We start from the raw sequence: 72,089 nt of genomic DNA on the forward strand, positions 1-72,089 counted from the left end.
GAAGAGCCCCTGATCTCGTTGCATGCCATTGCCGGGATCCGCACGGCGGACACGATGGACGTGCGTGTTTCGGTGGGCAACTACATGATGACGGCGCTCCTGGACTCAGGTTCGACACACAACTTCATCAGCCCCGCAACGGCCGCGTGGGCGGGTCTTCACTTTGGCGACAGTGCTGGCATGAACGTGATCGTGGCCAATGGCAACCGGGTCCCGTGCGCTGGCCTAGCTCGCGACATTGACATCCGGATTGTCGACGAGCACTTCTCCATCGACTGCTACACCATTCTGTTGGACTGCTACGACATGGTCCTTGGCGTTCGCTGGCTGCGTACCCTGGGACCCATTCTATGGGACTTTGACGACCTGTGCTTGGCGTTCTGGCGCCGTAGCCGTCGCATCGTCTGGCACGGCCCAGACTCTTCCTAGTCGCCCACAGCTACCGCTAGCCATCTCCATGGCGTCCGCGCTACCGAGCCGGATCTCTTGGCTCTGGTACTCGACGACTACAACGACCTCTTCGCCGAGCAGACTGGCCTGCCGCCGCCGTGACACTGTGACCACCGGATACATCTCGTTCCTGGTACTCCTCCGGTGTCTGTTCGGCCATACCGCTACCCTCAGCTCTAGAAGGATGAATTGGAGAAGCAATGTGCCGCCATGCTGGCTCAAGGTATCATCAGGCCGAGCTCGTCCCCGTTCTCGGCTCTTGTTCTCCTAGTCAAGAAGCAGGATGGCTCTTGGTGCTTCTGCGTCGATTATCGCGCTCTCAACAACTGGACAGTCAAGGACAAATTCCCCATTCCTGTCATGGAAGAGCTCATTGATGAACTTCGTGGCGCTCACTTCTTCACGAAGCTGGATCTGCGCGCTGGCTACCATCAAGTGCGTGTGCACCCGGCCGACAACGAGAAGATGGCCTTCAGAACACACCAAGGACATTTTGGGTTTTTGATCATGCCGTTAGGCTTGTCCAATGCCCCGGCGATGTTCCAGCGCCTCATGAACACCGTGCTGCATCCTTTCCTCAGGAGGTGCGTTCTAGTCTTTTTCGACGACATTCTAATCTATAGCCGTTCCTGGAGTGAACATCTGCAGCACCTGCGCGCGGTCTTCGACACACTGCGGGCGCACCAACTCAAAGTGAAGAGTTCCAAATGTGCCTTTGTGACTTCCTCAGTGGCCTATCTCGGCCACGTGATCTCAGCTGACGGTGTTTCCATGGATGGCGACAAGGTGGCCGCGGTGACCGCCTGGCTGCAGCCGCGTTCCGTGCGCTCCCTGCACGGCTTCCTTGGCTTGGCCGGCTACTACCGGCACTTCATCAAGGACTTCGGCAACCTGGCGGCTCCACTGACGCAGCTCCTCAAGAAAGAAGCCTTCCTGTGGACCGAAGCCGCCGCGACCGCGTTCGACGCCCTCAAGCGCGCTCTGTCCACGGCGCCTGTTCTGCACATGCCGGATTTCGCCCAGCTGTTCATGGTCGACTGCGATGTTTCAGGGACGGGGTTTGGTGCAGTACTCCATCAAGGCGCGGGACCTCTGGCATTCTACAGCAAGCCGTTCGTGCCTCGTCACCTCAAGATCGTGGCCTACGAGCGTGAACTTATCGGCCCGGTCCAAGCCGTCCGCCATTGGAGGCCCTACTTGTGGGGCAGGCCGTTCGTCGTCCGCACTAATCACTACACCCTCAAGTTCATGCTCAATCAGTGCTTGTCTACGGTTCCGCAATACCAGTGGATCAGCAAGCTTTTTGGTTTCGACTTCTCCATCGAGTACCGGCCGGGGCGCTTGAACACAGTCGCCGATGCCCTATCCAGAATGGAGGTCGGCCAGCCCAGGCTTGCGGCGCTCTCGGGTCCGACGTTCAGCTTCTACACCAACCTTCGCACCGAGCTAGAGGACAACACCGACTTGCGCCGCCTCTGCGACACTATCACGGAGACTCGTGGCGCGTCGACGAGGGTCTCATCCTCTGCGGCCGCCGCGTCTTCATCCCAGCGACGTCGACCGCGTTGGCCACCGTGCTCCAGATTGCCCACACCAACGCCCATGAGGGCGTTCAGAAGACGCTGCACCGACTCCGTGCGGATTTCGTCGTCGACGGCAACCACCGGCTGGTTCGTGAGTATGTCCGGGCCTGCGCTATCTGTCAGCGCAACAAGACGGAGTCGTTGCACCCAGCGGGTCTCCTACAATCGCTCGACGTCCCAGCGCAGGTGTGGTCGGACATCTCCATGGACTTCGTGGAAGGCCTCTCCGAGGTACATGGCAAGAGCGTCATCCTCACCGTCGTTGATCGCCTGTCCAAGTATGCCCATTTCATCGCCCTCGGCCACCCATACACGGCTGCTTCAGTGGCACGGGCCTTCTTCTCCAAGGTGGTGCGTCTCCATGGGTTTCCCTCCTCGATCGTCAGTGATCGTGACCCGATGTTCACCGGTCATGTGTGGCGTGATCTGTTCAAGTGCGCCGGCGTCCAGCTGCGGATGAGCACGGCCTTCCATCTGCAAACCGATGGGCAGTCGGAGGCTGTCAACAAGACGATCGCCATGTATCTGCGCTGCATCACCGGCGACCGACCCCGCGCATGGTTCGACTAGCTTCCTTGGGCGGAGTACTGCTACAACACGGCCTACCACTCCGCGCTGCGTACGATTCCGTTCCAGGTCGTCTACGACCGACCTCCCCCGGCGCTCCTTCAGTACACGGAGCACTCGGCGCAGACCTTGATGGTGGACACCCTCCTACAGGACCGCGACGCCTTCATCATCGAGGTCCGGGAACGACTATAGCAGGCACAGGAGTACGCCAAGCGCTACTACGACGCCAACCACTGGGACCTGACTTTCGACGTCGGGGACTGGGTGTGGCTTAGGCTGCTCCATCGGCTGGCTCAGTCTCTGGTTCTGGGGTGCCGTAGCAAGCTTAGCCTGCGCTATGCTGGGCCGTACCAGGTGCTGGAACGTGTGGCCGATGTGGCTTATCGTCTTCTATTGCCGGAGGGAGCGCGCATCCACGACGTGTTCCATGTCGGCGTTCTGAAGCCTTTCCATGGAACCCCGCCTGCATCGACTCCGGCTCTTCCTCCCCTGCAACATGGCCGTCCTCTCCAGGCGCCGGAGAAGGTGCTGCGTTCCCAGCTTCGCCGTGGCGTGTCGTTCATCCTCGTCCAGTGGACAGGCCTTCCTTCGGCTGAAGCTACGTGGGAGCCAGTGGCGGCATTCCGTGAAGCGCATCCTACGTTCCAGCTCGAGGACGAGCTGTTTGTCGACGGAGGGAGAGATGTTATGGTCGGCCAAGTCTACGAACGCAGAAGGCGCAACGCTAGTGGCTAAAGGCAGAACGCAGCGTGCCGCTGCGTTTGTTGCACGTTTCCTAGATTCTAGGAGTTGTTATGCTTCAAGTTTGTTAAGATATTTTGTATAAGAACTATCATCCAAGTAATGGGGAGATCAGCCAAAGATAGAGTTTATCTCTCTCGCTCCCTGGCGTTCCACGCTCGCACACTCTCCTCCCGTCGCGTCGCCGGCCAGCAGGACGGCGTCGCAAGCTCGACCCCGGCGAGAGCCCTCACCGCATCCTCCTACCTCTCATTCATACTTCCTCCGTAGCACACACAACACCATGCTTTCTTGATCTTGGACATGGTTAGTCTCATGATATTTGATGAGTGCCATCATGCAACAGGTAACCACCCTTATACAAGGATAATGAAGGTATTATGGAAAGACCACTTTTTCGTTACACTTACAGTTACGAAACACTTTCTTTTTTTCTTGTCCCTTTTTAATTAATTAGTAATTTCTATCATCTTTGCCTTTTGAACTGGAGTTCTATCACAGATCTGAGCATAAGCCAAACGTGTTTGGTATGACAGCATCACCTGTTATAAGGAAAGGCAAGTATCAATGATAAAAGTATATAATGTTCTTTATATGTTTCAGACATCACGAAATTCCCTGGTTTGTTAACTAACATCTGAAATGGCTGAACTAATGAACTTTGTGTCAGAAATGGAATTTGAGCTGGCAATTACTGAATTGAATCATGCTGTCATGTAATAACATTGTTGAGATTTGAGAAATATGATGATGATGTTGGTGGGGACTTGACCTTACTTGATGAAATATACATTAGCAATTAACCAAAACATCACAAATGATGGCATTTGGGTCACAAAATAAAATCTGAAACGATCAAGTGAAGTAACTAGATATTTATAGAGAAATTCCAAGGATATAATCCTTGAAAGTGCTTCCACCATATACTGTCGATATTCCTGCAATTTTGTCTGTTCCATAGCATGGATTCCATATCTTCCCTTTTGCAAATGTTTGCTGACATTTTGCCATTTTATTTTTTATTTTCTCATTTGTACAGGCGTCTCTTCTGATTTGGACTGCGAAAATCAGCTCTCTGAATTGGAAAATATTCTAGATTCCAAGCCCCCCCCCCCCCCCCCCCCCCGTCTGAGCTTTTCTTTTATTTTTTCCAAGCTAGAAGATGAAAACTGTATAATTGTATGCTACTATTTAGATCTTTTTTAGGTGAGATATATCCAATTTTCCATTGTAATAACATGCTCCTATTTGCAGATACACACTGTGGTGGATAGAGAAGAGATTGAACTTTGCGTTCCTTCGGCAAAAGAAGTGAACAGATACTATGAGCCAAGAACTGTTTCTTTTGAATATTTAAGTGCAGAACTAGAAATTTTGTATATCAAGGTTTGATAATCTTTAATTCCTTAACTCTGTTGTTGAAGTCCTTACCAAAGTTTTTAAGAATAACATCTAAAATCAATCTTTTTATCTGTGCAGTACGATGTGCTGATAGCGGAATTGCATTGTAGACTGACCAACCAATACAAAGATGCTGATCAAATAACAAAGGAATCACGGAGGCGTCTCTCTAATTCTTTAGCAAAGATTTGCTATTGTCTTGAAGATGTCGGTCTTCTTTGTGCGAGTGAGGTATTAATTAGATTGGTTTTGAGATATTAATGTTTGCCCTTGTTTCTTCTTCTTTCGACTGTTATCTTTTTGGGCTTTTCCATTTATGTTTTCATTCATTTATTTGTAGAGCTCCATGGCATTTATTTGGCTTATCTTTCTCGTATAGGCTACTAAAATTTGCATTGAAAGGGGTCACAGAAAGGGTTGGCTGAAGGGAGGCGGTGACGCCACCGATCAGCAAAGTGATGCAAATGGATCAGGCTTGTTTGCAAATTCAATGATTCATATGAAGTTCTTTGAGGAAGTGTTGAGTATAATTGATAAACGCCTCCAACAGCAACAAGGTGCGACTACTTAGATAAAACTAATTCAATGCAGTACTAATTGCTAAGGTGTAGCATTGCAACATCCTATATTGTGTATGATGCATCGACATTGATTCCCTGATATTTCAGGAATTGATGCACTTTTGAACTCAGAGAGTGGATGTGTGGAAGCAACAAAAAGGGGCTATATTTCACCGAAGCTCCATGAGCTCATCCATGTATTTCTCTCTTTCAGGTGAAGTGATATTTTTATTAACTCTACCTGCTCATTTCCAACAATGTGCAGTTACACTGACATGGCATACGTCTGTGTCTAACAGTGACTTTGATAATGTCCGATGCCTTATTTTTGTGGATCAAAAGATTACTGCCAGAGTCATTGAGCGTACTATGAAGAAAATTGCCCCAATCGCATATTTCAGAATCTCTTTTCTAACTGGTGGGAGTTCTTCTGTGGATGCACTGACCCCTAAAGAGCAAAAAGACACACTCGATTTGTTCCGCTCTGGAAAGGTATTTAATATCTGGTCGAGTGTCAACATTTGAGTAAACTGAAACATTGTTCTCATGATCTGACATTGTTTATTCTTCCCCTCCTGAAATAAAATGTAGGTCAACTTACTATTTACTACAGATGTTGCAGAAGAGGGTATCCATGTCCCAGACTGCTCGTGTGTAATACGATTTGATTTACCAAAGACTACCCGCAGCTATGTGCAGTCACGAGGACGAGCCCGACAGAAGGACTCTCAGTACATACTAATGATTGAACAGTAAACCCTAATCTATATAATTGTCTGGACTACTTATACTTGTGGTGGTACAATGATTGCCATGACAATGAAATGATTACAAGAAGCCATAATGTCATTATTCTGTGCAGGGGAAATGTGAAACAAAATGACTTAATATCTGCCCTTATGAAAAGTAAGACATCGATGGCCGAGATTGCTTCAAACCGAGAGCCTGAGGATTCACACCCCAGTTTCTTTCCCACAGAAGAAATAAATGAATACCATATAAGCACAACAGGAGACAAAATAACTACTGATTCCAGCATCAGTGTTCTCTACCAGTACTGTGACAAACTTCCAAAAGACAAGTATGGTGACTACGTTTCAATTTTATTGTTTTACATGGCTATACATTCAAAAAAAATCTGCCATACAAAGTTTCTGTTTGGTGTTTTTTCTTTTCCTGTGTAAGATTCTAACCCAATTTTCTGACTTTCTTGCTCATGTTGAAGGTACTACACCCCAAGACCCACGTTTCAGTTCACCCATTATGGTGATGGTTATGTGTGCACAGTAACATTACCATCTAGTGCCATGTTTCAGCTTTTAGTAGGTCCAAAAGCAAGAAGCATGCAGAAAGCAAAGCAGCTTGTTTGCCTTGATGCATGTAAGAGGCTGCATCAGCTGGGAGCACTTGATGACCACCTTTCTCCATTGGCTGAAGAGCCACCATTAGAAAATTTCAGCAAAGCTAGTATCTGCTCATCAGGTTCAGGTTTAGGTAAGTCCTAAAGATATTTCTATCACACACTTGTTTGTAATTGGCGTGCACACTGGAGCTGATTTTATAATGTTTACTTATTTACTGAAAGAAACAATCATTATCGCTAACAACAGGCATTCTCAAAGGTACAACCAAACAGAAAGAGCTGCATGGTACTGTTAGAATTGATCTCCATCAGTTGGCCCAACGTCCAACTAATCCCTTGACCTCGCGTCCTGATTGGGGGCCCAGCCCAAGACGAGGCTGGTGGGCCCCCGTCGCACAACCCTATAAAGAGGAGGTGGGGACTGGCAGCTCAAGATATGAGGTTCATCGCCGCCACTGTTCCCCACCTCAAACCCTAATCCGATCAGAGAGGGAGGACTGCAGTGGCGGGAAGCACCACCGGCGCAGCTACTCCACTGCACCGCCACCACCGTGTCTTCACTGCAACGACCGTCGCCGCCCCTGCGCGGATCTTCACCGAGGAACGCGAGATAGTAGGCACTTTGAGCTCCATAGGAGAAGGTCTCACCCCTCTTAGTTTCTGTTATTGTCCTAGATCTAGGACCCCCTTGTACCATGTAAAGAAAAGAGCAATGAAATCCCTCTCGATTTGTGCACTGTGTGATCCTAAAAGTCTAACATTGGTATCAAGAGACTACTCTACCGAGTAGATCGAGTGTTGGAAAGAAGGATTCGTCCTCGAATCGAAAGAATAAGAACAGATCGAAACAATTCGATGCAAATCGAAGACAGAAAGGAAAACCTAACCCTACCAAATGAAAAGGGTGGTGGGACTCACCCGCTGTCGCCACCGCCGGCCTTGCTGCGCTTGTTGCTAACCCAAGGCGGCCCACGTACTACCGCCGCCGCGCGGGTTGGACAGGAGCCACCGCGCTCGAAGAACTCTGCCCCGCCATGCGGCTCGAGGCTCAGGGCACCGTCGCCCAGTCTGCTTGACAGCGGCGTGCTCAGCCGAGGGCAAGCACGAGCACCGGCAAGGGGACCGGTGGCGGCGCCATCACCTCCCTCCCTGGTCGCCATGGACGGCCGCCCCTCCGTCTCGGGAGATAGAAAGGGGAAGGAGGGCAAAAGAAAGAAGAAAGGAAGCCCGGCCTTGCGTGCGGCCATGGCAAGGGCCATGGTGTGGCGACCGGCCTGCCGCGGCGTGGCGGCGGCCGCCGGCTAGAACCGGGAGAGAGCTCGGGAGGAGAAAAAGTCGAATGAAATTAGGGTTTCAAGTCGAATGAAACTCACGCGTGGCCGTCCGACGGCCAAGATCGGCCAGCCGCTACTTGGGCTAGATTCAGCCCATGAGGGGGTCACGCGCGGGCCAAATTCTTGGCCCAGGCCCATGTTGCAGCCTGGGCGCGGGGGGAGAGCGCCGCTCGCAAAGAGGGCCTTGGGCCGATTCTCAAGCCAGGCCGAAAGCACAGTGTCAATAGCTTTAAGTTTTTCTTTCCTATTTCAGAAGTATTTTGAATGATATTTTGATAAATATGATTAGAATTTGATCTCCATTCAATTTTTGCACCAACGTGTATATTGTTTAGAGATTGAGAATATACAGTAATGCTTCTGAATATAGAATAGAATTTTACATGTGTTCACTGCAAAGATTTAAAGTTGTTGCTCTTATTTTTAATTCAAACCAATGGGAGAATTATTTTTAAGAGCATGATTAAAGAACTTACTTTGAGTAAGTTTTGTACAGTTTTATCTCTATTCAATTTTGAACCAATGAGATAAACTGTTTAGAGAGAAAATGAGTACGAAGTACTGTTTCTGAAAAGAAAGAAAAAATTTTCACTGGATTAAAGAAAGAAAGTTTTCCACCGCAAAGGAAATGGTTTAATCTTTCAATTAAGTTGGAACCAACGAGAAGATTTAATTGGAAGATTAGTCTTAAAAGTCTTGAATGTGTTTTTCCCTGTGGGTAAAAGATAGAAAAACTTCCACTGTTTAAAGTCAAAGTTGATTTTTGGTATTATTATGCCAATTGAAGTCTTAAAGTTGAGCCTTACTGGAATTGAAAAGATAATTCTCAAATGAGAGAAATTTAAAGTTAATTATTGTATTGTTATTTTCTGACCAATGTTGATGATAACAATATTATAATTTTTTTTCTTGAGTCATAGCTTAAAGTTTAAAGTCTCCGATAAATGTTGTATTGAAATGACCATTTCTCAGAGAATAGATAAAGAACTGCTCTCAAACTAGAGAAATGTATTTTTCCAGTTTGCGCTGCAATAAAGTTGATTATCCTCTAATTAAATTTTAACCAACGGGAGAATTTAATTTTGAGGAGTAAATATATCTTTTTTAAAGTTTATTGAGTTTTTCATACGTTAATTCTGTTTCTACCCAACGGTGATATGGAATTAATGTAAAAGAAATATGTTTTATTCTATTTATGCCCAACGGTGATATAGAATAGAACTTGAAGTTTCAACTATTGTCTTTTTAATTATTGTCTTCTCAGACAAAGTTTTGCATGTAGTCTTTCTTGAAGGGACAAAAGAAAATAACTGTGACTCAGAAAGAAAGAAGACCATCGCATGAGAAAGTGTATTCTATTTAAAGAATGGCTTGAGAAGAAAAATATTTATGGATGTTGATCCAAGAAAAGAAGATACAACAATAAGAGATCGTTTTTGAGAAATGCCTCTTATGTACTATCTATTACGAAGAGTTCATTTCGAGTTCAGTCAAAGTTGTGATAAGTCATACATGTTTAATTTGACCAACGTCGGATTAAGCATGTGTGTCATGGAATATTCAGATTTATTTCTGAATTTGATATGAACCAATCCTGACATTTATGTCTGAAAAAAGCATAAAAATACCCGCATGACGGGGCAAAGTTGGCATAGTGCTAATCCTGCATGGCGGGAGAAAGTTGTGATGACTCATGTGCTAGTTTATCTCACACTGGGAGAAAAGTTTGGAGTAGCTTTGCTATTCTAGAATGGATCAGGCACTTCTATTGTGTCACAGTGATTAAGCACTCAATGATTTTAAGAAGAATGGAAAGTTATATACGAACCTCAAGATAAGAAAGACATGCGAGCGTGACTTGCTAAAGTACTGGTAATAAAAGACTCTGTTGAGTTCGTGAAGTGAAATGAGAAAAAAGTACTGCCATATCGAATAAATGACTCTATTGATTTCTCAAAGTAAAATGAATAAAAGGTACTCCCATACGAAGTAACAAATTACTTGATTCTGCATATCGTAATCATTCGGATGAAGTAAGTAATAAAAATTTCCTCATTCACGAAAGTTGTGAATAGTTTTCGAAATTGTGGCAGAAAAGTTCATGCCACATTTCGAGGGGGAGAAATGTGAGACAGTTAGAAAGATACTCCCCTGTAATATGCATTGAAAACCAAGAGATGATCTATTAAAGAATGAATGTGACCGTCAAGGGGAGTACAAACGGTCATTATACTGATACCCCTATGAAAAGAAATGGCTAAATTCCAGTATTTATGCTGGACGACCCTCAAAGATAGTAAGATGGTGCTTACGGAGCACATATAAAGTTTTTAACAGATGAAACTCAAATAAAGAGATTTACTGATACGCCATATTTACAAAAGGGCAAAATTTGGAGGAGTATGGTATGCAGAAACCTAAGACTTGAAGAGAAGAAGGAATGTGTGTCCACTTCAATGATTCAAGAACAAAAGTTTCTCATGCCTACTGATGTTGTATACAACACAACAAAAGTTTCTCATGCCTATTGATGTTGTATACAACACATGTTGTTAGCTCTTAAAGAAAATAAATAAAGTAAAAAAGAATCTTGTTATGCAGGATCTCATTAGTCCATTGCCTTTTGGCAAAAAGGAGCAAGAATAGCCCTATACAAAGTAAAGAAAATCAAATGGATGTTGATTCCAACCATTTGAAGAAGTCACGAGAATTCCATGGGTTAAGTCCATGGAAAAAGATGTGATTCCTGAAAGAGCCATCACAGTAGGTTATAATGGACCTACAAAATGTCAATGTGACTCCAGAGGGAATGTTGAAGGATATAAAGCAAAATTTGGGACAAAAGTTTTAGTCAAAGAGAAGAAAGAACATATGGAATACCACAATACTAAATTCATTTATGGATTGAAGAAAGCCACGAGACGGTGGTATCTAAAGTTTAAATAAAACAATATGAAATTTTGGGTTTTTCCAAAAGATCGAGGAAAATAGCTTTTAAGGAAAAGTAAAAGAATGGAGAATCTAATTTCCACACCTTAAATGAAGATAACATCCTACTTTCTAGTGGTGGTGGTATTAATATATTGTTATAGATAAAGAATTCTTGTCCTCATGTTTTGATCTCGGTGATGAGTTTTTCATTCTACAATTGAGACTCATCGAGATAAAAGAAAGGGGTATTATGGTTATCATAAAGGCATACTCAGAAATGATTCTAAAGAAATGAAGTATGCAAAGAAGTGAACATGCGCCTGTTCCTATCGTCAAGGGTGATAGTTTTGAGAACCATAGTGTTCCAGGAACCAATGTGAAATGGAAACAGATGCATATGCTTCAGCTGTTGGAAGCTTTATAAGCGCGCAAGTAAAGAACTTACCCTGACATATTTTGTGTCTCCGGGTTATTTTGGCAAAAGTACAATCCAGATATAGATCACTGGAATGAAATTGAGAATGTTGGCCTCATGCTAAGTTGGAAAGATCAAGTACTCTCAAAAGGTTGTGAGTACAAAAGTAGAACTCGTGAAATGTGTAGCGAAATCCACAATTGTCGCTAACTTTCACACTTGGAGGTTTTGTGTGGAAAAACTCCAAAAATAAAGCAATTATGATCATTGTGATGCAAAGATATGGTATAGCATGATACGAGGCTGAGGGACAGGTAAAATGGTTAAGAGAACCTGCACCCGGAGTTAATAATGGTTGACAACAGCGATAACCATTAAAGTAGTTTGCTCCTATGACAACGAGTCAACTGTGGTGCCAGACACATTGACAACAAGTTATACGTTGTAAAGGAGAAAGTCCGGAATCATGATTGAAATGCATTGTGAGTTTAAATGACAGACAAGTGTTCGCGGATCCGCTTATTAAAGGCTTACCGCCCAGTGTGTACAGAGAACACGCAGTCGACATGGGTCTATGGTATAGCCTATACCTTCCGGACAATAAAGGGCCCAAAGTTGAAGGATCTATTTCAGACAGAGACATGTATTGTAGCTGTTGAATCTATCGGCAATTGACCGTGACGATAAAGCTGCTCTATGCATTATCTGTGATGAAATATGAAAAGAAATAAAATGTATAAAGTTAAATGGTATAAGATGAGATGAAGGGGGAGAATGTTAGGTTGATCTCATCCGAGTCTGGCCCAACGGCCCTCTCGGACCCCTTGACTTGCGTCCTGATCGGGGACGCCCAGCCCAACATGGCTGGTGGGCCCCTGTCGTGCAGTGCCGTATAAAAGAGAGGCCGATCAGTAGCTCACGACATGAGGTTCGCCGCCACTCTGTTTCCCCACCGAAAACCCTAGTCGCTACCCGACCTTTGCGAGGCACTGAAGCGATGGGAAGCTCCACCGGCGTCCTCTACTCCAGCACGCTGTCGACCTCGGCATCGACACCGTGACGGTCACTGCACCGCATCCCCACGCTGACACCCCTGCGCACCTCGACGACAATGCGTCATGGATATCACAGAGGCAACGAGAAGGTATTTTTCTCTGTTAAAGGTTTACCCAAATCGATCTACTCTTAGGGATCCAAAAGTGTATCTAACAGGTACAACCAAGGTTCTTTCTATGTCTGGCTCTTGGGCTTCAGATAGAAGTGTTACTAAGCTTCAAGGCTACAAGTTGAATTTTATTTGTGATCAAGTTGGCTAGAAATACTCTGACTTTGTCCTGTTAATTGATGCAAATATAGCAAAAGAAGCAGCCACTTTGGATATTGATCATTATTTGCATGACAAGATGGTAAAGGCTTCGGTTTCTCCATATGGACCTCTTGAATTGGATGCTCAGCAGGTCTGGTCAAGTCCATATATCATTTATTTACCTTGCTTCAGATTAATTTCTTCTTACCTGAAAGATTCCTTTCCCTTTTCTCTTAGATGGAAAAAGCAAAACTATTTCAAGCACTTCTCTTTAATGGTTTGTTTGGAAAACTGTTCACCGGATCAAAAGCATCTAAAACCCCAAGGGAGTTTATTCTCAAGAAAGATGATACATTCCTTTGGGACAATGCAAATATGTATTTGCTTTTACCTGTGGATCCTACTCTGGATTCTCATAAAAGTGTTTGCATTAACTGGAATGTGATTGATGTAGCAGCTACAACTGTTGGACTTATGAGAAGCATTTATTCGGAGGACCAACAGAACCTGATTGATAAGCTTAATCCTGAAATTAATGGTGGAGATCTCATTCATTTGGCCAACAAGTCATGTAAGGTTGATGATCTTAGAAATATGGTAGTCCTAGCAGTTCACACAGGGAAGATGTATACTGCTCTTGATGTAGTTGATTTATGTGCTAATAGCACATTTGATGGTGCTTCTGATAAGAAAGAATCAAAATTTCGGACGTTTACAGAATATTTCCTGAAGAAGTATGCTAAATCTTTTGCATATTAATATACTCATTCTAGTAGACAAAAATTAACCCACTCATAATCCTCACAACCTTCTTTAATCAAAGATCAGATATGAAGGTCCTTATCTCTTACGTGCGGTTGCGCGCAACTCTCCACATGGGGCACGCGAAGATGATCCTGCGGCGTGCACGAACGCGCTTGGTTCTGCGGTGGGGAGTGGAGAACCAGGGCGGCAGAGCACGCAAGGCGAAAATAATGCTGCGGCTTGCAGGAACTGTGCCGGGAGAGGGACTGTCGCGATATCTCATCGTGTATACTTATCTGACTAGAGTACTAGACTTTGTAGCCTTTCGAGAATGTTTGACCACCTTTCCTTTTCGTCTGTTCCTAGCAGCTCGTTTATTTCCGGTCGTTGCTGACATGCTGCATCTATCTTCTGAATTTCGGAGATGGGTGAATTGCCACGAACACTCCAATTCTGTGCTGTTTCTCGACACCATCGACCAATTCCCGTATCCCTACCGGCGATCCACCTATATTGTGTTCTGATGACTTTATCGACGTAAATGACACCGTACATGTGTGTGTGTGGAGGGGGGACCTAATCGTTCGTCATCTCCGCCTTCTTCATCTTGCCTTCCCAGCTTCTGCGCCGCTGGTCTTCCATCTTGGTTGACGGCTGCTGTCACTGCGTTGCCTATCTTCCATCCACTGGGGTCCACCCCCTAGGGCGGCAGTGCTTCCACACAGTTTCGCCTTAGCCACCGGACAAACCGCCTTCACCGCCAGACCACTACTGCCGCCAGCCTCTCCTATGTAGCCCACCTGCTATTGGTTGGCAATCCAAAACCCTAACCCCGCCACCTCGATCATCACCCAATTGGCGGCCGCTCCACCCGTCCCCTCACCTACCTTGGCGACGTGGCGAGCGGCAAGCCTTTGATGGACCTTCTGCGATCTATCAACTTCCACCCGTGCGCATCTAACATTTGCGCATTTGAGGACACCCTCCCTACCGTTGTGTAAGCGGAAGATCGACCATTTTATTTTTGAGAAACCAGGTTTATATTTCATATAAATTTATGATGGCTTACATTCCAGCACTTACAAATATATCCTAAAAAGAAGAAAAAATTACATTCAGATCTTTGTAAGCTTCTCCCGGTCGTGGTTGTGGAAGATCGACCATTTGACCTAAAAAACCGCACAACCCCATATGCCGATATGCATGATGGGCCTCGCCTCGGAACATCTCAAGCACGGGCCTTTGACGATTATTACGGCCCAGGGACTTTTTGATGTGTCGGGATTCCGACGCAGTTCACGCCACCTGGAACCGACCAACTTGTTCGACTCGCCACGCGCCGCCAAGCAGTGGCGGACCCAAAGGGTAGTTCGGGTAGGCCCAGGACTACCCGAAAATTTGGCCCAAAAACTTTTTAATTCTTCAAAATAGTGTCCAAACTTGGCCTAACAAATCCCTCGGCCCAACTGGTCACCTCTCCCTCTCTCCGAGTCTCCCTCAGCTAAAGCCTGAAGGTCCCGTTCGGCCCTTCCCCTACCCCGACCCCGAGGGCGGCCGTCCGCGCGGCCCCATCTGGCGACCTCCCGCCGCCAGCTGCCTGCCGCACTGCGCCCGCGTCCCCTGCGCGGCTGCGTCCTGCTGCTGGGCGCCTGGGTGGGCGCTGCACGCACCGGCAACGGCCGCGGTGAACCCGGCGCGCCGGCGCCTCCCGCCTGGCCGCTTCCAGGCTCCAGCCATCCCGTGCACACGTGCGGCCGCCGTCCGGACCCTCACTGCCACTAGCACTGGTAAGTACTTTCTTTTATAAACTTGAAGCGATTGTCAAACCGGTGATTGTGATTTCATCTCAATCTCACTTAATGGAAATATTTCTCTATTTTTTCACAAACATTGCACTTGAGTCATGAAGAATGGAAGCATTGCCCTTCTTTTTAAGAAACATGAAGCGAAAGCAAAGAAGCAAGATTGCTTCTTCCCCACCAATTTCAGTTTAATGATGACAGTGGTATAGGCTCAAATTAAACTCCATTGTGTGATGGCAGTGGTTCACGTTCAGCTGTAGTTGTGGATGATGCTAGTGGTTTAGATTCAAATCCACTTGTGGATGATGCTAGTGATTCAGATTTAAAGATGATATTTCAATTGAAATTTTTTTGCTAGGACTACCCTAGTTTCAATTCCTGGGTCCGCCACTGCCGCCAAGTGATGCGTCGCTGCTTGCCGCCAGCGAGCACGCTGCGGCGCTGAGGGGAGGTCAGCCGTCGCCGAGAGTCGAAGCCGCCATGAAGCTGGTAAGCATCAAGCTTTCCCTCTCTCTCTCTCTCAGGCCAAATATTCAGACCCTGACCCTAACGCGCGCATCCTCGCAGACCTGCTTGTCGACCAGCGGCGGCGGCGGCGGCGGTAGCTACCACTCGCCGGCGAGCCATCTCCTGGAGATGGAGGGGCTCCGCTTCCTCCTCGACTGCCCCATCGACCTCTCCACCCTTGCGGCCTTCTCCCCAGTACCCCACACCGGTGGTGAGGGGGCCTCATCCGCGCTGTGCCGCACTACTGGTCGGCAGCGGCGGCGGCTGTCGCGAAAACAGGCAGCGTGGACGCCGTACTCGTGTCCTCCGCGACGGGAATGCTCGGACTCCCCTTCCTCACTCGGCTTCCCGGATTCGCGAACACCAAGGTGCATCCCCTGCTGCTGCTGATGCTTACTCTCATTGCGTAGCATACTAGTTTGTTGTTTTGTTTCGGCTGTTGCTCAATTTTTTAGTTAGTCCTTGAATTTTCTGGCTGTTAGTTTAGCCCAGAAGGATACTGTTTGGTACTTAGGATCGGTGCTACAAAAGGATAGCGACGTTGACGAAGATGTTAGGCATAAAATTTCAGCTGGCTGGTTGAAATGGTGTTAAGCTTCTAGCGTCCTTTGTGACAGGAGGGTGCCACAAAAGCTAAAAGGCAAGTTCTATACGACAGCAATTCACCCGGTGATATTATATACGGTGCTGAATGTTGGTCTACAAAAAAGTGACATATCCAGCAACTGAGTGTAGCAGAGATGTGGATGTTGCGGTGGTTTTGCGGGCACATAAGAAGGGATAGATTCCGGAACGAAGCTATTCGGGATAGGGTGGGGTGGCACCAATTGAGAAAAAACTTAACCAACATCGGTTGAGATGGTTTGGACATGTCCAACGGAGGCCTCCTGAGCCGCCGGTGCGTAGTGGAGTTCTAGAGCGGGCCAATAATGTAAAGAAGGGTAGAGGTAGACCTAAATTGACTTGGCATGAGTCAGTCAAGAGAGACAAGGATTGGAATATCTCTAAAGAGATAGCTTTGGATTGGAGTGTTTGGAAACTAGCTATCAATATGCCTGAACTGTGACCTTTGTTTCTTTTGGGTTTCATCTCTAGCCTACCCCAACTTGCTTGGGAAAAAAGGCTATGTTGTTGTTGTTCTTGTTGTATATGAAGTTGTGTTTCAACGATTTTTTTGAACAAGTTATTTCAACGATAATGAAAAATACCTCACTCCTGCAGCAATACAAAGGGCATGCTCATTGGCCTGGCCGTCACTACATTGCAAATTGGTAACCTTCATAGGTAGCACTATGTACTAGGAAGTAAGGCATAAAATGAAATATATTGGTGGGAACATTTGAACTCAGTTTTTTTAATCAATAACAGCGCAACATGTTTCTCCTGTATGATTAAATGTGTGATGCTCAGTGTAAAATATTCTATAAGGTGAGAACTTAATCATCTTGCATTTGTTGATTGTCCTGTATTGCTAGTTTTATGTAACAGAGGTAGCAGCGAGGATTGGAAAGCTAATGATGGGGGAGCTGGTGGAGATGCACCGTGAATTTGTAAGGTACTATGGGCCAGATACGGATGGGTTACCCAAGTGGATGGAAGCAGAGAAACTCAATGAACTACCATCAGTGTTGCAAAAGGCAGTGACTGAAGACAGGGGAAAGGATTTAATTTCGCTGATGCCTCTATACAGGTGCGTTCTAGAGTGCCTTCTAAACTGTGCATATATGGTTTTTCTTCCTGCAGAATAATTTATATGTTAGAAAGCTTGATACAGTGCACTTTTGTCCTCAACCTTTGATATAGGAATATAGCTCTAATGGACTAATTAAAGTTTGTTAGTCCTAGGAGTATAATAGGAGCGAATAACATCCAATCATCAAATCAGCTGAATCTAATAGGACACGAGTTGGTAAGGAATTTTGTCTCTCAAGTAATAATTTTCTCTGCCATATGTGAATCTAAACCCTGATCTGAGTGTAATACCCAATTACCCATATCACAACTTGATTTTAGTGAAATAATACTAGCAAGCAGTGAAATTATATGCAATCCATGATAAACGATCATTCAAAAGTGAACTTTTTCTTGAAATATACATTTGATTCATGGCATGTCCAAACACTCAAATTCACACCAAAATAATAGGAGACACTACTAAATATTAATAGATACCCAAGTTTGATTTGATTTATATGGTAAGTTAGTAACACCTGATTCATTTTTTAATTCTATTGTCACTTGAACTCAATCATTGTGTGAGTCTGATATCACCTTTTTAACTGATTATGTTTACACCCCTAGCCGATCTTAATATTGTCTTTTTTTTGCCACTTAGGTATCTGCATTTTGCTAGTGTCTTTGTTGCAATGTACAAGAATATTCTATTAGATTCACCATGATGATGCCATCACTAGTTGATATCACTGTTTTGTTATCATGGTTTTGGTTGATTTAATTGGATGGCATCTACTTGGCAGTCAGGGAAACATAGAAGAATGCATGCAGACAATACAGCCTGTTAAATACGGGGAGGAAGTTTGCTTCAATGGCATATTTGTGCTGAAAGCCTCTAGTTCAGGCCTGGAACTTGGCAATTCTGTTTGGACAATAAAAGGTCCAAGAGCTAGTATTACCTACTTGCCAAGTGCAGTATTTGTGTCGGCTCATGCATTAGATTTGGATTACAGCTCTCTGAAAGAAAACGATGTTATTTTGTTTTCGGATCTCTCATCCTTGAATGAAATGGATGAGGATACTGAGAAACTCGATGAGCATGCAATGGATGAAACAGACCCTTCGTTACGTCGCCATTCAGTGTTGAGGTATGCTAGTATTTGCACTTCTGTTTTGCCTGAAATACATGTCTAGTTATAACCTTCATGCTTTCTTTGGTTTAAATGTTAAACATAAAATCTTCCAGTGATGATGGTGCTGATGCGGATGAAAAGATCCTATTCCTTTGCAACAGTGATGACATCACGGAGGAGGTTGAAAGAATCAGCTTTATATGCTCATGTATCATCAGTGCAATAAAATCTGGAGGCTCTGTTCTAATACCAATAGGCCGCCTTGGTGTTATTCTTTTACTCCTGGAGCTTATATCGGAAACTCTACATTCTTCCAGCATCAAGGTAATTGTGTCCCATGTAAATCGTATAGTGGATCCATTCTAGAATACTGTAGCATTTAATTAATTCTGCATGAGAATCTCAGCTCCCAAGGTTCGTGTAGCTGGCTAGCATTCACGTCAATACTGCCCTGTATCTCTAGTTCTCTACTTATGATGTGCCATGTTTTTCCTAATGTGGACCATGATGCCAATATGATAATTCTAGTGTTTAGGGATGTTTAACTATGCATATGATTCAAGTATGTTAAGTTCTTCACTGATAAGGAATGACTAATTTAGTATTTGACATAGCACTACGTGTCTACCCTTTATAGAATTCCACACCATGAAATGTGAATATTGTGTCAATGTTCTGCAGTAATGCCCACCTTTTCTTACATTATTCTTTTTCTTGTCCTTTGTCTGATTATTGTTCTTGTCTGAGTCAGGTACCCATATTTATGGTTTCTGAAACAGCAGCAGAAGTAATTGCCTTTACCAATGCCTTGCCTGAATGGCTATGCAAGTCACGCCAAGAGAAGGTTTCACTTTGGACTCTTGAGTCTTGAAACATGAAAGTAAAAAGGTCTCACTTCATTGCTTGGTTATGATGCAGCTATTCTCTGGCGAGGCATTATTTGGCCATGTGGAGATTTTGAAGGAGGGCAAATTATTTCTGTTCCCCCATCTACACTCAAAGGGCCTGCTGTAAGAATTTTATAAATTGTGATTCACAGCTATCACATAAAAGACTTAGGGTTGCATGATTGGAATTCTTTTTTGATCTTTGCTACTTTTCTTATATATGATCACTAAAGGCTTTGATCTTAATTTTATTGAGCATATGAGCTCACTTATGCATCCATATGACAATATGAGCTCACTTATACTTCAGTAACTGTTTTTTACCATATTGTTTGCTCCATTGGTTCTGCTGTGTGACAACACTATAATCATGACAGGGCAGCATGGAAGGAGCCTTGTATTGTGATTTGTCCACACTGGAGCCTTAGGCTTGGCCCGGCTGTACACTTGCTTCGTCGCTGGCATGCAGACAAACGATGCCTTCTTGTTTTGGAGGTAAAGACTGTCAACCATTTTGCTGAACCTAACATGTAGTGTTACTGATTGCTGTTGTTGTGTTGCTAAAGTACATAAATCTTTATTTGCAGCAAGGGAATGATGCTGAGTTGAGTCTTAAACCTTTCATGCCCTTGGCGATTCGAGTCCTTGAGTGTTCTTTCCTTTCCGGAGTAAGGTATGTTGGAACTTAAAAGGTTGTGTTTCTGGTATGTCATGTCCTAGAGTATAAGTTAAGAACTCAACTTTTTATTTACAGGGCAGCAAAAATTGATACATTACTGGAAGTTCTCAAACCGAAGTTCGTAATGGTATGTAGTTCTTGTTTCCTCATAGCAACTAGAGCTACCTTTTCATAAGTTGTCAATCCATTCCTTATGGTCTACTTTATTATGCAGCTTCCTGAAGGTCTTAAGTCACGATATTCAGGAAAGGAGAGGGCATGGTCATCCTTGTATTACTCCATGGACAAAACCATCGAGCTCCCAAATTTTCAGGAAGAATTCGAGGTGCACTTGGCAACTGATGTTGCCTTGGGATTGCAGCCCAGGCAACTAAATGAGACCACTGCAGTGGCGAGATTAAGAACAAAGCTGTTTGCAAGCAGTGGACAGTACCAGCTGGCTGCTGCAGAGAAGCAATCGGATCAATCGAAGTGGCACTTGCTACACCGGGACGCTGTTGATCCAGATCGCTTGTTACCAGCACTACAAGAAAAGGGGATGGTATGTTCGTTTGATGCAGACGATAAGTCTGCAGGTGAACGCTCTGTTCTGATTACGAGTACAGGAGATGCTCTAGTGAAGATAACATCTAATAGGATGGTTATATACTGTGATGATGAGAGAACATCCAAGCATATTTATGATGCACTTAGCAGCATTTGCAATGGGATCTGACTTCATAATTCATGTGTAATTGTTGTTTGTCATGAGATTGAGTATGTGAATTGCCATGAAGTGTCATCTGAAATGTGTCTGAGAAAGGTTCCAATGTAGTGGTGGAGCTAGAACAAAGAATTAGGGGGGGGGGGGGGGCAGCCTTTGATAATTGAGATTCTAAACTAATAAATAGTGTTAAATTTACTATTCATCTAATGAAACTTTTGCATGGCAAGGGGGCCACAGCCCGGAATGGCTATACATCGCCCGCGCGATGTATAGAGAAGCCATCACCTGAAGCTTCTTCCTCATCCCCGGTGGGAGGCGGCGGCGAGCCAGGGAAAGGGGAGGGGTGGTTGGTGTGTGGGGGGGAGGGGGGCAGGGTGGTAGAGAGCGGCGGCGGAACTTTTTTCCCAGATTGCTGGGGCTTCCATGGCTGCCGTCCTTAGAGGAGGGGGTCGGGGGTGGCGGTGGCCTGGCGGTGGTGGCGGAGGGCAAGGTGGCGTGGGAGCGCCACCGGTCGGGCGGGGTAGGACCTCCGGTGGGCGGTGGGTAGCGGCGGGAGTGAAGAGAAGGTAGAGTGGTAGCGGCCGAGCAGCGCGGTGGCGAGAAAAGTTAGGGGTGGAGGCGCCGGCGGCGGCAGCGAGGAGGCGGGGACGAGCTTCGTGGGTCGTGTGGGCCTTCAGGCGATGGATGGGGATTCCATCGTCTTCGGCGATGCCTAGATGCGCTCGCCATAGTCTACTTTTGCCGACACCTAGCTCCGCCAGTGTTCCAGTGATTCAGTCTACATCCATCCAATTTAAGGATTACTCTAGTTGGATCTGATTTCTTGGCCCATGGACTAGTGAAAGCTACTTCCACTGCTGGGCCGGTTAGCCGTAGCCCATCTCGGGCGCCTCACTGAATCCCCTCTTCTTCACCTCAATGGCCGGTCAAGGCTAACCTTTCCCTCTCGGTCCTGGCGATGGCTGCCTCCCGCCGCCTCGCTTGGAAGCTGCCCTCGCTGATTTCCAGGCATCAGTGCCTCATCTTCCCGGAGACCGAAGCACCGGAACTCACTGAACCCTCCACCACCTCCGCACCCATCCCACTCGACCCCTCCCTGCCTATTCTCCCGCTCGCCGTCTCCCACCTTTCGCCGCCGAGCCCGCTCCCGATGCTTCCCTCTTCAAATGCCTCCTCCCCCGCTTCTCTCCTCCGTCTCCTCCGCCGAGCGCGTCACCACCCGCGACTCGCGGAACTCGACCTCCACATCCTCCTGGCCGCCACGGATGCGTCCCCCGCATTCCATCCCGACCACGGCCTGACATCGCTGCTCGCCGTTCGCCTTCGCGCCGCCTACCCTCTCTTCGGCGCCTCCTTGAGCTCGTTCTCGCCCGACGCTGCCCCTACGCCGACGACTCCATCTTCGCATGCCCCGAGCTCCTCCCCACCTTCCGCAAGGCCATCGTCGCCTTCGCTGCCTCCGGCGACATCCCCACCGCTACCGAAGTCCTCGCATCCCTCCGCCGCGCTGCTGACTCCCCACTCCCCGCCGAGTTCTACAATATCGTCCTCCACGCCCGCTCCCGCCTCCGCCGCCACGACGATGCCATCCGCTTCTATGGTGAGATGACCTCCATCTACCGCGTCGCCCCAGATGCCTACACCTTCAATATACTCATCAACAGCTTTTGCCGCGCGGAAGGCGTCAACAGCGCCAAGCGGTGGTTTGGCGAGATGCAGCGCCGGGGCTGCGCACCGACGGGCATTAGTTTCAACACACTCATGTGCGAGTTCATCAGAGAAGGCATGTACAAGGAGGGAATCAAGGTCGCACGCGAGATGCTTGAGCTTGGAGTCGGGCTATCGGTTGTGTCCATGGAGATTTTGATCGGTGGCTTGTGTCATGGTGGAAAGGCGGCTGAGGTGTTTGCTGAGTTTTTGGGGGATGGGGTGGTGCTAGAAGGTTTTGATTGCTTTGAACTTGTTGATGCTCTGTGCCGTGTGGGGAAGATGGACAATGCAGTGGAAGTGGTGGACATGGTATTGGAGAGGAATATGAAATGTTGTCTCAGCGTGCCTGCTGGCGTTACTGTTTTGGAGTGCCTGATGAAGGCTGGGAGGCTGGATAGGTTTACCAGTTGATGCGGATAATGATTGATCAGGGAATTGTTCCAGATACAATTTCTTGTAACTACATCTTTGAGACACTTTGTGAAGCAGGGAGGACAGCTGATGCGAACCAGCTTAGGGTGCTTGCTAAGGAGAAGGGTTTTGAGGCTGATAGTGAAACCTATCGTGTGCTGGTGCAGGGATTTGGAAGACAGGGGAGAAGGAAGGAAGGGGAGGCTGTGTTGGATGAAATGCTTGATTCAGGATTTATACCAACATTGTCTCTTATAATAGGCTTCTTGATGGCTTACGTAAGGAAAGATTTTGAGGATACAAGAGAATTTCTCAGGGGATGTGAAAGCACCAGACTGAAAGTATGTCTCTGGCTGAGAGAGAGATTCAGACTAGGTGGAGATTCCTGATGAGCCAGTGGTGTGCATAACTAGAAGGATACAAAATGGGAACCTTGAAATGAGGTATTGTTCTGAATATGTTCTTCAATTGAAAATAACTCGTTTCATTGCATTGCATGTACAAACTTGTTTTTTTGTTATCTCCATATAAACACCATGTTGTCTATTTTGTCTATGAAAGGACCTTAAGATGTCTAAAGGGGATGAATAGGCAATCTGTAGCTAAAAAACACTTTAAAACTGTCAGTCACAGACTAAACCCGGAAACTCCGGGTTTTGTGTTTGGAGTATCCGGAGCTCTTGCCCAGAGACTCCGGGTGTGAAATTGCGGAATGTAAACAACTAGAATCTGAGTGGGAAAAGTAGATCGAGCAAAGATACAAGTACCAGGGGTTCCTATAGGTGATGATACGCAAGTTGGTTCGCGCTAGAAACTTGTAAATGAGTAGATCGAGCTCAAACCCTAGAAAAGTGTTCTCACAAGCAAATATAAATGAAACCAAGTAAATGATGCAAGAGAGATAGAGATTTGTTTCCCGAAGTTCACACCCAAAGGTGCTACATCTTCGTTGAGGAAGGATTCAAGAGATGGCACTCAACAATCCCTTAACTCCTCTCCCAAGGGCGAGATCACCTCTCAAGCCCAAGGTCACTTACTATGGATTCCTCGGCGAGGAATGAAGCTTACAAACTTCTTGAGTTGCTCACAATCGCAGTTGAGCAATCACAAGCACGCCTAGCCATCTAGGAGCACAAGGCTCCAAGAGTAACAAACTTGAAATCCGCAGGCTTGACCAAAACCAAGTGCTCAAGAGATGGGAATGAAGCTCACTATCACGAATCCTTGCTCTTGCTTGACTCACTCAAATCTCCCTTAGGAATCACTCAAGAATGGAGAAAGGGGAGTGTGAGAGCTTTCTTTTGCTTGGGTGTGAGTTCAGTTTGTAAACTTGGCAAGAGAGATGGCTGAAGGGGTATGGAGGGGTATTTATACCTCTCCACCTGAAAACTAGCCGTTGGGTCAGGGTTACCCGGAGACTCCGAGTATAAGCCCGGAAACTCTTTCTTGAACTGAACAGGACATCCGGAGACTCCGGGCAACAGGGTCTGGAGTATCCGGCCCTATAGCCGGAGTACCCGAGTTTGGCAGAATAAAAACTCAGGTTTTGTTCTTTTGAGTGGTGTCTATGGTTCACATATGTTTTTCTAGGTTCTCTTGAGCACAAGTTCTAGATCAAAATCTTTGAACCAAGTCCCTCTTGATAGTACGGCGTTCCTATACTCAAATTTCAAATATAAAAACTAATTTCTTGAGTATGCTTGAGCACCGCCTTTTCATTCCTTTTTCGAGGGTTCTTGCATCGTCATTTGATTTACCTGTTCAACCTCATCATCTGCACACATGCTTAATTACACCATTAAATGTACATGTGTTTTGTCATTTATCACCAAAACCCACTTAGGGGCCTAGATTACTTTCAATCTCCCCCTTTTTGGTGATTGATGACAACCCACATGTAGCTCATTTGATAATTATTAAGCAGTAAACTTCTAGCATATGAGAGCTCCCCCTTAACGTATGCCATGAACTTGAATTTCAATTTTGACTTAACACGTCAACAATTGGCATATATTTCAAGAGAGCAAGTAACTCTTATATGTTCTACAGTGGGGTGAGCAGGTGAGTGCAAAGATCGAGTGTAATGCATATGAGAGGATATCCACACAGAAGAAAACGTGATTTTGCAGCAGGACCCGGAGACTCCGGCCAGGAGCCCGGAGACTCCGGACCAAGAAGTCCGGAGTATCCGGGCCCCCTGCACAAATCATAGAAAACAGCCATCACCACAAGTCTATTTTAACTCAAACTAGCACAAATTTCCTTAGAGCAGAGTTAAACAAGATAGCTAAGCACAGAGTAGCACTCATTACATAAGTTCTCACACCACATAGTCCTTACAAACGATCATAAGAGTTCGACACGATCACAAGAGTTCGAAACAAAATGAAAACGACCATAAAGTGTGATACATGGATACATGCCCAAATGAGTACATAAATGGCATTTTCACTCCCCCTTTGTCATCAAGTGCCAAAAAGGGAATGAAAAGCAACATAAAGATCTTCTAGTCATCATCATTTTGGGCGGCGTCCTTGGAAGTGTCCTCATCCTCCTCAGAGTCGGCGTGCTCACGGTAGTCGATGGGCTCTTCTTCTTCGGTCTCCTCATCTTCATCAAAGATCTCTTGGCCACTAGGAGGTGCGCGAGAAGAGGAAGTAGCAGCATGGTGACGAGGGGAACGAGCCTGACGACGAGCATGAGGAAGTGGAGCATGAGCAGCAGCAACAGCGGCCGCATCGGCAGTGTCCCACTTAGCAAATGGATCATCAAACTCCGGTAAGTCACGGTGTGCATTCAAAGGAAGTCCGAGATGGCCTCTGATCTCATTGATGGACCAAGTGTTCTCATGAACAACATGTGCAATGTTCCTGCACATCCCAAACAAGCTGCGGAGGGCTCTCTTCACAAAAGAACCATGATGACCATGGTGAGAGGAAGAGGTGACCCTCAAAGAAGACAGTGTGGGATCAAGTCTTGGGTTCCTTGTTGCACCGGCATGAAGTGGAGGAAGTGGAGGTGCATCACCAGAGCGGGCACGAAGATGAAGTGGCTCATGCTCGCAAGTCATCTGAAAAGTGACCTTTGTGACTCTCTCAATCATGTACATAATATATGGTGCAGCAGGGAGAGATTTCTTTGCCTCAATCATGGTCCTTCTTAGCTCATTCCAAATAAAATCCATGATGCAAAAGGGTCTGCCACCAGGCATAGTGCGAGGTAGAAGATTAACTGCATAGTACCTGAGTGCCGCTGGATCTCCATCCTTTGTATCAATGATGGCCCTAAAGAATTGATTCATAGTATAGTAGATTGGCAAAAGAGTGCTTGCATTTCCTTTTTGAGCCCAATAAGGATTGTAGAACAGAGTTGGCAACTGATATGGCTTGAGTTGCTGCTCAACATGAATAGGATCATGCTCCTCGTCCTTTGACCCGAGGCCAAGGATCCTAGAGAAGGTCATGTAGTCCACTCCATACCTCTCTCCCTTAGTGGTCCAGAAGAAAGCCATCTTTCTTTCATCATTGTATAGAGAGGAGTGAAATTGTGCCAAGATTTCCTCATTCCAATTATATCTGAAACCCATGATGTCATACAACCCCATTTCCTTGCACTTTGCAATGGCTTCATTGAAGAAAGGGTCATTCATGTCCTCATAGTATTTCCAATCCACATACTTGCATGGCACAATGGGTGCACTGGACTTTCTCATCACAATAGAGGAATAGAAGTCTGCATGTAGTTTGCACCAAAAACGCCTTTCAAGCCCCTCACATTTCTCATATTTGTATACATCTTCCTCGCGGGCTTCTCTGAGAGCGACATCTTGCTTGTAATAGTTTCTGGCCATTTCAACTGCGAATCCATGTACAAATTGGGGTCTTGCAAGTCTTGGACAGCCTGGATATGATCGCTGCTCAGGTGTGAATTCCACTTGCAGGCGAGGTGGAGTGCAAGGACAGATAGCATGAGTGATTCCTTGCTTTGTTGGATTGGCACGAGATAGAGGAGGAATAGGTCTATCTTGCATGATATAAGGAGCTTGCCTTGGCTCCTTAGCTTGTGAGCTGCTCCCGGCGGGTTCTTTGCCGGGACGACGACGGGGACGTAGTTCCCGTTGAGGTGGATTTGGAGGAGGCACATCATCTTGAGATCTAGGATCATGGCGACGTTTTTGTCTCCTTTGCCCAGCCTCCTCTTCTGTTTCCCCAGCACGCAACCTCACCAAGCCTAAGGATAGGAACATAATCAAGATTAGGATTGGATAGGCTTTGGAATGATAGAGATGTGCCAAGGTGTGTTCAGTCCGGAGACTCTGGGCATAGCCCCGGAGACTCCGGCCTAGAGGGTCTGGAGTATCTGGGCATATATCTGGAGTACCCGGACAAACCTACTCCAAAACCTTAGGTTTCAAAAACAAGGATTTGGCCATGGGATTTGTATGAAATTCGAGATAATAGACCCTACACATGCTAGGAAGAGATGCCCTAAAGATCATTCCTAGAAACCTATGGCATTGAGAGATCGGGCGATTCGAAGTTCAAAGTACCTTTGAGACCGTTGAGAGTGCGGGAACTTCAAATCCGAAGCCACCCCGGAGATTCCGGAGAGGAGAGCAACCTTCCTTCAAGGATTCACGAGCTCTTGACTATGGGAAGGTGCAAATTGCCCCTAGGGCTAGAGTGGAAGAGAGGAGGAAAAGGGGCGGTGCCGGCAGTAGAAAGAGATGGGTAATAGTTCACCCCGACCACCCCGCGGTATATATACATGGTTTTTACAATCCGGAGTATCCGGCCTCTGGGCTAAAGTATCCGGACCGTCCGGAGTATCTGGGCCCTGGGCCGGAGATTCCGGCTCCCCCTGAAGCTGAGCTGATATGTCAAAAAGGAGACTTGATCTTTATGAATTTTGGACTTGATACGATAGATTTTGATGAAAAAATCTAATGGTGTGAGACAAAATTACTTAGCTTGAGACCAGCCGACAAACAAGCAATAGGAATAATGATCTCAAGTAAGTAAAGTGAAAATCCAAACTTTTTGAAATTCTCACTTTCACGATTTATTTTTTAATTGAAATTTCATTTCAAAAGATCCTATATTAGTTTCACACAAGTATGTACAAGAGTTCAGGCTAGGTTACGAGAATCCAAAATATTTAGTTCACTCCTTAAAGCACAAAACCTTTGCTCATCTAGAGATTTAGTAAAGATATCGGCAAGTTGCCCGTCAGTGCTTACATGTCTTAAAGAAATATCTCCCTTAGCCTCAAGATCCCATAAGAAGTGATGTCTTATATCTATGTGCTTTGTTCGGGAGTGTTGCACCGGGTTGTTAGCTAGTTTGATTGCACTCTCGTTGTCACACAAGAGAGGAATCGCACTAAAATGACAACCAAAGTCACTCAAAGTTTGCTTCATCCACAAGAGTTGTGCACAACACGCACCGACGGCGACATATTCAGCCTCCGCCATGGGCAAAGCGACCGAATTTTGCTTCTTAGAGCTCCACGCTACCAAGGATAATCCGAATCGGAATAAACAAGTAGGTCGAAAGATGAGCCTTTGGGATACCACAAGCCAAGGTTAGGAGTGAAAACTAAATATCTCAAAATTCTTTTAACTGCCATCAAATGCTATTCTTTCGGATTAGCTTGAAACCTTGCACACATGCACACACTAAGCATTATATCGAGCCTAGATGCACAAAGGTAAAGAAGAGAACCAATCATGGAGCGATATAATAGTGTTCAACAAGGCGGCAGTCTGCGCCCACCTAGGCACACATAGTCGCTGGGCGGAGGGCTTCCGCCTTGCCTAGGGGGTAGGCGGTACCCTAGGAGGAACCCCCATGTCGACAGCAAAGGGCGGGCGGGCTAGGGCATCGGGCAATGGCGGCGGAGGCTCGCACGTCGGCTACCGTGGCAGCATGGACGTTGGCCCGTGGCAACAGCAAAGGAGGAGGCAGGGATGGCCGTGAGACAGAGGTAGGACGGGTCGCGGCAGAGGAGGAAGAGGAGGCTGGGGCATCGGCCCACGCCGGCGAGAGCAAGAGCGAGGGCGATGGCATGGCGGCAGCGAAGGAGGCGGGGGACGAGCGGGCGGCGGCGGCCTGGGAAGCAGAGGTGGCGTGGCTGGGTTGGCGGGCGGCGGCGATCTGGGCAGAGGAAGTGTCCGATTAGAGGAGGAAGAGGTGGGGAGTCGAATGGATAAGGTGTAGTGAGGTGGGTGGGAGTTAAGACCTGGGCTGGGCTGGTTTGGTGGGCTTTCAATCCAGCTTTAGGCCCACTGGTCTCCAGCTTTTCTTCTTTTTATGATATAATTATGCAACATATGCTACCGCCTAGCAAAATGCCTAGCAACGTCTAGGCTCGCCCAGGCTCGCCTAAGCTCTAGGCGAGGGGTCACCGCCTAGAAACTGCCTAGCACCTTGCCAAACATTGGATATACCTTTTGATCCACAGCCTTTCCATCTTCATTGAGTTCAAGATGTCCTTGTGTAGACATTGGAGTTTTGATGGGCTTGGCACCTTCCATGTTAAACTTCTTTAGCATGTCTTTGATGTACTTTGTTTGACTAATGAAAGTGCCATCCTTGAGTTGCATGATTTGAAATCCAAGAAAGATGGTCAACTCTCCCATCATAGACATCTCAAATCTCTTTGTCATAATCCTACTAAAATCCTTGCACGAAGTTTGATTAGTAGAGCCAAATATAATGTCATCGATATATATTTGGCACACAAAGATATCTTTATCAACTTTGCGAGTGAAAAGAGTAGGATCGACTTTGCCTATCTCAAAGCCTTTCCTTAAGAGAAAGTCCTTAAGGCATTCATACCATGTTCTAGGTGCTTGCTTTAGCCCATAGAGCGCCTTATGGAGCTTGAAGGCGTGGTTTGGAAACTTGGGGTCCTTAAAGCCCGGTGGTTGCTCAACATATACCAATTCGGAGATTGGTCCATTTAGAAACGTGCTTTTCACATCCATTTGATATAGCTTGAAATCATGGTGAGTAGCATAGGCAAGTAAAATACGAATTGACTCAAGTCTAGATACGGGAGTATAAGTCTCACCAAAATCTAAACCTTCGATTTGCGTGAATCCTTGAGCAACCAACCTTGCCTTGTTTCTTATTACCACGCCATTTTCATCTTGTTTGTTTCAAAAGACCCACTTGGTTCCTATGACATTTTGCTTGGGTCTTTCTACTAAGGACCAGACTTCATTTCAAGTGAAGTTGTTCAACTCCTCTTGCATGGCCATCACCCAATCTGGATCATCCAAGGCCTCATCTACCTTTAGTGGCTCCAAGGAAGAAACAAACGAGTAATGTTCACAAAAGGTAGCCAAACGAGAACGAGTGGTTTCCCCTTTCTTTATGCTTCCAAGGATGTTGTCCACCGGATGATCCTTTTGGATACTTTGATGTACTCTTGGGTGTGGAACTTGCATTTGTTGTTGAACTTGTTGAGCCTCTTCTTCAACTTGAGGATGATCTTGATGATAGGATGGTGGTTCTTGATCCATATCCCGGATACTCCGGTCCTCTTTCCGGTTAGACCAAATTTGAGACCCGGAATCTCCAGCTTCATTTCCGAAGTTTCCGGAATGTGTTGCGGAATGTGTTCTTGATGTACTTGGAAACACCATCTGATCCTCATCTTGATCTTCTTGTTCTTGAGGCTTTATCTCTCCAATGGCTAGCTTCTTGATTGCCTTGCTTGATGGTTCCTCCAATCCTACAACATCATCAACTTGCTCTCCTTGAGAGCCACTAGATTCATCAAATGTCACGTCACACGCAATCTCGACGCAACCGGACGTTTTGTTAAAGATGCGATAGCCGTGAGCATTTGAGGCATAACCAAGAAGAAATCCATTATCTAATTTAGGAGCAAACTTAGAAGTTTTGTTTTTCTTATTTAGAATGAAACACTTACTCCCGAAGACCCTAAAGTATGATACATTTGGCTTTTTACCAAGGAGAAGTTCATACGCCGTCTTGTTCAAGATCTTGTGGAGATATAGGCGGTTGATTGCATGACATGCCATATTGATTGCTTCCGCCCAAAATTGATCTGATATCTTGTATTCATCAAGCATTGTTCTTGCGGCTTCTATGAGAGTTTTATTTTTCCTCTCAACAATTCCATTTTGTTGAGGTGTGTATGTGTTATTGCCATAAATTAACAGGTTAATTAATGGGCCACGAGTGAGATTGGGCTTAATGAAGAAATTGAAGGAGGCCTGTGAATCGGCTCCTACGTAAGCATTTGGGCCGTGTGGGCCATGTATCCTTAGATTTAGTTCAGTTTGAGTTAGAGATAGAGTCCGATATGGACATGATAGTTTAGATTGTTTTCCAAGTCTTCGGACTATAAATATGTACCCTATGATATTTGTAAAAGAGGACGTCAACACGTTTCGCAAACAACAACTCTCGGCGCATCGCCAACCCTAATTCTAGGGTTTCATCCAAGTAAGCACCATGCTGCCCTGATCGCTTCTTGCGATCAGGGCAGTATTGTACTTGCCTTTACCTTGGTATTACTCGTATTGAAGCGTTTTTCATGGCGAGTAGTGCTAGTTATCCTGATATTTGTAGCATGGCTTTTAGTAGATCTATCATACTTTGATTGTTTATCATCTACGAATATCACGTTGTTTCTGTGCAGTCATGCTTTAATCTTATCCTAATTCCCGTTGCATAGAATTAGTTGCGCGGAGACAACACCCTGCTTCTTTTCTATCTAGTAGATTTGATCTGTTACGGTTTGTTCTTATATTTAAGAATTGGCATAATATCTGCTAGTTTAGGCCTTGCAAATGGGTTGGATGATCCGGCGACGTATTAGATGTTTTGCCTTAGTCTTAACAGGGAATTGATCCGGGAATCGGCTTTCGCTTATTCTTAGACCTCTATTTTGGTTAAGGTTTGATTATTTATTACGCTCGCTAGGCCTAACTACGTGTAGGATGTTCCGATCTAGCAGTGAAGCTTTTACCATCGTGGATTAGATTAGCTAGATTTAATTGAAGCAGCTTTATAGTTATTTGCTTTATCCATCATCACCTGGATATGCAGATCCAATCTGACACCGGGACTTGATCGGCTCTTTAAAGCCGATGCAAGAGTCGTCCCGGGGAGCCGACCACGGCTCGGACTAATGTTTACATGTGTTTGTGTATGCAGGCAAATCGTTGCAATCACATCCGCACCTTCCTGATCAGGTATAGGTCAGGTGGCACGCCCTGTGTCTTAGAAAGCCGTGGCGTGTGTCAGGATTGCGGGCCGTTGACGAGGGAGCAGTGCCTGCCAGCGTCCCGGTGACCTCCCGGCTCTTCGTGTTGCCTGTCGCTACTCGCCGGTGGGTTTTGACCGACAACATATTCTGGCACGCTCGGTGGGACCCTCATCAGCAACAACGCCCGCCGCAGAGATGACAGGACCTTAGGACCAAGCACCGATTCTGCCGGTCACCAAACCTGTCAAGTGTGAAGAGCTGACTCCAGAACACAAGCAAAAATATGATGAGATCAAAGCTCAGTTCGAAGCCGATCTCATCGGCTCTTTCGAGAGGACCCGCAACCACGGCATTAGGTGGAAGGGGTTCTCACCCGAAGGCTCTCTCGACAACATTGATCTGTCCGTACCATCAGAAGAGCGCACCAGAGCCCTGCGCCAGGAGATGAACTACATGGTGGCTCACATGCTTCATCGGCACTCAGAAAGCCTGGTGAATGAGCTCGAGTGTGTGGCACATCGTGTCGTCCAGGAGGTGATCAAGAACCAGTACTCCCCATCAGGACCAATCCTGGGGAGTCACAGGGGAGAAGCCTTGCTCCACTCTAGGCCACCGGTATCCTACTCGCTCACGGCCCCAGGACCGCAAGGTTCGCCGATCTACGTCGTCTACAAGATCGGCGATGACCCTGGAGAAGGCCAGTTCCTGAGCGAACCTCCTAAGGAGATCCCGCACGGCTACACGTGCGTGTACATATCTGATAACATCAACCCAACGCGCGCGGGACAGCTGGCGAATATGGGAGCTTCAGGGACAGATGCGGAGAAGCAAGCATGGCTAGCGAAGTACGCTACCGGGCTGAGTGCTGAGCCCTCGGCCCCAGGAGTTCTTAGTGTGAATCAGATCAGTGCAATACTAAGGGATCAGTTCGGCATTCTGCCCAAGAGAAAAGCGATCGGCTATTCCAAGCCGTACCCAAGCGAATACGACTTGATCCCGTTACCACCCAAGTATCGGCTCCCGGAGTTCACCAAGTTCAGCGGGTCAGAAGGGGCCAGCTCTATCGAGCATGTGAGCCGATACCTAACGCAGCTCGGGATGATCTCAGTGTCGGATCCTCTAAGGGTCCGTTTCTTCTCCCAGTCTCTCACGGGTTTAGTATTTGGGTGGTATACGTCACTGCCCCCAGATTCGATCCGGACTTGGAGGCAACTGGAAGATCAGTTCCACACCCAGTATCACTCAGAGGCTGCTGAAGCCAGGATTGCCGACCTCGCCCAGATCAAGCAGAATCGAGGGGAAAGTGCGTCAGAGTACGTGCAGCGCTTCAGAGAGGTTAAGAATCGATGCTACTCATCACGCATCATAGAAAAGGAGGCAGTCGTTTTGGCAGTTCTGGGGCTCGCTAATCCGATCAAGGATCTGGCTTTTCAGTTGGAGTTCACCTCTCTGGCGCACATGGTACAGAAGCTCACGACGTTTGAACACTATCACCCTGAGCTGTACCAGGAAAAATTCAAGTGCCATGTGAATATGGCCCAAGCAGATGATTCTGATGATTCTGGCGGGGAACAAGAAGTGGCTGTGGCAGAGTGGACCCGGGGGGCAAACCCCGTCCCGTGCAAGTGGGTCAAACAAAAGGGGCTTGTGAAGGGCTTTGATTTTGATGTGGCCAAGGCAGAGCATATATTCGACTTACTGCTCAAGGAAAAGTAGTTTTAGCTCCCAGAGAATCACAAGCTACCAACGATGCAAGAGCTGCAGGGGAGGCTGTACTGCAAGTGGCACCACTCATTCACCCATGCCACGAATGACTACAAGGAGCTGCGTCAACAAATCCAATCGGGTATCGAGCAAGGCCGATTAATTCTGGCCCAACACATGATGAAGGTGGACAGTCAACCATTCCCACAAGCTAACGTGGTGGAGCTGTCGGATTCTAGACCTGAGGGCCAGAACTTAGCATTCCAGATTAACATGGCGGGACCCATGCACCGCCGTGACGAGCAGAGGAAAGAGGCTGCTTCTGGCAAACGGCCCCAGGATGAAGATGAGCCAGAGCAGCAACATATTACTAAAGAGCAAGTGCATCACATCCGCAATCAACTCCCAGCTTCCAATACAAGTTGCGCCGCCGATATGAATCGGAAGAGGAGGAGTATGAGCACCGTATAGGGAGGACGCTGGGGAGGCGCCAGGCTATACGTGACCACTGGCATTGCCCATTCTTCGGGTACTGTTGGAATTCCAGTATGAGCCGATTGCCTACTATCGATGATTGCTTGGAGTGCTGGCCTCGGGGGCGCCAGCCAGGCGAGACGTCGGTGTTCCAGCACTAGGGGCCCAGAGCACGTCACGACGACCATGTTGAGCGGCCATCCAGGGATGATCTTGAGCTAGAAGGGGGAGATAAGTATCATTGTCCACGGTGGTGTCCTGATGGGCTCAGCCGCTCACTGAAATGAAGAGTGCAGCGCTTATGCAATCTCGAGAAGGCAGAAGTAAGGTACCTCGACGTGCTGAGGAAAGCGCGTCCGGATCTTGCGGAACAAGTCGGGCACCGACGAAGGGTGGAAAGGCGCCCTCCAAGGAGGGAGTGGCGCCCCACGCAGCCAAGAGCCGATGAAAAGACATCGGCTGATGTGAATATGGTGTTCGTGCTCCCGTCGGAGTTTCGGGCGCCCCAACCGGAGGAATTGGCCGTCGCGAGTTGGATCTTGGCCCACAACCGATCATCTTCGAGAAGCCCAAGGAGAAAAGCTACAAGCACCTGAAGGGATTATATCTCAAGGGCCTCATCGACGGCAAGCCCATGAACAGGATGTTGGTCGACACTGGCGCCGCGGTCAATCTGAAGCCGTACTCAGTGGTGCGCCGATTGGGTCGTTCTGCTGCTGATCTTATCAAGACCAACGTGATGCTCAATGATTTCAACGGCCAGCCATCGGAGGCACAGGGCGTCCTCAATGTGGAGTTGATAGTTGGCCGCAAGTCCATCCCAACCTCGTTCTTCATCATCAATAGTAAGAGTACGTACACAGTGCTGCTTAGGAGGGGTTGGATTCACGCCAATTGTTGTGTTCCTTCCACGATGCACCAGTGTTTGGTCCAATGGGATGGCGACGAAGTGGAGGTGGTCCGTGCAGATGACTCCAGTGCGGTTTCGCTCGCAGACATGAATGCCTGGGACACGGAAGGGCAAGAGCCGATCTCAGGGATCGCGCTGGAAGACTGTGATCGGATCGAAGCAACAAAAAACGGATTGAGGCTGGTCTTATCCACTGGCCTCACAGAATAGATACATCCTAGCATGCTACGGAGCCTAGCAGGTCTAGAGAGACCGGTCCCGGTGATCGGTCCCAAAAAATAGACAATTGTTGTTTAGAGTCAAAACTGTTACATTGTGGACAGACTTTAGCCTGTTCTGGCTGTCGGTTAGTTAATCAGCATTCAGTTTTGAGGGGTAATATAGAGACGGCCGGCCCGTGCGTGGCCGAAAATTTTCTTTTGTCATCTCCCCGTGTTTGCTGTCGACGTGGCAGATGATGACGAGTTGCCTGCGTCCACAGTCGATTTTATAGGCAACGGCAAGTTGGGGTACGGGTTTACATCTGCTGACGATTTGGAGGAAGTTGATATCGGTCCCAGGGATAAGCCGCGACCAACATTTATCAGCAAGAAGCTAGACCCGAGCCTGCGTGAGCCGATGATAGCACTGTTGAAGGAATACCGGGATTGTTTCGCGTGGGATTATACTGAAATGCCTGGTCTGGATAGAAGCATCGTCGAACATCGGCTCCCGCTTAAGAAAGGATTTCGGCCATTTCAACAACGAGCAAGGCAGATGAAGGCTGAAGTCCTGGAGGAGGTCAAGAAAGAGGTGCAAAAGATGTTGGACACAGGGTTCATCAGGCCATGCAGGTATGCAGAATGGATCTCCAGTGTGGTCCCTGTACAGAAGAAGGATGGACGATGGAGAGTCTGCGTGGATTTCAGATATCTCAATAGAGCAACGCCAAAGGACGAATATCCGATGCCCGTGGCAGAAACATTGATCAACGCCGCTGCCGGTCACAAAATGCTGAGCTTTATGGATGGTAACGCCGGCTACAACTAGATCTTCATGGCCCTAGAGGATATAAGCAAGACCACGTTCAGAGTACCAGGCGCGGTCGGTTTATTCAAGTACTTGGTTATGACCTTTGGATTGAAAAACTCCAGTGCAATGTATCAACACTCCATGAATTACATTTTTCATGATCTCATCGACAAGCTGGTAGAAATCTACATTGATGATGTCGTGGTCAAGTCCACCTCGGCTGGTGGGCATCTGGAAGATCTGCGTAAGATTTTGGAGCGGACTCGGAAGTTTGGGCTTAAAATGAACCCGAAGAAATGTGCCTTTGGCGTGTCGGCCGGTCAGTTTTTAGGATTTCTGGTGCATGAGCAAGGAATCGAGATCGACTTGAAGAGTCAAGAAGCGGTAAAGACAATGAAGCCGCCTACTACGAAGAAGGAGTTACAGAAGCTCATCGGCAAAATTAACTTTGTCAGACGATTTATCTCCAATCTGTCTGGGCGTATCGAGCCGTTCATGGGCCTGGTGAAGATCAAGTCCGAGGATGAGTTTCACTGGGGGCAGAACAGCAGCAGGCTCTTGATGAAATCAAGGAATATTTGTCAAAGCCTCCAGTATTGGTTCCGCCTCAACAGGACATGCCTTTCTACGTGTACCTTTCCGTGGGTGACACTTCCATCGCCTCGGTTCTTATTCAGAAACATGACGATCAGGAGAGGGTTGTCTTCTACCTCAGCAGGCGCATGTTGGACGCCGAGACCAGGTATCTTGAGATTGAAAAGCTTTGCCTTTGTTTATTTTTTACATGTACAAAGCTTCGACATATTTTGCTCTCGGTGGAAACGATCGTCATATGTAAATCGGATGTCATCAAGCATATGTTGTCGGCTCCTATTCTAAAAGGCCGACTAGGAAAATGGATGTTTGCGTTGTCAGAATCCGATATCCGATATCAACTTGCAAAGGCAGTCAAGGGACAGGCACTGGCGGATCTCATTGCAGACAGGGTCAACACTGATGTGTCTGCACTTTTTGTGCGTGCCTGGGCCATGTTTTTCGATGGATCGGCTTGTGATGATGGGTGCGGCGTAGGAATTCTTTTGGTATCGCCTCGTGGGGCGACTTATTCTTTTTCCCTCAGGATGGCTACTCCATGCACCAATAATTTAGTAGAGTATGAGACCGTTCGCAAAGGGATGAAATTACTTCAGGAAGCTGGTGCAGAAGCAGTGGAAATATTGGGGGATTCGAAACTGGTGATTTCTCAGCTCACATAGGAATATAAATGTGAGAGTGAGGCTCTTTTTCCGATATGGATGCAGTGCTGTGAGTTGATGTCACAATTCAGGTACATTAATTTCCACTGGATACGAAGGACTTTGAATAGTGAAGCCAATGACTTGGCACAGATGGCTTCCGGATACAAGGAAACAGTCGATGGAGTCGATGTAGAGGTTCAGTTTCTAGAACCCGGAGACTGGAGAGCCGATATCTTCAATTATTTAAAGGATTCGGCTCGGGGGGCACCCAGAAGGATAAGACTCAAAGCTATGAAGTATGTTCTGATAGGGGACAACATGTTTTACAGGACTTTGGAAGGACAGCTACTTAAATGTTTGGGGTCTTCGGAGTTGAATCGGCTCTTGCATGAGATTCATGAAGGAGCCTACGGTACTCATCAGTCGGCTCATAAGATGAAATGGTTGATTAGACGATCGGGATATTACTGGCCTACCATGCTTGAGGATTGCTTTAAATATTACAAGGGATGTCAGGCATGTCAGAGATTCGGCAAGATTCAGATGGTGCCGGCATCAGTAATGAATCCTATCATTAAGCCATGGCCGTTCAGGGGTTGGGCCATGGATATGATTGGCCAGATTAACCCGCCATCTAGCAAAGGTCACCAATGGGTGTTAGCTGTCACGGATTATTTCACAAAATGGGTGGAGGCGGTACCCATGAGGTCGGTGGCATCGAAAGATGTGATCAGTTTCGTTAAAGAGCACATCATTCATAGGTTTGGGATTCCTCAGACCATTACGACCGATGGAGGATCGGTCTTTATATCGGAGGAGTTTAGAAAATTTGCCGATGACACGGGGTTCAAGTTGATCAGATGATCCCCATATTATGCCTAGGCTAATGGACAAGCTGAAGCATCCAACCAGAGCCTTATCAAGCTGATCAGAAGGAAGATCGATGAATATCCTAGGCGCTCGCATGAGGTGTTGTCAGAAGCTTTGTGGGCATATCGTATTTCGTGTCACGGATCCATCAAGACGTCACCCTACCATCTGGTTTACGGTCAAGACGCTATGTTGCCATGGGAGATCATGGCCGGATCAAGGCGTGTTGAGTTTCAGAATGATCTATCGGCTGAAGAGTATGCAGCCTTAATGAGTGATAATGTGGAGGATCTTACAGAGCTAAGACTTTGGTCACTCGAGAAGATCAAGGAAAACAAGGCTAAAGTTGCTCGTGCATACAACAAAAAGGTCAAGCCGAAAGAATTCCAGGTCGGAGACCTAGTTTGGGAAGCAGTGCTACCATTGGGAACTAAAGACAGGAAGTATGGTAAGTGGTCTCCTACTTGGCATGGACCGTACAAGGTTGATCAGGTCCTGCCTGGAAATGCGTACATGCTTGAAGAATTAGATGGTGTCAAGTTTCCTGTAGCCGTCAATGGCCAACACCTCAAGAAATATTTTCCGAGCATGTGGGAAGGCGACTAACAAGAGCCGGTGAGATCCATCTGGCTGCATTATAAAAGGCCAACATGTTGAGTTGGCCAGTAAAAAAAAAGTTAGAGAGGCCAACACGTTGAGTTGGCCAGTAAGTAAAAATTATATGAGAAGCAAGGTAGCCGATGTGTAACCATCGACTTAAGATGTTTTTAATGGATACAAGTTTTAGTGTAACAGGCGACATTAGATGTTTTCTGAATTATTCTACTAGTTCAGGAATCCTTCTATGGCATGGATGGCTTCTGCGCGTATGGCGTCGGCTCTTGCTATGACTGCTTCGTCGTCTCTGTCATCGCCCGTTACTATCTGTTGACTCAAGGTGTTGATTTCTGCAAACTCTGCCCGTATTTGCTCGGTTATTTCTTGGGCTTCTTGCTTGGAGTTTGCAATTGAGGCTTTCTTCTCTTGGATCAGTCTTTGTGTGGTGCGGACTTTTTCTTCGAGTTCTGCTAGTTCTTTTTCCAGGAGGCTGAGTCGCCTTGTACTCGCTGAGATATCGGCTTTGGCATCCAGAGTTGCCTTCTTCTGGTTTAGCATCTTGCACTTTTCAGTGATGTCGGCTTTCAGAGGAATTTGAGAATGCCTTAGTTCTATCCTTTGTTGCGCTGCTTTCACCTCTGCCCTAAAGAAGGGAAGATGGCCGGCTGGCCAGAGCTTGACCCGAAGTGACTCTGGGAGTTGGGATTCTATCTGCTTGAGGACTTTTTGTATTTTGCTGGAGTCATCGACCAGGGTGTTGATTAGAGCAGATAGCAGATTTTTCATGTGTTGAAGTTGATCCGCGAGGTAAATCGGCTGCTGTGGTAGTGGTACCTTTGCTCCAGGGGTGATCAGACCCATTGATGCCAGGTCAAAGGAGAGCAAATCTGAAATGTTGAAACCCTGTGGAGATATTAGAGTTAGTTTTGGGAGCAAGGTGTAACTACAGAGTTATCGGCTAATTTAGAATCGGCTCATGCGGTGTTACCTATCGTGAGGAAGAAGCGATGGTCGGTCCGAGTATGATCGGCTCAATTGGGGCAACAACAACGACATCGGCCGTTGCAGTTTCTGCACTACAAAATTCTGCTTGGACGATGGTTGGTTCTTGCTGTTCAGGGATTTCAGTTGTTCCAGTATTGGCTTCATGAACGGCGGTTCCCTATTGTGATGGGCTTCCAGTGCTAAGGATATCTTCAGCTGCGTCCTAGGGAAAGGATTACAATCAACCAGAGTATGTGTGCATATATATATATATATAACATTCAGGAGATTTCGGAGAGATGAATTGCCTGGTTGGTGTTGGAGTTTGATGGACTTGGGGAAGGATGTGATGTCTTCTTGATGACCCGTCTCGTGAAGATCTTCCTTTTCTTAGTTGGGACTCGGGGGGGCAGCACTTCTAGAGGTTTGTCTCCGCTTAGAGGCCGACTGGGGTGAGTCTGGCTGGACAGTCATTATCACTTTCTTCATTGGCGGTGATCCCTTGCCAAAGAGAACATCAGGGGCGGTTGGGAGAAAGTGGAATGGCTCCGCGTTATTGTCATGGGTTCTGGATCATCTTGTTGCTGCAAGCAAGGTGAGCAAGGTTAGCCAAGAGAAATGGGAGAGGGCTTAGAAAGAATAAGAGCACGGGTTCAGTACCTCTTCCTCGGGGATTGCATATTCAGAATCAATTTGCTGCAGTAGAGGGCCTAAAGCTCTTCTGAATACATGAGTTTTCCACATTTCCCATCAAGTGTTAAAACCGATTGATGAGGGAGTAAAGGATAGATCGGCTAGTATTGGAATGTGGAGATTGTCAAACATGCTGTAGCATCTTGAACTGGTAAGACCGTCTGGTAGATCAGCTGTACTCTCCACCAAGTGGTGAATATGGAAGTGGGGAGGGACTTGTCCTAGGCCGAATTGTCGAGCTGCTATGACTGGTTGATAGGTTTCATAACCTGGTTTGATGATTCTGTTGGAAGTGCTTATGCCGACAGGAAGGAAGCTGGGTCGGATCATTAGAGAATATAGATGCCGAGTGCTGTCGTCATCGGCAAAGCTATCCAGCCTGAAGGTAGGTGGATTTTCAAAGGCTTCCGATTCAGTGAATGGAAATAAGAGGGGATTCTCTAGGCCTTTGTAGAAGACTCTAAACCATTTTACTACATCTGTTGAGTTCAGTTTACTGCCAGGGAGGCTGAATAGGGTTTGGCCATAGCTGGTGCATTTAATTGGCTTGCCATTCTCGTTAGGGAAGGAATTCTTGGCTAAGCTTTGGAAGTATGGAATCTGGTGCTAGAAGTAGAGTTGTGCCCATAACTGAATGAACCACCAAGGGCCTCCAGTTCTGAGTTTCCTTTGGCTGAGCAAGCTAGTTGTCATCAAATGGAGACATCTGTATGTTTCTCCGAGGAAAAACTTGCCCAGGCTGGTGCGGTTGCCATGGGCTAGATGGTAAGCCAAAGGAAGATAATTCTTGGTTGGGGCTAAGGAGGGACCACAAAAGATAAAATGTTCTAACCAGAGATTTAGAAAGGTTGTGTGTTCCTTTTTACTTACTAGACCTTTCGTTTTCATGTGCTGGTTCATGTAAGTGCTCCAGTTTCTGCAGTCTATTTTATATGAAAGTTTGAAGGGGACTTCTACCATTCTGTGGGCTGCAGGATCAGAGGATCTAATTTCAAGGCCAGTGATCATGGTAACATCTAGCAGAGTAGGGGTCATGGGTCCGTGACCAAAGAGGAAGCAGTTCAGAGCGTCGGACCAGAAATAGCCGATGGTTTTTAGAAGGTTTTCATCTTTATCAAGAGGGGATAATGATAGACTGAGTGTATCAGCTATGTTCAGTTCTTGCCACAAAGGCATGTAGGGTTTTGCTACTCTGCTATACCATGTAGTCCAGCTTTCGGGTGGATTAGGCCATGCTCTTAAGCAGTCGGCCCAGGAATTTAAATCGATGCTTTGACTCATGAAAGGGATTCTATTCGTTTCACAGGAGATTAAATCTGTGGGATTTTCATAAGTTCGTGGGCCAAGACAAAAGGATTTGGGATTGGAAGGATGCGGCAGAAGGATGTCTAACACCTGGAGTTCAGAAATTCAGAAATTTACATATGGTGCCATATTTCAGAGTTTAATTTGTTGGAGGCTTAATGAGCTGAAGAAAGTTAAAAGGGTAGGCTGAATATTACCTTTAGGCCACGAACTGCCGTATCATCGATTGAAGAATTCGCTGTTTGAACTGCAGAGTCCGCCATGGTTCAGATCTGCTGACTTAGGGTTTGGTCATTTTTCGGGCTCTGGTTCGAATTCTGGATGCTTTGCGAGTCTTTGCTCGAACTTATGGAGCGGGATTCTCGAATTACGCTCGGGTTTAGAGTGTCTATTTCGAGTTGGATTCAGAGTGGAAGTGGTGTTCTGTTCTTATGCAGGATTGCTTCCAATTTTGAATTTCGTCAGTTCTTGAGTATTAGTAAAGCCTGGGGCGATGCCATCGGCTTTTTTGGGAAAAATACGTGCAAACAAGTTGAAAGATAAAGACTTTATTTAAAAGTTGGATTCTTACAAGCAGAAGAGCCGATCTTACAAAGGAAGAATCATTCGACTACAGTACTACTCCTACAGTACTACTTATATCTACTGCTCGTAGGTACCTAATACCTACGGTGCTTGGGGCTTCGCGCCGGTGCGTCTCCACCGTCTCCGTCGTCATTGACATCGGCAGCGGCGGCGCTGCTGCCGCCATCGGTCTCGGCGTTGCTGCTCCGACTGCCGCCGCCGCTGCGTTCCTCTTCACTGTCCTCTTCGGAGGACCCGAGGAACAGGAAGTTGTTCCCATCCGTCGGGTCGTCGCCGCTAGAGGGGGAGCCGATCTCCTCTTCCGAGGAGGAATCGGCTCCATCCCAGGAGAAGTCCTCGTCGCTGTCGCTCTCCAGTTCCTCCTGGAACAGGAGTTGGAGGTCTTCGCCGTCAGTTTTGGGCTCATCGTCTTCGGAGACGATCCCGAAGTCGAACTCCTCTGCATCCCAGTGGAGAGGAGCGAGTGCCTCGTACGCTGCCATCGGGTCGTACTCCGGCGTTGGTTCCAGGCTCTCAGAAATAGAGTCAAGGGAGGAGGCGGAGGAGCTTGAAGAAGATGGGGAGAGAGGAGAGCCGATTGAGTTGGAGCCAGAGGAGGAGGAAATCGCCATGGCTACAGGAAATTGGGGTTTTCTGCGCTGTTTGGCTTCGGGAAGAAGATGAGTTTGTGGTGAAAGGATTCGATTCGGGGTGAGATTAAATAGAAAAAAAATGGAAGACGCATCGGCAGTTTCACATTCTACGAGAGGCCAGTTACGGAGACGTTGTGTCTTCCATGGTGGTTGTTGTGCGTTTTAATGAAGCATCAACGGGAAGGTGAAGCGATGGAGTGGTTTTGGAATTATCATTGCCAAAACCAGGGGGCATGTGTTATCGCCATAAATTAACAGGTTAATTAATGGGCCGCGAGTGAGATTGGGCTTAATGAAGAAATTGAAGGAGGCTTGCGAATCGGCTCCTGCGTAAGCATTTGGGCCGTGTGGGCCATGTATCCTTAGATTTAGTTCAGTTTGAGTTAGAGATAGAGTCTGATATGGACATGATAGTTTAGATTATTTTCCAAGTCTCCGGACTATAAATATGTACCGTATGATATTTGTAAAAGAGGACGTCAACACGTTTCGCAAACAACAACTCTCGGCGCATCGCCAACCCTAATTCTAGGGTTTCATCCAAGTAAGCGTCATTCTGCCCTGATCGCTTCTTGCGATCAGGGCAGTATTGTACTTGCCTTTACCTTGGTATTACTCGTACTGAAGCATTTTTTATGGCGAGTAGTGCTAGTTATCCTGATATTTGTAGCATGGCTTTTAGTAGATCTATCATGCTTTGATTGTTTATCATCTACGAATATCACGTTGTTTCTATGCAGTCATGCTTTAATCTTATGCTAATTCTCGTTGCATAGAATTAGTTGCGCAGAGACAACACCCTGCTTCTTTTCTATCTAGTAGATTTGATCTATTACGGTTTGTTCTTATATTTAAGAATTGGCGTAATATCTGCTAGTTTAGGCCTTGCAAACGGGTTGGACGATCCGGCGACGTATTAGATGCTTTGCCTTAGTCTTAACAGGGAATTGATCCAGGAATCGGCTTTCGCTTATTCTTAGGCCTCTATTTTGGTTAAGGTTTGGTTATTTAATATGCTCGCTAGGCCTAACTACGTGTAGGATGTTCCGATCTAGCAGTGAAGCTTTTACCATCGTGGATTAGATTAGTTAGATTTAATTGAAGCAGCTTTACAGTTATTTGCTTTATCCATCATCACCTGGATATGCAGATCCAATCTGACTCCGGGACTTGATCGGCTCTTTAAAGCCGATGCAAGAGTCGTCCCGGGGAGCCGACCACGGCTCGGACTAATGTTAACATGTGTTTGTGTATGCAGGCAAATCGTTGCAAGCAAATCCGCACCTTCCGGATAAGGTATAGGTCAGGTGGCACGCCCTGCGTCTTAGAAAGTCGTGGCGTGTGTCAGGATTGCGGGCCGTTGACGAGGGAGCAGTGCCTGCCAGCGCCCCGGCGACCTCCTGGCTCTTCATGTTGCCTGTCGCTACTTGCCGGTGGGTTTTGACCGACAACAGTATGGTACCGAGAACTCATGACCAATTCCCTCTTCATCAAGATACTCTTCTATGTTGGTCTTCTTGAATTCGGTGTCATTGTCGTTTCTTACTTTCTTGATCTTGGTTTCAAACTCATTTTGAGCTCTCTTTGCAAATTTCTTGAATGTTTCTTGTACTACACTTTTGTCATGCAAAAAGAATACCAAAGTAAAACGAGAATAATCATCAACAATGACAAAACTATATTTATTACCACCAATGCTTATGTAAGCCACCAGCCTAAAGAGATCCATATGGAGAAGTTCAAGTGGCTTGATGGTGCTGACGATGCTCTTTGATGGATGAGGTACACCTAGGGTTTTTTTCCCGACCGAAACCGGTCCGGAAACCGCGGTAACCGGTGTTACCGGTCCGGGTCGGTTCCAGTACCGACCGGTTTGGAACCGGCCCAAATTCAAAATTCAAATTTGAATTCCAAAAAATAAAAAATTCCCAAAAAAATCCTAAAAATACTTCAAGTTGCGACAAATCTAATGGTGTCAAATTTTCTCAAATATTTGTTCATTTAGTATAGTTTGCGGGCATTTGAAGTTAAACCAAAAAAGAAAAAGAAAAAATGAGCCGGCCCATTAAGGCCCACCACGCCGGCGACCTTCATAGAGTCCAGAACTCAGCCCCCCCCCCACACACACACCGCGCGACCCGTCAGCCGCGCCCACGCCACGATCGGCGCTCGCAGCCGGCCAGCCGCCCGGAGCGCGTGACTAGCCGGCCGGTAGCTCCAGTAAGCCGGCCCGGTCGCGGATCTGCCCCCCCCCCCCCCCACCGCACGACCGGTTCTCAGTGCCGACCAGCCGCCTGTAGCGCGTGGCTAGCCGGGCGGATGCGCCGGTAAGCCGGTCCGGCCAACCCCAAGGTATGAACTCGAATTTTTTATAACCCTATGGGTTGATTTAGAATATTAGATGATTTATTTTAGGATTTAGGTAAGATTTAGGTGTATGACTTAGGTGTATTTAGGATTTTATATAAGGTATGAACTCGATTTCTTTTTACCCTAGATTTAGAATATTAGATGATTTGTTTTAGGACTTAGGTAAGATTTAGGTGTATGACTTAGGCGTATTTAGGATTTTATTTATGTGATTGATATGTTTTTGTTGTCCATTTATACAGATAGACAATGGCAGGCAGAGATAAAGATATTGTATGGGAACATGGTGAAAATCTTTATCCCGGATGGCGATGCAACTATTGTCGTACGCAGAAAGGAGGAGGTGGTGCGACTAGATTGAAACAACATTTGGCTGGGCACGGGGCGGAGGTGGTCCATTGCAGGAATGTGCCACCAGATGTGCGGGAGTTCTTTCAGCGTGACATTGAGAGGGCTAAGAAGGCAACTGCTGATCGGGCTCGAGAGAGGTTGAGACGGCAAAAGTCTGCAGCGGAGGGAAACTATCCCGGTGATGAAGAAGATGAGGAGGCTCAGCTGCAGCGTGCCATGGACCTATCTACAGCGGAAGCAGAGTACCGATGGGGGGTGGAACAGAGAGGAGGTGCATACGAGCATGGAGGGGGTAGTGGTTCTGTTATCGCCATAAATTAACAGGGTTAATTTTTGGGCCGAAAACAAGATGGGCTTGAAGCAGGAGGATAAGAAGGCTTGTAAATCGGCTCCTGCGTGAGCATTTGGGCCACATGGGCCATGTATCTTTAGATTCAGTTTAAGATCAGAGATAGAGTCCGATCAAGACAAGATTAGTTTAGATTGTTTCCCAAGTCTCCGGACTATAAATATGTACCCTATGTTATTCATGAAGAAGAACATCATCACGTCTCACAAACAACAACTCTCGGCGCATTGCCATCCCTAATCTTAGGGTTTCATCCAAGTAAGCGCCATGCTGCCCTGATCGCTTCTCGCGATCAGGGCAGCGTTGTTCTTACCTTTACCTTTGTATTACTCGTACTGAGGTGTTTTTTATGGGGAGTAGTACTAGTTATCTCGATGTTCGTAGCATGGTTTTTAGTAGATCTGTTGTGCTTTGTTGCTTATCATCTACGAACATCATGTTGTCTTTATGAGATTATGTCATCATCTTATACTAGCTCTTGTTGCATAGAGTTAGCTGCATAAAGGCAACACCCTACTTCTTTTATGTCTGGTAGATCTAATCTGTTATGGTTTGCTCTTATTCTTAAGAGTTGGCGTAATATCTGCTAGGTTAGGCCTTGCAAACGGGTTGGATGATCCGGTGGCGTGTTAGATGCTCTGCTCTAGTCTTAACAGGGAATTGATACGGGAATCTGCGCTTGCTAGTTCTTAGGCCTCTGTTTTCGTTATGGTTTAGTTATCTATTACATTTATTAGGCCCAATCACGTGTAGGATGTTCCGATCTAGCAGTGAAGCTTTTACCGTCATGGATTAGATTAATTAGATTTAATTGAAGCAGCTTTACACTCATTTGCTTTATTTATCGATATCCGGATAGATGCAGATCCAATCTGACACCGGGACTCGACCGGCTCTTTAAAGCCGATGCAAGAGTCGTCCCGGGGAGCCGACCACGGCTCGGACTTATGTTTCCACGTGTTTGTGTATGCAGGCAAATCATTGCAAGCACGTTCACACCTTCCTGATCGGGTATAGGTCAGGTGGCACGCCCTGCGTCTTCACAAGCCGCGGCGTGTGCTGGAATTGCGGGCCGTCGACGAGGGAGCAGTGCCTGCCAGCGCCCTGGCAACCTCCCGGCTCTTCGTGTTGCCTGTCGCTGCTCGCCGGTGGGTTTCGACCTACAACACATTCTGGCACACCCGGTGGGACATTCATCAACAACAACGCCCACCGCAGAGATGGCAGGAGCTCAAGATCAAGAACCCGCTCCCAAGCCCATCACGTATGAAGAGCTGACTCCAGAACACAAGCTAAAATATGATGAGATCAAAGCTCAGTTCGAAGCCGATCTCATCGGCTCTTTTGAGAGGACCCGCAACCATGGCATCAGGTGGAAGGGGTTCTCACCAGAAGGTGCTCTCGACAACGTTGATCCATCTGTGCCGTCAGAGGAGCGTACCAGGGCCCTACGCCAAGAGATGAACTAGGTGGCTCAAACGCTCCATCGGCACTCAGAAAGCCTTTTGAACGAGCTTGAGCGCGTGGCACATCGCGTTGTCCAGGAGGTAATCAAGAACCAGTACTCCCCATCGGGACCAACTCTGGGGAGTCATAGGGGGAAGCTGCATTGCAAACCAAGCCGCCAGTGTCCTACTCGATCGCGGCAGCAATACAGCAGAATTCGCCGATCTACATCATCCACAAGATCGGCGGTGATCCTGGAGAAGGCCAGTTCCTCACCGAGCCACCCAAGGACATCCCGCACGGCTACACATGCGCATACATCCCAGACAGTGTCAATCCAACACACTCCGTGCAGTTGGTGAACCCAGGAGCTTCTGGAGCAGACGCAGAGAAACAAGCGTGGCTGTCAAAGTACGCTACTGGGCCGACTGCTGAGCCATCAGCCCCAGGAGTTCTTAGTGTGGAGCAGGTTAGTGCAATACTGAGAGACCAGTTTGGCATCCTGCCCAAGAGAAAAGCGATCGGTTATTCCAAGCCGTATCCGAGTGACTACGACTTGATCCCATTGCCACCCAAGTATCGGCTCCCTGAGTTCACCAAGTTCAACGGGTCAGAAGGAGTCAGCTCCATCGAGCATGTAAGCTGATACTTAACGCAGCTTGGGATGATCTCAATATCGGATCCGTTGAGGGTCCGGTTCTTCGGCCAATCTCTTACAGGCCCAGCTTTTGGATGGTACGCGTCATTGGCTCCAGATTCGATTCGGACTTGGAGGCAGCTGGAAGACCAGTTCCATACCCAGTATCACTCAGAGGCTGCTGAAGCTGGGATTGCCGACCTCGCCCAAGTCAGGCAGAAGCGAGGAGAGACTGTGTCAGAATACATACAACGATTCAGAGAGGTCAAGAATCGATGCTACTCATCACACATCACAGAGAAGGAGGCAGTCGATCTGGCAGTTTTGGGACTAGCTAAGCCGATCAAGGATATGGCTTTCTAGTTGGAGTTCGCATCTCTAACGCACCTGGTGCAGAAGCTGACGGCGTAAGAGCTTTACCATCCTGAGCTGTACCAGGATAAGTTCAAGCGCCATGTGAACATGGCCCAAGCGGATGAATCTGATGACTCTGGCAGAGTGGACTCAGGGGGGCAAACCCCGTCCCGTGCAAATGGATCAAGCAGCAGGGGCTTGTGAAGGGCTTCGACTTCGACGTAGCCAAAGCAGAGCAGATATTTGATCTGCTGCTCAAAGAAAAACAGCTGAAGCTCCCAGAGAATCACAAGCTGCCAACCACACAAGAGCTGCAGCGGAGGCTATACTGTAAATGGCATCATTCGTTCACTCATGCCATGGGTGAATGCAAGGAGCTGCGTTGTCAGATCCAATCGGCTATCGAGCAAGGCCGATTAATTCTGGCTCAACACACGATGAAGGTCGACACGAAGCCCTTCCCACAATCCAACGTGGTAGAGTTGTCAGACTTCACTCCTACGAGCCAGAATTTTTCATTCCAGATCAACATGGCGGGGCCTGTACGTCGTCGTGACGAGCAAAGGAGAGAGGTTGTTTCTGGCAAACGGCTCCAAGATCAAAATGACCCAGGGCGACAGCATATTACTGAAGAGCAAGTGTGTCACATCCGTAATCAGCTTCCTGCTTCCGATCGGCTTCTGGAAAAGTATGAATATCAGCACAAGTTGCGTCGCCGATATCAATCGGAAGAAGAGGAGTACGAATACCACACAGGGAGGACGCTGGGAAGGTGCCAGGCTATACGCGACCACTGGCATTGGCCGTTCTTCAGGTACTACTGGAATTCCGGCATGAGCCGATTGCTCACTATAGATGATTGTCTGGAGTGCAGGCCTCGGACACGCCAGTCAGGCGATACTTCGGTGTTCCGGCGCTTGGGTCCCAAAGTGCGTCACGACAATCATGTTGAGTGGCCGACCAAGGGTGATTCAGATCCAGAAGCAGAAGATAGGTACCATCGCCCACGGTGGTGCCCTGACGGGCTTAATTGCTCGTAGAAGCGCAGAGTGCAGCGCTTGCGCAATCTAGAAGAGGCAGAAGCAAGGTACCTTGACGTGCTGAGGAAGGCGCGTCCGGATCTCGCGGAACAAGTCGATGACAAGCCATCGGCTGATGTGAACATGGTGTCGCCCTCCCGTCAGAGTTCCGGGCACCTCAGCCGGAGGATTTGCTTGTTGCTCAGTTGGATCTTGGCCCCCAGCCGATCGTCTTTGAGAAGCCAAAGGAAAAAATCTACAAACATTTGAAGGGGCTGTATCTCAAGGGCTTCATCAACGGTAAACCCATTAACAGGATGCTGGTTGACACTGGTGCTGCAGTCAACCTGATGTCATATTCAGTGCTGCGCCGGTTGGGGCATTCTTCTGCTGACCTAATCAAGACCAATGTGATGCTCAATGACTTCAACGGACAACCATCAGAGGCAATGGAGGTTCTTAATGTGGAGCTGACAGTGGGTCGCAAGATGACCCCGACTTCGTTCTTCATCGTCAGCAGCAAGAGTACATACACGGTACTGCTTGGGAGGGATTGGATTCACGCCAACTATTGTATCCCTTCCACAATGCATCAGTATCTCGTCCAATGGGATGGCGATGAAGTGGAAGTGGTCCCTGCGGATGATTCCAGTGAAGTGTCGCTTGCAGATATGAATGCCTAGGACGCAGAAGGATAAGAGCCGATCTCAGGGATCGCCCTGGAAGATTGTGATCGGATCGAAGCGACAAAAAATGGACTGAGGCTGGTCTTATCCATTGGCCTCACAGAGTAAACGCATCCTGGCATGCTATGGGGTGTAATAGAGATAGAGAAGCCGGTCCCAGCGACTGGCCCCCAAAAATAGAAAAATCATGTTTGGGGTCGGAATTGTTACATCATGTACATACGATGGCCTGCTCCAGCAGTTGGCCACTCATTGACTATTTGGTTTTGAATGATGATGGGAGTATAGAAACGGCCAGCCCATGCGGTTGGCCAAATAATTTTTCTTGTCATCTCTCTATGTTTGCCGCTGATCTTGAGGATAACGAGGACTCACCTGCGTTGGCAGCTGGTTTTTCAGACGACGACAAGCTAGGATACGGGTTCACGTCAGCTGATGATTTGGAAAAGGTTGACATCGGTCTTGGGGATAAGCCACGGCCGACATTTATCAGCAAGAAGTTGGATCCGGTCTTGCGTAAGGAGATGATTGCACTGCTGAAAGAGTACCAGGATTGTTTTGCATGGGACTACACCGAGATGCCCGGTCTAGACAGAAGCATCGTCGAGCATCGGCTCCCGCTCAAGAATGGGTTTCGGCCATTTCAGCAACGAGCACGTCAGATGATGGCCGAAGTCCTAGAAGAAGTCAAGAAAGAGGTGGAGAAGATGTTGGATGCCGGGTTCATCAGGCCGTGCCGGTATGCAGAATGGATCTCCAGCGTGGTACCGGTGCAAAAGAAGGATGGTCGATGGCGTGTCTGCGCCGATTTTAGAGATCTCAACAGGGCGACGCCAAAGGACGAATACCCGATGTCTGTTGCAGAGACATTGATCAACGCAGCTGCCGGCCACAAAATGATGAGTTTTATGGACGGTAATGCCGGCTACAACCAGATCTTCATGGCCCCAGAAGACGTGAACAAGACCGCGTTCAGAGTACCAGGTGAAATCGGCTTGTTCGAATATTTGGTTATGACCTTTGGACTGAAAAATGCCGGTGCAACGTACCAACATGCCATGAATTACATTTTTCATGATCTCATTGGCAAACTGGTAGAAATTTATATCGATGATGTTGTGGTCAAGTCCAAATCAGCTGGGGGCATCTAGGAGATCTGCGTCAAGTTTTGGAGCGGACTCGAAGGTTTGGGCTCAAAATGAACCCGAAGAAGTGTGCTTTTGGCGTATCGGCTGGTCAATTTTTGGGATTCCTGGTGCATGAACGGGGAATCGAGATCGGCCTAAAGAGTCAAGAAGCTGTGAAGACGATGAAGCCACCTACCACAAAGAAAGAGTTACAGAAGCTCATCGGTAAAATTAACTTTGTCAGACGATTTATTTCTAATTTGTCTGGGCGCATCGAACCATTCATGGGTTTAGTGAAGATTAAAATCGATGATGAGTTTCGCTGGGGGGGTAGAATAGCAGCAAGCTTTCGATGAAATTAAAGAATATTTATCGAAGCCTCCAGTGTTGGTTCCTCCTCAGCAAGATAGGCCGTTCTATGTGTACCTATCCGTGGGTGACACTTTCATTGCTTCAGTATTGATTCAGAAGCACGACGGCCAGGAGAGGGTGGTTTTCTACCTCAGTAGGCGCATGTTAGATGCCGAGACCAGGTACCCTGAAATCGAGAAGCTTTGCCTTTGCTTATTCTTTACGTGTACAAAGCTTTGTCATATTTTGCTCTTGGCGGAAACAATTGTCATATGCAAATCGGATGTCATAAAGCATATGCTGTCGGCTCCTGTTCTCAAAGGCCGGCTTGGCAAATGGATGTTTGCATTGTCAGAGTTCGATATCCGATATCAGCCTATGAAAGCAGTCAAAGGACAGGCACTGGCAGATCTTGTTGCAGACAGGATCAGCACTGATATTGCTGCATTATTTATTCATGCTTGGGCTATGTTTTTTGACGGATCGGCTTGTGATGATGGATGCGGTGTGGGAATTCTGTTGGTGTCACCTCGAGGGGCGACTTACTCTTTTTCCATCAGAATGACTGCCCCATGCACCAATAATTTGGTGGAATATGAAGCCGTTCACAAAGGGATGGAACTGCTCCTCGAAGCTGGTGCAGAAGCGGTGGAAATATTTGGAGATTCGAAGCTGGTGATTTCTCAGCTCACGGAAGAATATAGATGTGAGAGTGAGGCTCTTTTTCCGATATGGATGCAGTGCCGTGAGTTGATGTCATGATTCAGGTACATCAATTTCCACTGGATACGCAGAACTAAGAACAATGAAGCCAATGATTTGGCACAGATGGCTTCTGGGTACAAAGAAACAGCCGATGGAGTCGATGTAGAAGTTCAGTTTCTAGAACCCGGAGACTGGAGAGCCGATATCTTCAATTACTTGAAGGATTCGGCTCGGGGGGCACCCAGAAGGTTAAGACTCAAGGCCATGAAGTACGTTCTGATAGGGGATGACATGTTCTACAGAACCTTGGAAGGACTACTGCTTAAATGTCTGGGACCTTCAGAGTCAAATCGGCTCTTGCATGAGATTCATGAAGGAGCCTGCGGTACTCATCAATCGGCTCATAAGATGAAGTGGCTGATTAGGCGATCGGGTTATTACTGGCCCACTATGCTTGAAGATTGATTCAAATATTACAAAGGATGTCAGGCATGTCAAAGGTTTGGCAAAATTCAGATAGTGCCAGCATCAGTAATGAATCCAATCATAAAACCGTGGCCATTTAGAGGATGGGCCATGGATATGATTGGTCAGATCAACCCGTCGTCTAGCAAGGGTCATCAGTGGGTTTTAGCTGCTACAGATTATTCACAAAGTGGGTAGAAGCAGTGCCCATGAGATCAGTAGCGTCAAGAGATGTGATCAGCTTTGTCAAAGAGCACATCATTCACAGATTTGGGATCCCTTAGACCATTACGACCGATGGAGGATCGGTCTTTATATCAGAGGAATTCAGGAAGTTTGCCGATGACATGGGGATTAAGCTGATCAGATCATCTCCATATTATGCCCAAGCTAATGGACAGGCTGAAGCATCCAACCAGAGCCTCATCAAGCTCATAAAGAGAAAGATCGATGAATATCCTAGGCGCTGGCATGAGGTGTTGTCAGAAGCTTTGTGGGCGTATCGTATTTCATGTCACGGGTCCACCAAGACATCGCCGTAACATTTAGTCTACGGCCAAGACGCTGTGTTACCATGGGAAATCACGGCCGGATCAAGGCATGTTGAGTTTCAGAATGATCTATCTGCTGAACAGTATGCAGCCTTGATGAGCGATATTGTGGAGGATCTGACAGAGCTAAGGCTTTGCTCCCTGGAGAAGATCAAGGAAAATAAGGCTAAAGTTGCTCGTGCGTACAACAAGAAGGTCAAGCCAAAGAATTTCCAGGTTGGAGACTTGGTTTGGGAGGCAGTATTGCCATTGGGAACTAAAGATAAAAAGTATGGCAAGTGGTCCCCAACTTGGCACGGGCCGTACAAGGTTGATCAGGTTTTGCCTGGGAATGCATACATGCTCGAGGAATTGGACGGCGCCAAGTTTCCTGTCGCTGTCAATGGCCAACACCTCAAGAAGTATTTCCCGAGCATGTGGGAGAGCGAGTGACGAAAGCCGATGAGGTCCATCTGGCTGCAGTGTAATAGGCCAACACGTTGAGTTGGCCAGTAAAAAAAAATCATGACAGGCCAACACGTTGAGTTGGCCAGTAAAAAAAAAGAGAAAGGCCAACACGTTGAGTTGGCCGGTAAAAAAAATGAATGAGAAGGCCAACACGTTGAGTTGGCTAGTAAAAAAATACATATGAGAAGCAAGACTAATTGTTTCTTGAGCCTATCTATTGGTTCAGGAATTCTACTATGGCATGGATGGCTTCTGTGCGGACGGCGTCTGCTCGTGCTATGATTGCTTTGTCATCCTTGTCATCGCCTGTTACTATCTGCCGACTCAAGGTGCTTATCTCTGCAAACTCCGCTTGTATCTGCTCCGCCATTTCATGGGTTTCTTGTTTGGAGTTTGCGATGGAAGTTTCCTTGGCCTGGATGAGTTTCTTGGTGGTACGAACCTTTTCTTCGAGTTCTGCCAGTTCTTTCTTCAGGAGGTCGAGTCGGTTCGTGTTGGCAGACACGTCAGCTTTGATATCTAGAGTTGCCTTCTTCTGGTTGAGGGTCTTGCACTTTTGAGCAATGTCAGCTTTCAGAGAAGCTTGAGAGCGACGTGCTTCTATTCTTTGTTGTGCTTTATTCACTTCTATCCGGAAGAATGGAAGATTACTGGCTGGCCAAAGCTTGATTTGCAATGGCTCCAGGAGTTGGGATTCTATTTGCTCGAAGATGTTCTTTATCTTGCTGGAATCACAAACTAGAGCAGTGAGTGGAGCAGATAGTAGATCCTTGATGAGATGAAGCTGATGTGCCAAATTAGCCGATTGCTGCAAAATTGGTGTTTTTGCTCCAGGGGCAGTCAGACCCATTGATACCGGGTCAAAGGAAAGCAAACTTGAAATATCAAAGCCCTGTGGACATATCTGAAGTTAATAGCAAGATGCATTTATGAAGCTATCAGCTGGTTCAGAGTTGGTTCTTGTAATGTTACCTGTTCTGAACAGGAAGTGATGATGGGCTTTGATGTGGCTGATCCGGTTGGAATGGAGGTGACAACAGAGGCTTTGATTGTGTTAGCCTGTTCGTCATGTACATCCGTCAGAGCAACTGAAGTGTCAGTTTCAAGGATGTCTTCAGTTGTGTCCTGAAAATAGAATTACAGTCAACCAGAGTATGTGCGTATGCAATAAAGAAGAAGTTTTAGAAAGATGAATTACCTGGTTGGTGTTGGACTCTGATGGACTCGGGGAAGCTGGTGCTGGTTTCTTGATAACGCGCCTTGTGATCATCTTCCTTTTCTTGGTTAAGACTCGGGGGGCAACAATTGGAGAAGCTTGTCTTCGTTTGGAAGCCGACTGAAGTAAATCTGGCTGAATGGTCATTATCACTTTCTTCATCAATGGCGATCCTTTGCAGAAGAGTACATCAGGGGCAGTTGGAAGAAAGTGGAATGGCTCCCCATTGCTGGTCATAGGTTCTGGACCATCTTGTTGCTGCAAACAGGGTGAGCAAGATTAGTCAAGTAAAGGAATGGAGGACTTAGAAAGGATGTATAAATTCAGTACCTCTTCCTCGGGGATTACATATTCAGGATCAATTTGCTGCATACATGTGTTTTCCACATTCCCCACCATGTGCTAAAATCGATCGATGAAGGATCAAAGGATAGATCGGCTGGTATTGGAATGTGAAGGTCATTGAACATGCTGTAACATCTTGAACTAGTGAGGCCATCAGGCAGATCGGCTCTACTCTCCACCAAGTGGTGAATATGGAAGTGGGGAGGGACCTGTCCTAGGCCAAATTGCTGGGCTGCTATGACTAGTTGGTAAGATTCATAACCTGGCTTGATAATTCTATTAGAGGTGCTAATGCCAACAGGAAGGAAACTAGGTCGGATCATTAAAGAGTATAGATGCCGAGTGCTGTCGTCATCGGCAAAATTATCTAGTCTAAAGGCAGTTGGGTTCTCAAAGGATTCAGATTTGGTGAATGGGAAGTAAAGGGGATTCTCTAAGCCTTTATAGAAGATTCTGAACCAGTTTGCTGCATCTGCTGAATTCAGTTTACTGCCAGGAAGACTAAATAAAGCTTGGCCATAGCTAGTACATCTAATTGGTTTGCCACTCTCATCAGGAAAAGAGTTCTTGGTTAGGCCTTGGAAGTTCGGAATCTGGTGCTGAAAGTACAGTTCTGCCCACAACTGAATAAACCACCAAGGGCCTCCGATTCTCAGTTTCTTTTGGTTAAGCAGATTAGATGTCATCAAATGGAGATATCTGTATGTTTCTCTAAGGAAAAGTTTGCCTAGGCCAGTGCGGTTGCCATGGGCCAGGTGATAGTCCAGGGGAAGATAGTTCTTAGTTGGAGCTAAAGAAGGGCCACAGAAGATGAAGTGCTCTAGCCAAAGATTTAAGAAGATTGTGTGTTCCTTCTGTCACTGGACCTTTTGTTTTCATGTGCTGATTCATGTAAGTGCCCCAGTTTGTGCAGTTTGCCTTGGAAGAAAGTTTGAAGGGGACTTCTGTCATTTTGTGGGCAGCTGGATTAGGAGATCCAATATCTAGGCCAGTGATCATGGTGACATCTAGCAGAGTGGGAGTCATGGGTCCATGACCAAAGAGGAAATAGTTCAGAGCATCAGACTAGAAATAGGCGATGGTTTTCAGAATATTCTCATCTTTGTCAAGAGGAGATAATGATAAGCTAAGTGCATCGGCTATGTTCAAATCCTGCCACAAGGGCATATAAGCTTTTGCTACTCTGCTGTACCATGTAATCCAGCTCTTAGGAGGGTTGGGCCAGGCTCTTAAGCAGTCGGCCCAGAGGTTCAAATCGATGTTTTGACTCACGAATGGGATCCTATTTTCTTCACAAGAGATCAAATCTGTGGGATTTTAATAGGTTCGTGAGCCAAGACATAAAGATTTTGGATTGGAGGGATGCGGCAGAAGGATGTCTGACACCTGAAGTTTAGAAATTCAGAAATGTGCATATGGTGTTATGTTTTAGAGTTTAGTATTTCAGAGGCTTGATAAGCTGAGGGAAGCTAAAGGATTAGGCCGAATATTACCTTCAGGCCGCAGATTGCCGCGTCACCGATTGCAGAATTTGTCATATGAGCTGTAGAGTCTGCAATGGTTTAGATCCGTTGACTTGGGGTTTGGTTGCTATGGGCTCTGATTCGAATTCCGGATGCTTGAAGAGTTTTTGCTCGAATTTATAGAGCTGGGTTTTCGAATTACGCTCGGATTTGAGAGCTTGTTTCGAGTTCGGTTCAAGGTGGAAGTGATACTCTACGCTTATGCGAGTTGTTTCTAGTTTGAATTTTGTCGGCTCTTGGATATTTATAGAAGCCTGATGCGTTGCCATTGGCTTTTTGGAAAGTAAACAAGCACACAGTAATTAAAGGAAGTCGATTTCATTAATGGAAAGGTCATTACAAGAAAAAACCGATTGTTACAAAGGAATTAATCCTTTGGCTTTACAATCCTACTCCTACAGTACTACTTCTACTGCTCGTAGGTACCTAGTACCTACGGCGTTTGGGGCTTCGGGTCGGCGCATCTCCGCCGTCGTCACTATCGTCGTCGTCGTTGTCGTCGCTACCGAAGGCGCTGCTGCCACCTTCGGACCCGAAGCTGTTGTTCCGACCGCCGCCGCTGCTGCTTTCTTCCTCATTGTCCTCCTCGGAGGACCCAAGGAATCGAAAGGGCTTTCCGCCCATCGGCTCGTCGTCATCGGAGGAGGAGTCGATCTCCTCTTCCGAGAAGGGGTCGACTCCCTCCGAGGAGTCTTCTTCGTCGCTCTCCAACTCCTCCTGGAACAGGAGCCGGAGGTCTTCTCCCTCAGTCTTGGGCTCGTCCTCCTTGGAGACGGTCCCGAAGTCGAACTCCTCTGCATCCCAGTGCAGAGGAGCCAGCGCTTCATACGCCGCAGTTGGGTCTCACTCCGGCGTCGGCTCTCGACTCTCCGGGATGGAGTCGATGGAGGAGGCGGAAAGGGAAGAAGAAGAAGAGGGAGAAGAGGAAGAAGAGGAATCTCTGAAGGAGTTGGAGCCAGAGGAAGAAGAGATCGCCATGGCTGGCAGAGGAATGGGGTTTTCTGTGCTACTTGGCTTTGGGAGGAAGAAGGAGTTTGATGTGAAGAAGAGCCGATTCGGGGTGAGGTTAAATAGTAAAAGATGGAAGATGGATCGGCAGTTTCACGTTCTACGAAGAGCCAGTTGCAGAGACGTTGTGTCTTCCTTGGTGGTTGCAGTATGTTTAATGAGCATTAACGGGAAGATGAAGCGATGGAGTGGTTTTGCAACTATCATTGCCAAAACCAGGGCGGCATGTGTTATCGCCATAATTTAACAGGGTTAATTTATGGGCCGAAAGCAAGATGGGCTTGAAGCAGGAGGATAAGAAGGCTTGTAAATCGGCTCCTGCGTGAGCATTTGGGCCACATGGGCCATGTATCTTTAGATTCAGTTTAAGATCAGAGATAGAGTCGATCGGGACAAGATTAGTTTAGATTGTTTCCCAAGTCTCCGGACTATAAATATGTACCCTATGTTATTCATGAAGAAGAACGTCATCACGTCTCACAAACAACAACTCTCGGCGCATCGCCATCCCTAATCTTAGGGTTTCATCCAAGTAAGCGCCATGCTGCCCTGATCGCTTCTCGCGATCAGGGCAGCGTTGTTCTTACCTTTACCTTGGTATTACTCGTACTGAAGCATTTTTTATGGCGAGTAGTACTAGTTATCTCGATGTTCGTAGCATGGCTTTTAGTAGATCTGTTGTGCTTTGTTGCTTATCATCTACGAACATCATGTTGTCTTTATGCGATTATGTCATCATCTTATACTAGCTCTTGCTGCATAGAGTTAGTTGCGTAAAGGCAACACGCTGCTTCTTTTATGTCTGGTAGATCTAATCTGTTATGGTTTGCTCTTATTCTTAAGAGTTGGCGTAATACCTGCTAGGTTAGGCCTTGCAAACGGGTTGGATGATCCGGTGGCGTGTTAGATGCTCTGCTCTAGTCTTAACAGGGAACTGATCCGGGAATCGACTCTTGCTAGTTCTTAGGCCTCTGTTTTGGTTATGGTTTAATTATCTGTTACGTTTATTAGGCCCAATCACGTGTAGGATGTTCCAATCTAGTAGTGAAGCTTTTACCGTCATGGATTAGATTAATTAGATTTAATTGAAGCAGCTTTACACTCATTTGCTTTATTTATCGATATCCGGATAGATGCAGATCCAATCTGACACCGAGACTCGATCGGCTCTTTAAAGCCGATGCAAGAGTCCTCCCGGGTTTGTGTATGCAGGCAAATCATTGCAAGCACGTTCGCACCTTCCTGATCGGGTATAGGTCAGGTGGCACGCCCTGCGTCTTCACAAGCCACGGCGTGTGCTGGAATTGCGGGCCGTCGAGGAGGGAGCAGTGCCTGCCAGCACCCTGGCAACCTCCCGGCTCTTCGTGTTGCCTGTCGCTGCTCGCCGGTGGGTTTCGACCGACAATAGGTTCGACGAGGGGGAATCCTATGCAGAGGATGTTTCGAAGGGCAACTTCTCAGAGAGAGTCCTGCGGTGGAGGACTATAACTTGGCAGCCAGTGGGAGAAGAGGAATGACGCAACCAAGGATTGATACAGGCTCCTGGACGCAGAAGGGTAGGAATGCAAAGGAAGCTATTGGTAAAGCTTGGTCAAAGTTTTTCCATATTGCGGGAGTACCTGGAATACAGGATGACAGTCCATACTTTGTCAGCGCAGTCAGGGAGACATAGAAGTGGGGTGAGTTTTCTTTCATTGGAATGACACCTATGAGCTTACATTCCTGTATCTCATGATTTTCATATGGTTGCAGGTGAAGGTATCGTATCACCCACTGGACGGGATATTGATGGCAAGTACCTTGATTAGAACGAGCAAGACTTGAAGATGAGTTACATAAAGTTTCAGAAAGACTGGCCCTTATTTGGCATCACGTTGATGTGTGATTCATGGACTGGCCCGACGAGGATGAGTGTCATCAACTTTTTAATATATTGCAATGGGGTCATGTGGTTCCACAAGTCTATTGATGCGAGTGGAAGAACTCAAGATGCCGCATATTTGCTCAAGGTATCCCCTAAATATGTTCCATTGACATTGAGTATGTTTTGACATGTTACTAAAGATTCTGTGTATATTGACAGGAGATTCGAAAGTTGGTGGAGGAGATTGGACCGGAGCATGTCGTGCACATAGTCACCGATAACGGCTCGAACTACAAGAAAGCATGCAAGGAACTAAGAGGGGCGTATGAACACATTGCTTGGACACCTTGTCTAGCACACACCGTCAATTTGATGTTGAAGGATATAGCTCAAAGGCCCGAACATGCTATTACGATCAAGCAGTGCAAACGAATTTCAAATTGGTTACACAATCATGGTCAGTTGAATACAATGATGAGGAACGCAATTGGTGGTGAGTTGGTCAAGTGGAATGCCACTCGATTTGGAACCAACTACATGTTCCTAGAGAGCATCTATTGGAAACGTGATCGTTTCATGTAGTGGATGGCATCTACTGAGTTTTTACAAAGCAAATGGGCAGATACTGAAGATGGTAGATTTACTCATGCCAGGTTTTCAAGTATGGAGTGGTGGGATGGATTGAAATATATCATCGACACAGTTCAACTAATATACAAGTTCCTTCGCTTCGCTGATCAGGACAAGCGACCCAACATGTGCGAACTCGTGATGGCCTACCAGACTACGAGACGGGAGCTGGAGTCTTTCTTTGGAACAAATATTTCCACTCTGACGAAGTATCTTAACGTTGTGGACGGTAGGTTGCGTGACGTGTTCATAGGCACGTATGTGTGTCCAGGTAAGACTATACGAGTCATCTATTTTGAAGCTTTATTGACCTTATGCTTATTTGAAGTGATTTATATTTTGCAGCTGCTGTCCTAAATCCGAGGTATGCATATACGATAGATCCAACTCAAGAAATGTTTCGTGGACTCAAGGATACATTTCAACGCATGACGGATCTCCAGAGCGTCGTGTAGGCATTGCAGGAGCTTGACCTGTTTCGGTAGAAGGTTGGCGAGTTTGCCAGTGAAATGGCAATGAAAATGGCGATGGACCCAAGGACATCCCCAGGTAAGAGTTATTCCGTACGACATTGTTTTTTGCTCTATTCGAATATATTGCTTACATACTCGGTTGCACATGCAGCGTCCTTGTAACACCCTAATTCAAATTTCAGTATTTAATAAATTTAATTGGCTTAATTTAAATTTCTAAGGTTTAATGTGTTTAGCCTTGCATTTAATTTATTTTTGTCTCGCAAAGTAATTAAAATTTATCATAGGGTTAAATTTTTGTGTTGCATTCATGCTGGTGCATAACTTTAATTGTTTGAGTGTGGTTGAATTCAAATTTGTATTTGAGTTCAAACCTTGTTTGAATTAGGAGGAGAAAAGTTTAGAAATAGAAAAAAACAAAACCCAAAACCCAGCTAAACCCCTGACCCCGGCCCAAACCTTAACCCGGCCCTTTTCCTTTCTCGCGGCCCAGTCCGTTCCAGCCTGGCCCGCTCGGCCCACGAAACCATCGCCCCGCGCGGGCCCGCAGCCAGCAAAGCAGGCCCCGCTTCCCCGCGCGTGCGCATCACCAGGCCCACACCCAGCTCCGCGCTCGGCGCCCCGCTCCCGCGCCCCGGCCCGCTCCGCGCGTCACCCCGCTCCTCTCCCCGCGGCCCAAGTCTCCGCTCGGCTCGCCCGCTCGCCCAGCGCAGGTCGCGCGCGCGCCCAGCCGCTGACAGGCCGACCCCAGCGGTCAGGCTCGCCGTCTACCTCGCGCAGCTGAACCCCGCGATCTCCGGCGAAGTCCGCGCCGGTCTTCCAAACCCGGGCGCGCACGCCTAGGGTGGCCGCCGCCTTATAAATGCCCCTGCGGCCTCCCTGGACCCCGTCGTCACCCCCACCGCCGCCACAAAACCCTAGCCCGCCCGCCTCGCCTTGCTCTGCTGAGCAGAGCCCCCTGCGCCTCCGAGCACCCGCCGATCCACTGCGCCTCCGCCACCGCAGCTGACGCAGGAGCTCCGCCGTGGAACCAGGAACTCCACCGAGCTCTCCTTCCACGACTTCGGCCCTGCGCGCGTGGGAATTTCCGAGGAGGAGCTCCGCCGACCCGCCCCTGCGCCACCACGATCTCGCTAGAATCCTGCCTCGGAGTCGCCATTCTGCACCGACGCCGCACCGAAGAAGCTTCACGTGGGGGTAATGCACACGCCGGGCCTGTTTCCCCTCGTTTCCTCCCTCTGTTGCGCGTTGTAGGGCTCACCGGAGTATGTAGCGCCGCCGCGCCGTAGCGGCTGCCTTGGTCCCCTTGCTGCAGAGCCAAACCAATGCCCTGAGTAGGTTACGTGTGCCGTGTAGATGCTTTTAGGCCAAAATAGATCCCACGCCGGGACCAGGACTGCAGGAACGCAGCTCGCCGGCAACCCAGTGCCGCCTGTCACCCCGGCGAGCCCCGGTCGAACCCTAAACCGCCGATCTGAGCGTCCTGGTAGATCACACGTGCCCCATCCATGCTTACCGGCCAAAGAACCAATCCAATCCAGCCCTGGAACGCCGGATTCCAGAGCTCCGGTGAGATTTTTTCCCCACGCGCCGCCGCGGGGAAGAGTCCCCCGGCGATCCCCGCCGCCGCTGTAGCCGTGATGACCCTGAGCCGTCCGATCGAGAACCTGCGCCCAAGATTAGATCCAGCGCTCACAAAATCCTGGCCCTCCGATCCAGATCTGACGGCCGTGGTACGTGCGTACCGGTTCGGCCTAGAAGTTTTGTTAAAGAGCCCCTGCCCTTTCTCTGTTTCAACCCGCAGTCCTATCTAGTGTAAAAATATTTACACAGAGGCCCAGATTTTTGCACGGACCCCCCTGAGTTTTCCAGTAATAGAACCCGCCGTCCTGATGAGGCCTTTTCACGAGTTAGACCCCAGATTTAATCCTTAATTACGTTTTAGCCCTCCGTTTTTGCAGAAAAGTCCCTGGAACCCTATTTTTCTTACAAATAAGCCCCTAGAACTTGTTTTAGGCCTATTTTATGCGTTTTAGCTCCGTTTTTAGCGTTCTTTATGTCCATGCAATCGTTGTAACGCGTAGAACAGTATTAGAGTAGTTTAGTGTGCTGCTTTTATGTATTGATGTACTGTTTCTTAGTTTTTTTGTTAATGTTTGTTCGTATGCTTATTTTCGTGCAATGTTTTGGCCATGTGTTCGTGAGTAGACGTTGATCCATCTGAGGAGCCCCAGTACCAGTACCCGGAGCAGCCGTCTTCCGAGCACTTTGAGCAGCAGCCAGAGCAGTACGAGGAAAGCAAGTATAACATGAACAACCTATCACCTTTAAATACAATTTCATACTGCATTTTAATATTGTATGCCTTTAAGGATTTCCTAGCCAGTTTATATCCTTTAAATATACCTTTGGGTTGCATTTTGGTTAGTTGTGCTAGGTTGCTGCGCTATAACACACTCTGGTCCTTTTTAATTAAATTGATTAATGGTTTACTTGAACTTAATTCTGAGAGTGGCCCTCTGTGTGGATGAGTGGCTCACGTCTCGTTAAAAGATGGTTTTTGTAGAAACATGGTTTAGGGGGCCAGCACGGTGCTTAGTGCTTGGTTGGCCACTCTCCATAAGGACCGGTTCATAGAGCGACAACCTGGGACAACAGCGCTACCACAAGGCTAGAATGGGATAGACTTGGCGTAATAATTAGATCTTTTTGGTTTGGAGTAACTTACCTGCGGGGCAAGAGTAGCAAGCTTCAATGGTCCCTGCTCCTCCGGCCTGGTCTGTGCTACGTGCTTGTACCCCTGGAGGTGGGCCCCATCGTCGCCGACCTAACTCTCGCGGTTACGCCTTACCAACGAGATTCTTTTTAAAGGCCTCGTAGTGAGTCGCTGGCCATCTCACCTAAGGAAGTGTGATGAACAACTGGCGTAGCTCACGACTTGTGGGTAAAGATGTGCAACCTCTGCAGAGTGTAAAACTGGTATACTAGCCGTGCTCACGGTTATGAGCGGCCCAGATCCTCCTTTTGATTAGTGAAGTTATCTCCTTCCGACGAGGGAGGTGCTTCTCGGGGTTACCTTGGTGGCTTGGTTTTGGTGTGGTTCTCAGTAGTTTCATAATTAATTCTGATTAATTACTATGTAACTGGGTCAATGGTAATTCATCAACTCATAGTAAATAGCTTTAATAAAATTTTGCCAACACTTAAAAGCTAATGCAGTTGAGTCAGCCAGCCTAGAGCCTCATAGTTTGTGTTATACTTGTTGAGTACAAGTTGTGTACTCACCCTTGCCTCTTCTCTACTTTTTCCTCTTGGCTACGCTACTGCTGCTCAGTTCCTGCCGACACGAGGGATTTCGTCTAGCGCTACCAGGACTACGAGGACTTCTAGGTGCTTCGTCTCCCAGTCGACGTCCCTGTGGCGCCCTGCTTCAGCTTCGGAGAGCTTTTTCGTATTTTGTACTTCGCTTCCGCTGTATCAGACATTTATGTCATTATTGTAATAAATAACATTCGTATTCGCTTTATTATATCTTTTTACGTGATATGCGCTATGATATACTGTTCATTCTGTTGTATATATGTGTGACTTGATCCTGGCACGTATATGATTGCTCGGTTTATGTTCTTTTATAAACCGGGTGTTACAGAGTGGTATCAGAGCCATATCGACTGTAGGACGAAGCCTAGATAGAACTGGTCGAGTTTTAGGACTTCTTCTCACCAATCCTTGTCTGCTGAAACTATTTTACTATTATACCCCTTGACTTCTTTGACTTTTTACCCTTCTTGCCTTGATTTCTCTCTCTGAAGAATAGTTTCGTAGATTTTGGCCTGAATCATTCATCTGACCACCATGAGTATTAGCTGATCCTGGCACGTATATGATTGCTCGGTTTATGTTCTTTTATAAACCGGGTGTTACAGAGTGGTATCAGAGCCATATCGACTGTAGGACGAAGCCTAGATAGAACTGGTCGAGTTTTAGGACTTCTTCTCACCAATCCTTGTCTGCTGAAACTATTTTACTATTATACCCCTTGACTTCTTTGACTTTTTACCCTTCTTGCCTTGATTTCTCTCTCTGAAGAATAGTTTCGTAGATTTTGGCCTGAATCATTCATCTGACCACCATGAGTATTAGCTAGGTGACCCTTTTATAATAATACGATAGCACGTTCTGCGACGCGTTGTGTTAGTCGAGTCTATTGCTAAACTCGGCTAAGTCGTGAAAATTGTTTGTTTGTTATTATGCTACATGTTTGATTTGGATTTTTGACTGAATTGCATAGTTTAGTAGTTTAAATTTGTTTAAAGAAAATCACTTTTATGTTAAAGTTAACTAATTAATAAAATGAGTTAGATCGTTGGGGGTAAAACCATCCACTCTATCCTCTCTACCTTATCCTGCCTTGGGTTTCTTCTGTCTTACTTGTTGAGAAGAAGGATAGTGCGAAGAGAATGTGATATCCAGGGATCACCGACAAGGACGTCACCGACGAGGACGTCGGTTTCTGTAAGGGGGTAGGGATGTGACACCCTGGCCAACAACTAGTACAAGAGAAGTTGAGAATCTCTCAGACGAAACCGAAGAGTTATGCTCTAGTTCCTAGTTTCCGGATTTATGTGACATTTATCTGGAGTTATCAGCAGTAATGCCTGAGCAGTGTTATCTAAATAGGATAGAACCTTAAATAATGGAGTTTTTCTCTCTTCCTTGACCTTACCCATCTGTGTTTCCTTTTGCCCCAGCTCAGATGTCGGCAGAACAAAAAGACCTTGGAGACAGTGCAATGGGTGATGGTGAGAAAACTTGCCAGTGTTGCCAATTCTATGGTGTTCCTTGTCGTCAAGTTCGTGCGACTGAAGATGAAGCCACAACTAAAAGGAACCAGAGGTTGTTCTCCGGTACAAAGAGAAAGATGCCTCATCAAGGGCAGCTAGCGGAGGATTCCCTTTTCCTTGACGGTCCATCGGTCGGAGAGCTACAGACCATGCCAAAGAGAAAGGATCCTAAGGCTGTCCACAATGGCAAGAGCAAGAGTAAATTTGCTCTTGCCTCGTTTCCCACGCCCTCTCTGTCTACAGTGTCAAACAGTTTATCTACAGTGCCAAACAGTAGATTTACTCCTCCATTTCCTCCTATCGCTGTGGACGGTCTAAGTGCTCTAGAGATACACAGGTCGAGAATCAAGCTCTCCATGATTATGTTGATGGGTTGACTATCACTATGAATGTGATCCAGCCACGCGGTCGCAAGGAGTCCAAAGAGCAAGCAGCAGAAATAATGCAAGATGTGAAGATAAGTTCACAGGGAGGTCAACGAAGTAGCGCCATTTACCGCCACCGCATGTGCTACAAATGCGGGCAGAAAGGTCATTATGCTAAAAGTTGTCCAGCACCTCAGGCTCCACGGCAGGCAGGACAGCAGGGGCGCCCAGCCCAACCCAGGGCACCACGACAGGGGAAGGTGAACCACATGACGGCCAAGTCAGCTGCTGAGGCTCCTAATGTGGTTATTGGTACATTCATGGTCAACTCTTATCCAGCTATGGTGCTTTTCGATACCGGTGCTACCCATTCTTTCATTTCCAAGTCATTTGCAGAGCAGCATCGTATACCAATTTCTTGTATGAGGACAGCTATGATAGTTACTTCACCTGGGAGCCAGATACACACATGCTCTATATGCTCCAGAGTTAGAATTGTTATAAGGAGGGCAGAATTCTGCACTGGTTTGATCGTCATTGATTCCTCAGAGATAGATGTGATTTTGGGCATGGAGACCCTTACCAGATGGGGAGTCCGTATTGTTTGTGCTCAGCGGACAGTTCACTTGTCAGCATCTGATGACCAAGAGGCGACAGTCAGTGCTACAGAGCCTTCTGGTTTTCTTCATCAGATAAAGGCTAGACCCACGGATGGTATTCGAGTGGTGTCTGAATTCTCGGATGTCTTTCCAGAGGACTTGCCAGAAGAAGGAAGAGGAGTTGATGAAGACATATCCGGACCTCTTTGCTAGCCAGCCCAGAATCTCGGGACGAGATTCCTGTAAGGGGGTAGGATTTGTAACACCCTAATTCAAATTTCAGTATTTAATAAATTTAATTGGCTTAATTTAAATTTCTAAGGTTTAATGTGTTTAGCCTTGCATTTAATTTATTTTTGTCTCGCAAAGTAATTAAAATTTATCATAGGGTTAAATTTTTGTGTTGCATTCATGCTGGTGCATAACTTTAATTGTTTGAGTGTGGTTGAATTCAAATTTGTATTTGAGTTCAAACCTTGTTTGAATTAGGAGGAGAAAAGTTTAGAAATAGAAAAAAACAAAACCCAAAACCCAGCTAAACCCCTGACCCCGGCCCAAACCTTAACCCGGCCCTTTTCCTTTCTCGCGGCCCAGTCCGTTCCAGCCTGGCCCGCTCGGCCCACGAAACCATCGCCCCGCGCGGGCCCGCAGCCAGCAAAGCAGGCCCCGCTTCCCCGCGCGTGCGCATCACCAGGCCCACACCCAGCTCCGCGCTCGGCGCCCCGCTCCCGCGCCCCGGCCCGCTCCGCGCGTCACCCCGCTCCTCTCCCCGCGGCCCAAGTCTCCGCTCGGCTCGCCCGCTCGCCCAGCGCAGGTCGCGCGCGCGCCCAGCCGCTGACAGGCCGACCCCAGCGGTCAGGCTCGCCGTCTACCTCGCGCAGCTGAACCCCGCGATCTCCGGCGAAGTCCGCGCCGGTCTTCCAAACCCGAGCGCGCACGCCTAGGGTGGCCGCCGCCTTATAAATGCCCCTGCGGCCTCCCTGGACCCCGTCGTCACCCCCACCGCTGCCACAAAACCCTAGCCCGCCCGCCTCGCCTTGCTCTGCTGAGCAGAGCCCCCTGCGCCTCCGAGCACCCGCCGATCCACTGCGCCTCCGCCACCGCAGCTGACGCAGGAGCTCCGACGTGGTACCAGGAACTCCACCGAGCTCTCCTTCCACGACTTCGGCCCTGCGCGCGTGGGAATTTCCGAGGAGGAGCTCCGCCGACCCGCCCCTGCGCCACCACGATCTCGCTAGAATCCTGCCTCGGAGTCGCCATTCTGCACCGACGCCGCACCGAAGAAGCTTCACGTGGGGGTAATGCACACGCCGGGCCTGTTTCCCCTCGTTTCCTCCCTCTGTTGCGCGTTGTAGGGCTCACCGGAGTATGTAGCGCCGCCGCGCCGTAGCGGCTGCCTTGGTCCCCTTGCTGCAGAGCCAAACCAATGCCCTGAGTAGGTTACGTGTGCCGTGTAGATGCTTTTAGGCCAAAATAGATCCCACGCCGGGACCAGGACTGCAGGAACGCAGCTCGCCGGCAACCCAGTGCCGCCTGTCACCCCGGCGAGCCCCGGTCGAACCCTAAACCGCCGATCTGAGCGTCCTGGTAGATCACACGTGCCCCATCCATGCTTACCGGCCAAAGAACCAATCCAATCCAGCCCTGGAACGCCGGATTCCAGAGCTCCGGTGAGATTTTTTCCCCACGCGCCGCCGCGGGGAAGAGTCCCCCGGCGATCCCCGCCGCCGCTGTAGCCGTGATGACCCTGAGCCGTCCGATCGAGAACCTGCGCCCAAGATTAGATCCAGCGCTCACAAAATCCTGGCCCTCCGATCCAGATCTGACGGCCGTGGTACGTGCGTACCGGTTCGGCCTAGAAGTTTTGTTAAAGAGCCCCTGCCCTTTCTCTGTTTCAACCCGCAGTCCTATCTAGTGTAAAAATATTTACACTGAGGCCCAGATTTTTGCACGGACCCCCCTGAGTTTTCCAGTAATAGAACCCGCCGTCCTGATGAGGCCTTTTCACGAGTTAGACCCCAGATTTAATCCTTAATTATGTTTTAGCCCTCGGTTTTTGCAGAAAAGTCCCTGGAACCCTGTTTTTCTTACAAATAAGCCCCTAGAACTTGTTTTAGGCCTATTTTATGCGTTTTAGCTCCGTTTTTAGCGTTTTTTATGTCCATGCAATCGTTGTAACGCGTAGAATAGTATTAGAGTAGTTTAGTGTGCTGCTTTTATGTATTTATGTACTGTTTCTTAGTTTTTTTGTTAATGTTTGTTCGTATGCTTATTTTCGTGCAATGTTTTGGCCATGTGTTCGTGAGTAGACGTTGATCCATCTGAGGAGCCCCAGTACCAGTACCCGGAGCAGCCGTCTTCCGAGCACTTTGAGCAGCAGCCAGAGCAGTACGAGGAAAGCAAGTATAACATGAACAACCTATCACCTTTAAATACAATTTCATACTGCATTTTAATATTGTATGCCTTTAAGGATTTCCTAGCCAGTTTATATCCTTTAAATATACCTTTGGGTTGCATTTTGGTTAGTTGTGCTAGGTTGCTGCGCTATAACACACTCTGGTCCTTTTTAATTAAATTGATTAATGGTTTACTTGAACTTAATTCTGAGAGTGGCCCTCTGTGTGGATGAGTGGCTCACGTCTCGTTAAAAGATGGTTTTTGTAGAAACATGGTTTAGGGGGCCAGCACGGTGCTTAGTGCTTGGTTGGCCACTCTCCATAAGGACCGGTTCATAGAGCGACAACCTGGGACAACAGCGCTACCACAAGGCTAGAATGGGATAGACTTGGCGTAATAATTAGATCTTTTTGGTTTGGAGTAACTTACCTGCGGGGCAAGAGTAGCAAGCTTCAATGGTCCCTGCTCCTCCGGCCTGGTCTGTGCTACGTGCTTGTACCCCTGGAGGTGGGCCCCATCGTCGCCGACCTAACTCTCGCGGTTACGCCTTACCAACGAGATTCTTTTTAAAGGCCTCGTAGTGAGTCGCTGGCCATCTCACCTAAGGAAGTGTGATGAACAACTGGCGTAGCTCACGACTTGTGGGTAAAGATGTGCAACCTCTGCAGAGTGTAAAACTGGTATACTAGCCGTGCTCACGGTTATGAGCGGCCCAGATCCTCCTTTTGATTAGTGAAGTTATCTCCTTCCGACGAGGGAGGTGCTTCTCGGGGTTACCTTGGTGGCTTGGTTTTGGTGTGGTTCTCAGTAGTTTCATAATTAATTCTGATTAATTACTATGTAACTGGGTCAATGGTAATTCATCAACTCATAGTAAATAGCTTTAATAAAATTTTGCCAACACTTAAAAGCTAATGCAGTTGAGTCAGCCAGCCTAGAGCCTCATAGTTTGTGTTATACTTGTTGAGTACAAGTTGTGTACTCACCCTTGCCTCTTCTCTACTTTTTCCTCTTGGCTACGCTACTGCTGCTCAGTTCCTGCCGACACGAGGGAGTTCGTCCAGCGCTACCAGGACTACGAGGACTTCTAGGTGCTTCGTCTCCCAGTCGACGTCCCTGTGGCGCCCTGCTTCAGCTTCGGAGAGCTTTTTCGTATTTTGTACTTCGCTTCCGCTGTATCAGACATTTATGTCATTATTGTAATAAATAACATTCGTATTCGCTTTATTATATCTTTTTACGTGATATGCGCTATGATATACTGTTCATTCTGTTGTATATACGTGTGACTTGATCCTGGCACGTATATGATTGCTCGGTTTATGTTCTTTTATAAACCAGGTGTTACAGTCCTGGTGTATGATGTTTGGATCAAGCACTCCAAAGCTATAGTACCTTGCCATGCGGCTTGTTTCACAATGTTGTTCGTCCAGTGGATGCGAGCGGAACTGGAGTACTTTTGCCTTGCTGCATACAAAGGTTCGCAATCGGTTGTCGCACAAGAAACTTAACAAGCTTGTCTATGTCAACTACAACCTTCGTCTGCGACTTGAGGAGGTCTCCGGCCCACCGATGCGTGAAGAAGGTGATTTCATTGACCAGCTGGCACATCTTTCATTCTATGATGAGAATAATCCGGTGCGGGAATGGATGGAATATGGTAGATCTAACCGGGCTCCAGTTTTGGATGAGGATGATGATGACGGAGACGTCCCTCTCCCTCCCATATTGTCAGAGATCAAATAAACCTCTCAGATCTATGTGAGCCTACGGGGGATGATTGCATCAGCGATTGGGCACGTAAACATGTGGGTGACACTCACCATCGGTTTTTTTGTTTAAAACACCGGTTACCGCTCAAACTGGGCTAGTTTGAGGGCCAAACCAGTTGGCTAACCGATAGGAACCGGTTGAACAGATGTTTTTGGTTTCGATTTTGAATTTGACCGGTTTTTGCGGTAACCGGTCAAACCGGACCGGTTTACTGCTACCGGTGGGCGGCGGTTTGGTCCCACCGGTCGGTAAAAAAAACTTTGGGTACGCCAACTTGTTTTCCCGCTTAGCATGCACTACGCACTACACACACAATCTTTCTCAAAGGAAACATTTGTTAGTCCTAGGATGTGATCCCCCTTTAGAAGCTTATTGAGATTTCTCATCCCAACGTGAGCTAGTCGGCGATGCCATAACCAACCCAAGCTAGACTTTGCCACCAAACATGTGTCAAGTTGAGATTTCTCTTATGAAAAATCCACAAGATATAGCTTTCCCTTGAGTACACCCTTGAAAGCAGCGGAGTCATCGCTTCTTCTAATGACGGACACACCCTCATTAGTAAAAAGACAATTGAAGCCCGAGTCACAAAGTTGTGAAATGGACAACAAATTGTACCCAAGTGTATCAACTAAAAGAACCTTTGAGAGATTGAATTATGAGTTTAAGGTAATGTTACCGATTCCAAGCACTTTTCCTCTTTCATTACCGGAAAATATGATGTAGTGATCACCACTTGACTTTGCCAAAGAATCAAACATACTCCTTTCTCCAGTCATATGATTTGTACATCCACTATCGATCACCCAAGTTAATCCACCGGAGGAGTATCCCTACAAAACAAAGTTACTCTTTTCTTTTAGGTACCCAACAATACTTGGGTCCTTGAACGTTAGTCACAAGCACCTTGGGCACCCACACACAACTCTTTACTTTAGTGTTAAAAGTGCGGTGACCAACAAACTTAGCAACCACTTTACCACGGTGGTTTCTAATCAACACAAAATCCGCATAAAAGGATACATGTGAAGACGA

At 47.3% G+C, this 72,089-nt stretch overlaps 1 protein-coding gene and 2 pseudogenes across 1 annotated transcript; all 3 read left to right on the top strand.

Annotated features, from left to right (window-relative positions):
• Positions 1 to 3,647: 3,647 nt before the first annotated feature.
• Positions 3,648 to 13,702, top strand: LOC120653478 (annotated as a pseudogene).
• Positions 13,703 to 16,606: 2,904 nt separating this feature from the next.
• LOC120654064 (integrator complex subunit 9 homolog) lies at positions 16,607 to 20,827 on the top strand. Its single transcript, XM_039931654.1, has 9 exons — positions 16,607 to 17,397; positions 18,185 to 18,529; positions 18,628 to 18,838; positions 19,266 to 19,358; positions 19,433 to 19,524; positions 19,779 to 19,896; positions 19,989 to 20,074; positions 20,156 to 20,207; positions 20,295 to 20,827. Exons 1-9 carry the CDS (start codon positions 17,222 to 17,224, stop codon positions 20,793 to 20,795), a joined length of 1,674 nt encoding a protein of 557 aa, XP_039787588.1. The 5' UTR covers positions 16,607 to 17,221; the 3' UTR covers positions 20,796 to 20,827.
• Positions 20,828 to 21,744: 917 nt separating this feature from the next.
• LOC120655714 lies at positions 21,745 to 23,469 on the top strand (annotated as a pseudogene).
• Positions 23,470 to 72,089: the final 48,620 nt, after the last annotated feature.

The sequence above is a fragment of the Panicum virgatum genome, chromosome 1N (genome assembly GCF_016808335.1).
Source record: "Panicum virgatum strain AP13 chromosome 1N, P.virgatum_v5, whole genome shotgun sequence".
NCBI lineage: Eukaryota > Viridiplantae > Streptophyta > Magnoliopsida > Poales > Poaceae > Panicum > Panicum virgatum.

Bases quoted from the DNA above. Each gene is read 5' to 3' on its own strand.
- LOC120654064 (XM_039931654.1), top strand. From the start codon at position 17,222: ATGATGGGGGAGCTGGTGGAGATGCACCGTGAATTTGTAAGGTACTAT. The intron at 18,839-19,265 runs GTAATTGTGTCC...TGTCTGAGTCAG, and splicing joins TACATTCTTCCAGCATCAAG to GTACCCATATTTATGGTTTC. The intron at 19,897-19,988 runs GTAAAGACTGTC...CTTTATTTGCAG, and splicing joins GATGCCTTCTTGTTTTGGAG to CAAGGGAATGATGCTGAGTT.